A 70,620-nucleotide genomic window follows, 5' to 3' on the forward strand; every position below is an offset into this window, starting at 1 on the left:
AAATAAGAAGAACCACCCTTTTAAATTTCTTAACATGCCTTACTGCATCAGTTTTCTTTTTACAGGAGTGTAACATCCCAAATAAGATGTCTTATGATAAATATAAGGAAGAGTGGAAACATGGGCCATCCGTCTGGTCAGGGTCTAATGCCATAGGATCAGCAGGGGTCGCTATACTTTTTAAAGGGGATGTTTTTATTGATTTTATCCAGGAAATTTTACCAGGTCGCATTTTATTGGTTAAAGCTTTTATACATGGTAGAAGATGGCAGTTTTTAAATTTTTATGGGTCACCTGATAAAAATGAGAGAACTGAAATGTTAGAGCTTTTACCTTTATTTATTAATAATTCTGAACCTTTTATTTTGGCAGGCGATTTTAATTGTGTTTTAAAAGGTGAAAACCGGCGTTCCAGTTCTGTAAGTAGAAATTATGACAAAACCTCGGGAATACTAAGTAACATCATAAAAGACGCCAGATTAATTGATGTGTATAAAGAGTGTAATAGAGGTAGCCCGGAGGACGCCGGTTTCATCTGGAGCAATGCTATTTGTAGCTCCAGGATAGATTTTATCTTTGGTTCAGACAAAATAATACCTACGAAATGTGAAGTTTTAACCAATATTTTTTCAGATCACAAACTTTTATCTTTTAGTGTCAAAACAAATGAAAACAAGAAGTGTGGTAAGAAAACTTGGAAAATGAATGTGTCCCTTTTAAATGACCCACAGATTTTATCAGATTTTATTACATTTTATCAAAAATGTAGGAGGGATAAAAGCCCTAATCTTTCTATAAGTGCATGGTGGGAGAGGATGAAGGTAAAAATAAGAGATTTTTTTATCAAAAAAAGTATACATAAAGCCAAAGAAAGATATGAGGTGTATAAAATCCTAAATACCCGGTTACAGACGTTGATTAAATTTAAAGATAATGGTTTGGAGCTGGATAATGATATTTTAAAATTAAAAGAGGAAATAGCAAAATGGATAGAGCAAAAAGGTAAAGAAATTATTTTCCGTTCAAGAGTCAAAAATATAGAAGAAGATGAAAAATGCTCCCGTTATTTCTTCATGAAAAATAAAAAGGAAAAGGTAATATTTGATAATATTGATGGGGAAAAGAATATAACAACTATGTTGGGAAAAGTGGAGGAATATTTTACTAATCTTTTTAATGAGAAAACAGTTGATCAAAATTTACTGAATGATTCATTAGAAGAACTAAACTGTGTTTTAGATCCGACCTCCCAAGAGTTTTTATCCCAAGTTTTAACCCATCAAGAGATTTTAGAAACTATTAAGAGTTTTAAAAGCGGTAAAGTTCCTGGTCCTGATGGCATCCCCATAGAGTTTTATGTGAGTTTTTATGACATTTTAAAAGATGATTTGTTTTCTCTTTTTACTGAGGTTTTTAACAATAAGATTATACTTAATTCATGGAAGAAAGGAGAAGTCTCATTGTTATTCAAAAAAGGTGACAAATCAAAGCTGGAGAATTGGAGGCCCATTACCCTTCTAAACTGTGATTATAAAATAATGGCCAAAATCTGTGCAAATCGACTTAAAACGGTAATTAGCAAAATTGTGCATTCAAACCAAGTATGCGGAGTGCCAGGAAGGAGTATATGGGATAACCTGAATCTAGTAAAAGATTGTATGGAGGATGTCAAGAGCAGAAAAGGGAAAATGGCGATTTTATCAACTGATTTTGAAAAAGCATTTGATCGTGTCTCACATTTTTACCTTTTTAAAGTTTTAGAAAAGATGGGCATACCAGAAGGGTTTTTATTATCTCTTAAGGCGTTTTATACTGATTGCACAAGTAAGATTTTAGTAAATGGTTTTAAGTCACAGGATGTGTTTTTAAAATCAGGGGTGAAGCAGGGGTGCCCCTTGTCCCCACTACTTTTTATCTGTGCACTTGAACCCTTACTGTGTGTTATACGGCGAGATGAGAGGATCCGTGGTGTACCTCTACCTGGGGGCCAAGGAGTGGAGGCCAAGGTAGTAGGTTACATGGATGACGTGGCAATCCTCTGTCGTGACGCCCCTTCGCTGACAAGAGCTATTAACCGAATACAATCCTTTTGTTTGTCCTCGGGTTTTAAGATAAATTTTAATAAATGTAATATTTTAAATGTGGGGGGAATGCTTTTAACTGATGTTTCCATTGCCGTAACTGAGTCCCTTACTATTTTAGGTGTAACATTCAGTGAGCAAAATGATGGTGGTAGTAGTTGGGACTCAGTTGCTCAGAAAGTTAATATGAAAATATGCATGTGGAACATGAGAAAACTGACAATGGAGGGTAAAGTATTGATTTTAAAAATGGTGATTTTACCCCTTTTATTGTATCTCAGTCTTGTTTTCCCCCCACCTGTGAATGTTTTAAAGAACATTACTAAAAATTGTTTTACCTTTTTCTGGGGCTCTAAAATGGAGAAGCTGAAAAGAGAGATTGTCATAAAACAGAAGACAAATGGTGGTAAAGATTTTCCTGATTTTAATAGGTTTCTTTTAATCCATTTTTTCTGTTACTGTTTTAATGCCATTTTTAAAGATCACTATTGGTCCTATTTTATGCGTTTTAACACAGGTTTTTTTATGAGAAAGTTTGGATGGTTTGAAATTCTTTTATCTCTCCCCCATGCTTTTAACCTGCCAGCGCATTATGAGATTTTAAGGAAAATAGTGTCTGATTTTAGCCTAAGTAAGAAAAAAGTAGAGGAATTAACTAATAGTAAGAAACTAATAAAGGAACTACGTAATGATGAGGCAATATGCAGTATTAACAGATTTGATGATGATAAAAGTAAATATATTTGGAAATTAATTAGTGTCTTTTATCTTTTTAATGAACAGAGAGATCTGGCTTGGAGCTGTGCGCACCAGTGTCTTCCTTGCCGGGCATTCCAGTATAGAAGAGGATTTGTGAGGTCTGCCATCTGCCCAAGATCCGGATGCCAAGAAAAAGAGACTGTAAAGCATATATTATGGACTTGTTGGTTTGCAAAACGTTTCTGGAGAAGACTTTGCCCCCTGTTGGAAAAGATGGCAGGCCTCAAGGACTTGGACTATCATGCTATATTGTACGGACTTGTGGAATGCCCAACACCGGACCAAAAAATAATGGCTTGGAAGACACTGAACTGTGCCAAGTCAGCTCTCTGGAAAGCACGGAACATTGCTATTTTTAAACAAGATATTTTATCAGTGAATGATGTTTTAAAATTATGTATTAGCGAAATGTATATTTATTTTTTAATTGACAAGAAAAAGGACGTAACTGTGTCCAAAACATGGCTTGTCAGCCAATGGAATTCCTTCATTTAAATGTTTGTACATGTTTTACTGCTTTTACATATATGTTACTATAATTTCATTTGCTGTAAACCTTGTTAAATTTTAAATAAACTGGTTTTACCCCTATGAGGGGGTAGCCAAATTAAAAAAAAAAATCTGTTCTTATCAGTTTAATATCTGATACGTCCCCTATCTGGGGACCATATATTAAATGGATTTTTAGAACAGGGAGATGGAAAAAGAGCTTGCTCTGTCCACTCCACGCATTGACCTGGTATTGCAGTACCTCCAGGACCGGTGCACCCCTTCTTAACCCAGTTTCCAAAAGCAGAACTCAATTCACCTGATTCATATTAGCCCGATTTAATGAATTGGAAGAAAGCATACGTCTTCATATGCACCTCAATTTGGCCCATTCACTTTTCACACTTCCTCCTTTTGTTTTTTATCGTTCACACTTTTTACTTTCTTTATTCATCCAAATAGCAAACTCATCACCACTCAACCTGACCAACTCGGCTATGTCCCGTGCAGTATCTTGCTCTCCGTCTTATCTAGATCATTTGCAATTGAATGGAATAGATCCCTTTTGGACAAAGTGGATTCAGCTGATGCTGCTGCTGCAGTGACCACAGGTGTGAGAAGATCTAGAATTGGCATCTGGTGCGATCTCTCCGCTTCCACTCCAAAGAAAGTTACCTGTTTATTCCTATCATGCATTGGTTTTTGGTGTTTTCTTTGAGCAATGATGATGGCTTTAGTGGTCTGTTGGCTCCCCCTCCTGGAGGAAGAGTTTGCTTGCTCTTGGACATTCTAAAAGAGAGGTCATGATAGACATTTAGCTTCTGAGCACAATTGGGGACAGTCATGGGTGATGAATGATTTGCAACCTGCTGTGAAGCCTGATACCGCAATATAAGGAACGTCAAATACTAAGAAAGGGCGGCCTATGAAAGAATTACTACTTTCAATAAGTACACTTAAACGGCTAATTGGGAATAGAAAAACTGTAAAAAGCCCTCTGAGAAAGCCCCCCTCTAACCTTTGTTAGTAAGCTTTTCTGTAGTCTGCCTGTTGATGTATTTTCCGTTTGAACTGTGCACAACATGAAGAGACGGAACACTGGCGGCTTGTCACAATGCCCCCGCTGACATCACAATAGCGCTGCTGCCTAGAAAACAAGCTGTGCAGCAGAAGTTGTTCTTTGGGTGGGAGGGTGGGCTAGTGGAAGGAGGGGGCAAGCTCTTTTTTTCCCGGGTGGTAGGGGGATGACAGGAGAAGGGATGCGGGTGGTGAGAAGGGTACAGAGGGCAGGGTTTGGAGGCTGGGAAGGAAAGGGAAAAGATTAGGGTTTGGGGATGATGAAAGGGCTTTCTACGGGTAAGGATGGCAAAGGGTGGCAGTGACGGAAAGTCAGGCAACCTGTCCTGTCCGTCTTTTTGTATCGTGAATTGGAAAGACTGCAAGGGGGAGGGGAGTTGCTTGCGCCCTAAAGGAGGAGTGATTCAGATTCATTGCAGTGGGCGGCGGCTGCAAAACGCACCATTCTTCTTGTTTTTGCTCTGCAAAGCAGCCTTTTCAAGGGTTGGCTTGGGTGACAAAATGTCTTCTGTAGGCGTGGGTTTGTCTCCCTCTCGCTCTCTCTCCCTAAGATGTGTCCGGCATAGGCCAGGGTGCCACTCGAGGCCCAAACCAATTCTGGTTATCGCTTCTCAGCCTTTTCGCTAAGATCAAGTGTAGTTTGGGAGGGTACTACCTTGGTTGGTGCTGAAAAGTGCCAGGGTATTGCACAACTGCTGACCTTGAGGGAGTGTGCATCGTAGGATGTCATAGCCCTCTTGTGACGGACAGTTACCTGGGCAACGAGAGGCGGTCACTTTATTGTTTTCAAACTCATCCTTCAAAAAAAAATAAATCTGTTCTTATCAGTTTAATATCTGATACGTCCCCTATCTGGGGACCATATATTAAATGGATTTTTAGAACAGGGAGATGGAAAAAGAGCTTGCTCTGTCCACTCCACGCATTGACCTGGTATTGCAGTACCTCCAGGACCGGTGCACCCCTTCTTAACCCAGTTTCCAAAAGCAGAACTCAATTCACCTGATTCATATTAGCCCGATTTAATGAATTGGAAGAAAGCATACGTCTTCATATGCACCTCAATTTGGCCCATTCACTTTTCACACTTCCTCATTTTGTTTTTTATCGTTCACACTTTTTACTTTCTTTATTCATCCAAATAGCAAACTCATCACCACTCAACCTGACCAACTCTGCTATGTCCCGTGCAGTATCTTGTTCTCCGTCTTATCTAGATCATTTGCAATTGAATGGAATAGATCCCTTTTGGACAAAGTGGATTCAGCTGATGCTGCTGCTGCAGTGACCACAGGTGTGAGAAGATCTAGAATTGGCATCTGGTGCGATCTCTCCGCTTCCACTCCAAAGAAAGTTACCTGTTTATTCCTATCATGCATTGGTTTTTGGTGTTTTCTTTGAGCAATGATGATGGCTTTAGTGGTCTGTTGGCTCCCCCTCCTGGAGGAAGAGTTTGCTTGCTCTTGGACATTCTAAAAGAGAGGTCATGATAGACATTTAGCTTCTGAGCACAATTGGGGACAGTCATGGGTGATGAATGATTTGCAACCTGCTGCGAAGCCTGATACCGCAATATAAGGAACGTCAAATACTAAGAAAGGGCGGCCTATGAAAGAATTACTACTTTCAATAAGTACACTTAAACGGCTAATTGGGAATAGAAAAACTGTAAAAAGTCCTCTGAGAAAGCCCCCCTCTAACCTTTGTTAGTAAGCTTTTCTGTAGTCTGCCTGTTGATGTATTTTCCGTTTGAACTGTGCACAACATGAAGAGACGGAACACTGGCGGCTTGTCACAATGCCCCCGCTGACATCACAATAGCGCTGCTGCCTAGAAAACAAGCTGCGCAGCAGAAGTTGTTCTTTGGGTGGGAGGGTGGGCTAGTGGAAGGAGGGGGCAAGCTCTTTTTTTCCCGGGTGGTAGGGGGATGACAGGAGAAGGGATGCGGGTGGTGAGAAGGGTACAGAGGGCAGGGTTTGGAGGCTGGGAAGGAAAGGGAAAAGATTAGGGTTTGGGGATGATGAAAGGGCTTTCTACGGGTAAGGATGGCAAAGGGTGGCAGTGACGGAAAGTCAGGCAACCTGTCCTGTCCGTCTTTTTGTATCGTGAATTGGAAAGACTGCAAGGGGGAGGGGAGTTGCTTGCGCCCAAAAGGAGGAGTTATTCAGATTCATTGCAGTGGGCGGCGGCTGCAAAACGCACCATTCTTCTTGTTTTTGCTCTGCAAAGCAGCCTTTTCAAGGGTTGGCTTGGGTGACAAAATGTCTTCTGTAGGCGTGGGTTTGTCTCCCTCTCGCTCTCTCTCCCTAAGATGTGTCCGGCATAGGCCAGGGTGCCACTCGAGGCCCAAACCAATTCTGGTTATCGCTTCTCGGCCTTTTGGCTAAGATCAAGTATCTTGCCAGAAGGTTCCCAATTGCTACCCTTGGCCTTGTAGCTTAAATGGCTACATGCTGCTATTGGGGGTAGTGAGCAGGAAACGAGAAGGCGACGCCTTTTGGCTAGGATCGTGTGTCTTAGCGGGAGGTCCTCAATTGCTACCCTTGGCCTTGTAGCTTAAATGGCTACATGCTGCTATTGGGGGTAGTGAGCGAGGCTGTTAACCCTTGGTGATCCAGGAGGTGTTTTGAAGATGGGCGTCACCGTCCGTTTTGCTGGGACCGGGGATACCCGGGTCCGTTTTGGTTTCCGTATTGATGTCGCAGAGGAAAAGTTGCAGCATTTCCATCTGGAATACTTGGTGAACAAAGTTCTATATGACATCCTGGATGTGAAGAAGAATGAGATCGTTTGTCTTCAGGAGTTCAGACGAAGTGGACGGTATGTGCTTGTCCTTTCCCATATTGGGGCTTGCCAGAATCTTTATCGGTCCTTGTTAATGAATACTACTAACTCTTTGCTGAGTGGACTTGACTTTACCCTGCTTTATTCTAAGGGCGATGTTCCTTTAGTGGTGTTTATGCACAACCCTTTTGTTAATGTGGCAGAAATCACAGACTTCCTGATGAAGCATTGCAGCTATGTTCAGTACTCACACAAAATTACCAACAAGGAGGGACTCTGGACAGGCAAGCATAAATATTTTGTGCGTTTTGGGGTGGACCCTCAGGGCCCTGGGGGTTTCCGCCACCCTCCCTCTACTTTTCATATTGGGAAAGATTCTGGTTACCTGTTCTATCCAGATGCCCCTTATTTTTGCCGGAAATGTAATGTTTTTGGTCACACTCAGGATAAGTGTCCTTATGAAGCAACCTGTAGGAAATGTAACCAGGTGGGGCACATGGCTAGGGATTGCAGCAACCCCATTGTTTGCAATTCTTGTGGAGAAGTCGGGCATGCCTATCGGGACTGCAGGAACCGCACTAAGACCAGGCTATACGCTCAGGTGGTCGCAGCGGCCCCTGTAGCTCCTGTTAAGGCTGCACCAGCTGCTAGTCACCCTGTTGCAGTTTCTGCTAATGACCCTGTTCTTCTCCCTGTTACTACTGCTCAGGATTTGGATAAAGCTCCTGCAGTCTCTCCATGTCCACCTGATCAAGGAATGGAGGTCTCCGAGCTGGAAGCTGATCTCCCTTGTCACTCTGCTGCTGTGGCGAGGGGGAAATCGAGGAGGATTTGAGCAAGTCCCCTGCGCTGTCATGGGGTACAACAAAGTCTCTGGTGAGCAAAGATGTTAGTCCAGCTGGGCAGGGGGATTTTTCTGCTTCAGCTGCAGTCAGGTCATCGGAGGAGGGGGAGTTTATGGCTGCTAAGAAATTAAAGCTTGCAGACAAGGGGTGGAGCACTGTCAGTACTGCAAGTGCAAGCCCTTTGAGTGATCGGGTCTACCCTGACATTAGCTTTTCACCTGGAGTTGATGATTTTTTTGGGGAGGTTGCAGACACTCACTGCTTTGTGTCTCCCTGCCAGCCTCCAGAAGGAGAAGGTTGAGGCGAAGATGGCCAGCTTACGGTTACCTGGTTAAACTGGTAAGAACATGGCTCCCAAAACTACATGTAATGTCCTATCCTTGAATGTGAGACAAATTAAATCCAGAGGAAGAAGAGCTACTATCCTCAAATATGTTTCTAAAATAGGTGCAGATATCTTTTGTTTGCAGGAGTGCGGACTGTTTGATGCTCCTACGGATCAAGATTGGCCTCATGGACAACACATTTGGTCTGGTTCGTCTGTAAATAAAAATGATGGTGTGGGGATTCTGTTGGGTAACAAGGACTTTTCTTTTGATAGTTATACAGTAGTGGAGGTGGGGAGATGTATCATTGCAATTATTAACTATAGAGGGTGGCGGGTTAGGATTGTTAATGTATATTGTCCTACGAGAAAAGAAGATCGTTTAGCTCTGTTAGAGAAAGTTGGTTTATTTTTGCCAGGAAAAATGCCTACTATTTTTGTTGGGGATTTTAATTGTACGACGGAAGGTAATATGGATGTAACCGGGAAAAAGCTGTTACATATAATTTCTGATTTTTCTTTCTCAGATGCCGCTGTTGTAAAGCTGGGCAATCCACCACCACCTACGTACAAGGCGGACAGAGGAGGTATAGAATCACGGATTGACCGTATGTTTTTTTCTAAAAATATTGAGTGTGTAAGGTTTGAACAGTGTGCGGTTCCTTTTTCGGACCACGAATGTTTGAAGGGTGTGTTCAGAGGGGATGGTGGACTTGTAAAGAGGGGTGCTGTATGGAAGTTAAATGTGAGATTGCTAGAGGATGCCAAAGTGATGAAAGAGTTTAAAGAAGAGTACCGAAGATGGGGGTACTACAAAAACAGGTTTGCAAGTGTGTTAGAGTGGTGGGATTGGGTTAAAGGGGAGATTAAAACTTTTTTTTAGGAAATGGGGCTACAAAAAAGCTACCATGTATCGTAATAAATTTAAAGATGTGAATACTCGGATTGATTGGCTACAAAAGTGTAGTAGGTCTGGGATTGATGTAAGTGATTCGTTGGTGGAGGCAAAAAATGAGTTGAAATGTCTGATTGAGAAAAAGGGTAAGGAAATTATCTATAGGAGGAAAGTTGAACATTTGGATAAGAATGAGAAATGTACCAGATATTTCTTTAAAAAAATGAATGGGAAGAAAGTAGATATGGATGTGATTGTGGATGAGAATGATGTTCCTGTGACTGGTGAAAGTGTGATTGACGAGGTGAAAGCCTTTTACAGCAGACTGTATGGAGAGAAGTGGATTGATTCTGGTCTAATGACTGAAGTGTTGGCTAGCATGGAGTGTAGACAAGGCAAAGATGAGTGTGAGGATTTGTGTGATGAGGTTGTTCTGGATGAAGTGAGAAAGGTTGTGTTTAGTGCACAAAAGAATAAAACTCCTGGAAAGGATGGCTTGCCAATTGAACTATATGTGAAAGCATGGGAGTGTATGGGCACGGATCTGACGGAGATATGTAAGTATATGTGGGAAACTGGTATGCTGTGTGACTCTATGAAAGAAGGGGTAGTGGTACTTATCCATAAGAAGGGGGAAAAGAGTAACTTGGGGAATTGGAGGCCTATTACGCTTCTGAATTCTGATTATAAGGTTTTCAGTAAACTATTAGCTAATCGTATGCGTGAAGTGCTTGGGAAGGTTGTAAAGGATGATCAAGTGTGTGCTGTGCCTGGAAGGAGCATCAGTGATAACTTGTTGTTGTTGAGGGATGTTATTGGTGACTGTAAGATTAGAAAGCAGAAGTGCATGTTGTTGGCTCTTGATTTTGAGAAAGCGTTTGATAGGGTGTCGCATGTTTTTATGTTTGAGGTCTTGAATAGTATGGGTTTTCCTAAGAAGTTCTTGGATGGTGTGAGATGTCTGTATGGTGGTGTGACAAGTGAATTCTTAGTGAATGGATGTTTGAGTGGGAAAGTACAGATCAAGTCAGGTGTCCGTCAGGGGTGTCCAATGTCCCCTGTTTTATTTGTCAGTGTGATTGAGCCTTTGTTATGTATGATCAGGCGTGAGAAACTGATAAGAGGGATGTTAATACCTGGTAGTGGCGGTAAGAATGTGAAGGTGCTTGGCTATATGGATGATGTAGTGATAGTGAGTGAGAGTATTGCGTCTATGACTAGAGTAAAGCTGTTGTTGGATTTCTTCTGTGGCGCGTCTGCTTTTAAAGTCAACTGGAATAAATGTTGTTTTAAGTGTTTTGGTGATAGTAGTGTTAAGATGGACGGAGTGACAAGTGTGGATGGTCCAATCAAAGTGCTGGGTGTGTTGTTTAATGATGATCTGAGAGGTATGGAGAGTTGGGAAGAATGTGGATTGCGGATTGAGAGGAAACTGAATTTCTGGAGAATGCGTGATCTGACATTGAATGGTAAAGTTTTGATTATTAAGGCCGTGGTGCTGCCGATTCTCCTTTATATCTCTGGGGTCTTCCCATCCCCATATAAAAAGATAAAAAGAGTAGAGAAACTGATTTTTACCTTTTTTTGGGGGAGCAAAATGGAAAAATTAAAAAGAGAGCATTTATACAAGGCCTGTCATTATGGGGGTTTAAACTTTCCAAATATTGAAATCTTTCTTAGTCTTCATTATATTAAGACGGTAGTAATCCTAATGGGAAAGAACAATAAAGGGGCCTACATGGTGAGGTATATGGCGGGCTGGATGCTGTATGGCTTGTGTTGGGTAAAAAGGGATGCGCGTGTGCCTGTGTCGTTCAAGTGTCCAGTCTGGTACGACATAATTGAGAGGTTTATTAGAAAAAATGATTTGCTGGCTGTACCTATGAGTGAGTTCAGAGCAGCGAAGAGAGTGATGAAAAGGATGAGAGCGAATGAGGTAGAATGTAATATTAATGATTTGAGAGGGAATGATGTGTCAGATGCATGGAAGAAACTGAGTACACCGGGTATGTCTAATAAGCAGAGGGATGTTGTGTGGTTGGCATTGCATGATATATTACCTGTGAGAGATGTGCAGAAGAGAAGGGACCTGATTAGAACGGATGTGTGCCCACGGGAGGGATGTGGTGCCCGTGAGACCGTGAGACATGTCATGTGGGACTGTGATTACGCCTATAGTGTGTGGAAATGTGTAGGAGGCCTGTGTAAGGGGCTGGCTGGTGTGAACCATATTAATTGGAGGGTGGCTATGTTTGGCATTGGTGCGTGTGGGAGTGTTAAAGAGAGGATTTTGTGGCTTATCATGGCTTGTGTGATGGAAAGCTTATGGGATGTCAGAAATTTGGGACTTTTTAAAAGGAAGGTGGTTCCTATTAACGACTGTGTAAGATTAATTCTTTCCAGACTTTATGTTATTTACCAATGGGATAAGAGTAGAGGTGGTGGTGGATTGGACGCTGAAGGCATATGGAAGGTTTTAAAGTGGCATTATTTGGTGAAGTATCAATAAGAGGTAAATTCTCTGTTTTTCAGTATTTTCTGTTTTTTTGTGATACTTTCTTTGGATATGTACTGCAATACTTTTTGGAAAATTAAAAAAAGAATATAACCATTGTGATGAGTTTGGATAAACAGCAAAGTTGTAAACTTGATATTGTTGCTTTTAACTAACCTGAATGGTTTTAAAAAAAAAAAAATCTGTTCTTATCAGTTTAATATCTGATACGTCCCCTATCTGGGGACCATATATTAAATGGATTTTTAGAACAGGGAGATGGAAAAAGAGCTTGCTCTGTCCACTCCACGCATTGACCTGGTATTGCAGTACCTCCAGGACCGGTGCACCCCTTCTTAACCCAGTTTCCAAAAGCAGAACTCAATTCACCTGATTCATATTAGCCCGATTTAATGAATTGGAAGAAAGCATACGTCTTCATATGCACCTCAATTTGGCCCATTCACTTTTCACACTTCCTCCTTTTTGTTTTTTATCGTTCACACTTTTTACTTTCTTTATTCATCCAAATAGCAAACTCATCACCACTCAACCTGACCAACTCGGCTTTGTCCCGTGCTGCAGTATCTTGTTCTCCGTCTTATCTAGATCATTTGCAATTGAATGGAATAGATCCCTTTTGGACAAAGTGGATTCAGCTGATGCTGCTGCTGCAGTGACCACAGGTGTGAGAAGATCTAGAATTGGCATCTGGTGCGATCTCTCCGCTTCCACTCCAAAGAAAGTTACCTGTTTATTCCTATCATGCATTGGTTTTTGGTGTTTTCTTTGAGCAATGATGATGGCTTTAGTGGTCTGTTGGCTCCCCCTCCTGGAGGAAGAGTTTGCTTGCTCTTGGACATTCTAAAAGAGAGGTCATGATAGACATTTAGCTTCTGAGCACAATTGGGGACAGTCATGGGTGATGAATGATTTGCAACCTGCTGCGAAGCCTGATACCGCAATATAAGGAACGTCAAATACTAAGAAAGGGCGGCCTATGAAAGAATTACTACTTTCAATAAGTACACTTAAACGGCTAATTGGGAATAGAAAAACTGTAAAAAGCCCTCTGAGAAAGCCCCCCTCTAACCTTTGGTAGTAAGCTTTTCTGTAGTCTGCCTGTTGATGTATTTTCCGTTTGAACTGTGCACAACATGAAGAGACGGAACACTGGCGGCTTGTCACAATGCCCCCGCTGACATCACAATAGCGCTGCTGCCTAGAAAACAAGCTGCGCAGCAGAAGTTGTTCTTTGGGTGGGAGGGTGGGCTAGTGGAAGGAGGGGGCAAGCTCTTTTTTTCCCGGGTGGTAGGGGGATGACAGGAGAAGGGATGCGGGTGGTGAGAAGGGTACAGAGGGCAGGGTTTGGAGGCTGGGAAGGAAAGGGAAAAGATTAGGGTTTGGGGATGATGAAAGGGCTTTCTACGGGTAAGGATGGCAAAGGGTGGCAGTGACGGAAAGTCAGGCAACCTGTCCTGTCCGTCTTTTTGTATCGTGAATTGGAAAGACTGCAAGGGGGAGGGGAGTTGCTTGCGCCCTAAAGGAGGAGTTATTCAGATTCATTGCAGTGGGCGGCGGCTGCAAAACGCACCATTCTTCTTGTTTTTGCTCTGCAAAGCAGCCTTTTCAAGGGTTGGCTTGGGTGACAAAATGTCTTCTGTAGGCGTGGGTTTGTCTCCCTCTCGCTCTCTCTCCCTAAGATGTGTCCGGCATAGGCCAGGGTGCCACTCGAGGCCCAAACCAATTCTGGTTATCGCTTCTCGGCCTTTTGGCTAAGATCAAGTGTCTTACCAGAAGGTTCCCAATTGCTACCCTTGGCCTTGTAGCTTAAATGGCTACATGCTGCTATTGGGGGTAGTGAGCGGGAAACGAGAAGGCGACGCCTTTTGGCTAGGATCGTGTGTCTTAGCAGGAGGTCCTCAATTGCTACCCTTGGCCTTGTAGCTTAAATGGCTACATGCTGCTATTGGGGGTAGTGAGCGAGGCATTTAACCCTTGGTGATCCAGGAGGTGTTTTGAAGATGGGCGTCACTGTCCGTTTTGCTGGGACCGGGGATACCCCGGTCCGTTTTGGTTTCCGTATTGATGTCGCAGAGGAAAAGTTGCAGCATTTCCATCTGGAATACTTGGTGAACAAAGTTTTATATGACATCCTGGATGTGAAGAAGAATGAGATTGTTTGTCTTCAGGAGTTCAGACGCAGTGGACGGTATGTGCTTGTCCTTTCCCATATTGGCGCTTGCCAGAATCTTTATCGGTCCTTGTTAATGAATACTACTAACTCTTTGCTGAGTGGACTTGACTTTACCCTGCTTTATTCTAAGGGCGATGTTCCTTTAGTGGTGTTTATGCACAACCCTTTTGTTAATGTGGCAGAAATCACAGACTTCCTGGTGAAGCATTGCAGCTATGTTCAGTACTCACACAAAATTACCAACAAGGAGGGACTCTGGACAGGCAAGCATAAATATTTTGTGCGTTTTGGGGTGGACCCTCAGGGCCCTGGGGGTCTCCGCCACCCTCCCTCTACTTTTCATATTGGGAAAGACTCTGGTTACCTGTTCTATCCAGATGCCCCTTTTTTTTGCCGGAAATGTAATGTTTTTGGTCACACTCAGGATAAGTGTCCTTATGAAGCAACCTGTAGGAAATGTAACCAGGTGGGGCTTATGGCTAGGGATTGCAGCAACCCCATTGTTTGCAATGCTTGTGGAGAAGTCGGGCATGCCTATCGGGATTGCAGGAACCGCACTAAGACCAGGCTATACGCTCAGGTGGTCGCAGAGGTCCCTGTAGCTCCTGTTAAGGCTGCACCAGCTGCTAGTCACCCTGTTGCTGTTTCTGCTAATGACCCTGTTCTTCTCCCTGTTACTACTGCTCAGGATTTGGATAAAGCTCCTGCAGTCTCTCCATGTCCACCTGATCAAGGAATGGAGGTCTCCGAGCTGGAAGCTGATCTCCCTTGTCACTCTGCTGCCTGTGGCGAGGGGGAAATCGAGGAGGATTTGAGCAAGTCCCCTGCCCTGTCATGGGGTACAACAAAGTCTCTGGTGAGCAAAGATGTTGGTCCAGCTGGGCAGGGGGATTTTTCTGCTTCAGCTGCAGTCAGGTCATCGGAGGAGGGGGAGTTTATGGCTGCTAAGAAATTAAAGCTTGCAGACAAGGGGTGGAGCACTGTCAGTACTGCAAGTGCAAGCCCTTTGAGTGATCGGGTCTACCCTGACATTAGCTTTTCACCTGGAGTTGATGATTTTTTTGGGGAGGTTGCAGACACTCACTGCTTTGTGTCTCCCTGCCAGCCTCCAGAAGGAGAAGGTTGAGGCGAAGATGGCCAGCTTACGGTTACCTGGTTAAACTGGTAAGAACATGGCTCCCAAAACTACATGTAATGTCCTATCCTTGAATGTGAGACAAATTAAATCCAGAGGAAGAAGAGCTACTATCCTCAAATATGTTTCTAAAATAGGTGCAGATATCTTTTGTTTGCAGGAGTGCGGACTGTTTGATGCTCCTACGGATCAAGATTGGCCTCATGGACAACACATTTGGTCTGGTTCGTCTGTAAATAAAAATGATGGTGTGGGGATTCTGTTGGGTAACAAGGACTTTTCTTTTGATAGTTATACAGTAGTGGAGGTGGGGAGATGTATCATTGCAATTATTAACTATAGAGGGTGGCGGGTTAGGATTGTTAATGTATATTGTCCTACGAGAAAAGAAGATCGTTTAGCTCTGTTAGAGAAAGTTGGTTTATTTTTGCCAGGAAAAATGCCTACTATTTTTGTTGGGGATTTTAATTGTATGACGGAAGGTAATATGGATGTAACCGGGAAAAAGCTGTTACATATAATTTCTGATTTTTCTTTCTCAGATGCCGCTGTTGTAAAGCTGGGCAATCCACCACCACCTACGTACAAGGCGGACAGAGGAGGTATAGAATCACGGATTGACCGTATGTTTTTTTCTAAAAATATTGAGTGTGTAAGGTTTGAACAGTGTGCGGTTCCTTTTTCGGACCACGAATGTTTGAAGGGTGTGTTCAGAGGGGATGGTGGACCTGTAAAGAGGGGTGCTGTATGGAAGTTAAATGTGAGATTGCTAGAGGATGCAAAAGTGATGAAAGAGTTTAAAGAAGAGTACCGAAGATGGGGGTACTACAAAAACAGGTTTGCAAGTGTGTTAGAGTGGTGGGATTGGGTTAAAGGGGAGATTAAAACTTTTTTCAGGAAATGGGGCTACAAAAAAGCTACCATGTATCGTAATAAATTTAAAGATGTGAATACTCGGATTGATTGGTTACAAAAGTGTAGTAGGTCTGGGATTGATGTAAGTGATTCGTTGGTGGAGGCAAAAAATGAGTTGAAATGTCTGATTGAGAAAAAGGGTAAGGAAATTATCTATAGGACGAAAGTTGAACATTTGGATAAGAATGAGAAATGTACCAGATATTTCTTTAAAAAAATGAATGGGAAGAAAGTAGATATGGATGTGATTGTGGATGAGCATGATGTTCCTGTGACTGGTGAAAGTGTGATTGACGAGGTGCAAGCCTTTTACAGCAGACTGTATGGAGAGAAGTGGATTGATTCTGGTCTAATGACTGAAGTGTTGGCTAGCATGGAGTGTAGACTAGGCAAGGATGAGTGTGAGGATTTGTGTGATGAGGTGGTTCTGGATGAAGTGAGAAAGGTTGTGTTTAGTGCACAAAAGAATAAAACTCCTGGAAAGGATGGCTTGCCAATTGAACTATATGTGAAAGCATGGGAGTGTATGGGCACGGATCTGACGGAGATATGTAAGTATATGTGGGAAACTGGTATGCTGTGTGACTCTATGAAAGAAGGGGTAGTGGTACTTATCCATAAGAAGGGGGAAAAGAGTAAATTGGGGAATTGGAGGCCTATTACGCTTCTGAATTCTGATTATAAGGTTTTCAGTAAACTATTAGCTAATCGTATGCGTGAAGTGCTTGGGAAGGTTGTAAAGGATGATCAAGTGTGTGCTGTGCCTGGAAGGAGCATCAGTGATAACTTGTTGTTGTTGAGGGATGTTATTGGTGACTGTACGATTAGAAAGCAGAAGTGCATGTTGTTGGCTCTTGATTTTGAGAAAGCGTTTGATAGGGTGTCGCATGTTTTTATGTTTGAGGTCTTGAATAGTATGGGTTTTCCTAAGAAGTTCTTGGATGGTGTGAGATGTCTGTATGGTGGTGTGACAAGTGAATTCTTAGTGAATGGATGTTTGAGTGGGAAAGTACAGATCAAGTCAGGTGTCCGTCAGGGGTGTCCAATGTCCCCTGTTTTATTTGTCAGTGTGATTGAGCCTTTGTTATGTATGATCAGGCGCGAGAAACTGATAAGAGGGATGTTAATACCTGGTAGTGGCGGTAAGAATGTGAAGGTGCTTGGCTATATGGATGATGTAGTGATAGTGAGTGAGAGTATTGCGTCTATGACTAGAGTAAAGCTGTTGTTGGATTTCTTCTGTGGCGCGTCTGCTTTTAAAGTCAACTGGAATAAATGTTGTTTTAAGTGTTTTGGTGATAGTAGTGTTAAGATGGACGGAGTGACAAGTGTGGATGGTCCAATCAAAGTGCTGGGTGTGTTGTTTAATGATGATCTGAGAGGTACGGAGAGTTGGGAAGAATGTGGATTGCGGATTGAGAGGAAACTGAATTTCTGGAGAATGCGTGATCTGACATTGAATGGTAAAGTTTTGATTATTAAGGCCGTGGTGCTGCCGATTCTCCTTTATATCTCTGGGGTCTTCCCATCCCCATATAAAAAGATAAAGAGAGTAGAGAAACTGATTTTTACCTTTTTTTGGGGGAGCAAAATGGAAGAATTAAAAAGAGAGCATTTATACAAGGCCTGTCATTATGGGGGTTTAAACTTTCCAAATATTGAAATCTTTCTTAGTCTTCATTATATTAAGACGGTAGTAATCCTAATGGGAAAGAACAATAAAGGGGCCTACATGGTGAGGTATATGGCGGGCTGGATGCTGTATGGCTTGTGTTGGGTAAAAAGGGATGCGCGTGTGCCTGTGTCGTTCAAGTGTCCAGTCTGGTACGACATAATTGAGAGGTTTATTAGAAACAATGATTTGCTGGCTGTACCTATGAGTGAGTTCAGAGCAGCGAAGAGAGTGATGAAAAGGATGAGAGCGAATGAGGTAGAATGTAATATTAATGATTTGAGAGGGAATGATGTGTCAGATGCATGGAAGAAACTGAGTACACCGGGTATGTCTAATAAGCAGAGGGATGTTGTGTGGTTGGCATTGCATGATATATTACCTGTGAGAGATGTGCAGAAGAGAAGGGACCTGATTAGAACGGATGTGTGCCCACGGGAGGGATGTGGTGCCCGTGAGACCGTGAGACATGTCATGTGGGACTGTGATTACGCCTATAGTGTGTGGAAATGTGTAGGAGGCCTGTGTAAGGGGCTGGCTGGTCTGAACCATATTAATTGGAGGGTGGCTATGTTTGGCATTGGTGCATGTGGGAGTGTTAAAGAGAGGATTTTGTGGCTTATCATGGCTTGTGTGATGGAAAGCTTATGGGATGTCAGAAATTTGGGACTTTTTAAAAGGAAGGTGGTTCCTATTAACGACTGTGTAAGATTAATTCTTTCCAGACTTTATGTCATTTACCAATGGGATAAGAGTAGAGGTGGTGGTGGATTGGACGCTGAAGGCATATGGAAGGTTTTAAAGTGGCATTATTTGGTGAAGTATCAATAAGAGGTAAATTCTCTGTTTTTCAGTATTTTCAGTTTTTTTTTTTTTTGTGATACTTTCCTTGGATATGTACTGCAATACTTTTTAGAAAATTAAAAAAAAAAAAAAAAGAATATAACCATTGTGATGAGTTTGGATAAACAGCAAAGTTGTAAACTTGATATTGTTGTTTTTAACTAACCTGAATGGTTTTAAAAAAAAAAAAAAAATCTGTTCTTATCAGTTTAATATCTGATACGTCCCCTATCTGGGGACCATATATTAAATGGATTTTTAGCACAGGGAGATGGAAAAAGAGCTTGCTCTGTCCACTCCACGCATTGACCTGGTATTGCAGTACCTCCAGGACCGGTGCACCCCTTCTTAACCCAGTTTCCAAAAGCAGAACTCAATTCACCTGATTCATATTAGCCCGATTTAATGAATTGGAAGAAAGCATACGTCTTCATATGCACCTCAATTTGGCCCATTCACTTTTCACACTTCCTCCTTTTGTTTTTTATCGTTCACACTTTTTACTTTCTTTATTCATCCAAATAGCAAACTCATCACCACTCAACCTGACCAACTCGGCTATGTCCCGTGCAGTATCTTGTTCTCCGTCTTATCTAGATCATTTGCAATTGAATGGAATAGATCCCTTTTGGACAAAGTGGATTCAGCTGATGCTGCTGCTGCAGTGACCACAGGTGTGAGAAGATCTAGAATTGGCATCTGGTGCGATCTCTCCGCTTCCACTCCAAAGAAAGTTACCTGTTTATTCCTATCATGCATTGGTTTTTGGTGTTTTCTTTGAGCAATGATGATGGCTTTAGTGGTCTGTTGGCTCCCCCTCCTGGAGGAAGAGTTTGCTTGCTCTTGGACATTCTAAAAGAGAGGTCATGATAGACATTTAGCTTCTGAGCACAATTGGGGACAGTCATGGGTGATGAATGATTTGCAACCTGCTGCGAAGCCTGATACCGCAATATAAGGAACGTCAAATACTAAGAAAGGGCGGCCTATGAAAGAATTACTACTTTCAATAAGTACACTTAAACGGCTAATTGGGAATAGAAAAACTGTAAAAAGCCCTCTGAGAAAGCCCCCCTCTAACCTTTGTTAGTAAGCTTTTCTGTAGTCTGCCTGTTGATGTATTTTCCGTTTGAACTGTGCACAACATGAAGAGACGGAACACTGGCGGCTTGTCACAATGCCCCCGCTGACATCACAATAGCGCTGCTGCCTAGAAAACAAGCTGCGCAGCAGAAGTTGTTCTTTGGGTGGGAGGGTGGGCTAGTGGAAGGAGGGGGCAAGCTCTTTTTTTCCCGGGTGGTAGGGGGATGACAGGAGAAGGGATGCGGGTGGTGAGAAGGGTACAGAGGGCAGGGTTTGGAGGCTGGGAAGGAAAGGGAAAAGATTAGGGTTTGGGGATGATGAAAGGGCTTTCTACGGGTAAGGATGGCAAAGGGTGGCAGTGACGGAAAGTCAGGCAACCTGTCCTGTCCGTCTTTTTGTATCGTGAATTGGAAAGACTGCAAGGGGGAGGGGAGTTGCTTGCGACCTAAAGGAGGAGTTATTCAGATTCATTGCAGTGGGCGGCGGCTGCAAAACGCACCATTCTTCTTGTTTTTGCTCTGCAAAGCAGCCTTTTCAAGGGTTGGCTTGGGTGACAAAATGTCTTCTGTAGGCGTGGGTTTGTCTCCCTCTCGCTCTCTCTCCCTAAGATGTGTCCGGCATAGGCCAGGGTGCCACTCGAGGCCCAAACCAATTCTGGTTATCGCTTCTCTGCCTTTTGGCTAAGATCAAGTGTAGTATCTGTTCTTATCAGAACAACTGAGCTAGCTACGCTTGACGGGAGGCGATCAGGAAGACGAGCTCTGAAGCCCAGCCGATACCGGAAGAAGGAGGTCGGACGGAAGAAGAAGCTCGGCAGAAAGAAGCAAGAAGTCGAAGGCTCGGAGAAGATTCTGGGAGACTAGAGGAACTTCGAGGAAGAATTCAGCAGGAGAAGACACCCGGAGAAGAATCAAAGATCCAGCTCCGGGAATTCAAGCAGGAACCAGCCATGGCAAGCAAGGAAGGGAAGGCTGCCAAGAAGACCCAGGACCCAGGGACCTCCAGGAAGGCTCATCCAGAGGCTTCTCCGGCCCAAGGGGCCCCTACCTCCAACGCCAGTAAGCCGGAGGGTGCCCGGACGCTGCCTAAACAGGCTCCAACCCTGGAGCCTTGGATGCGGCAGACGGTAGCCCTGAAGCTGAAGGCGGTGGATGGTAGGGTGCCGGACATGTCCAGCGACGTGTTCTGCACGAAGATGATTCTGGACCAGGGCTTCTCCAGGGCGGAAACCCTGAGTGTCCAGGCCTTCTTGTCGGGCATTTTCCTGGTAACCTTCGCCACGGTGAATGCCTGCAGGAGATACTGGGAGGCGATGAACGCAGCGATACCGGACTCTCCTTTTCACTCTTTTATAGGATCCTGTCCTTTACAGAGAGGTGAGAAGAGGATCACGGTCTCCATGCGGAACCCGCACACCCCAGGAAGAGACATATCCACGTTCCTGGGACGCTTCTGCACAGTGGTGAGGGAACCATCCCACATCCTTAACGGCAGCGGATTCTGGACGGGTAAGTGGTCAGTAACCGTTCGACTCCACAGGGAACTAGCATCCGAGGACGGCCTTCAGCACCTGCCCCCGACATTCTCTCTGGGAAACTCCTTTGGTCTAATCTACTACCCGGACATGCCACACAACTGCAGGAAATGTGGTGGGAAAGGGCATTCGATGAAGACCTGCCAGGAGGACGCCTGCAGGGTTTGCCGGGTGACGGGACACAGCTCCAAGGATTGTCCGAAGAAGATGACCTGCAACTTATGTGGACTGGCGGCCCACCTTTACAAGGACTGCCCACAACGAGAGAAATCCTGGGCAAGGGTGGCTGCGGCGACCCAGGCTCGGGTAGTCGCAGCCTCGTCGACTAAGGCAGCTACGACCAAAGCCACAGAGGCCAAGGCCAAGGCGGCCAAGATCCCGGTGACCGCGGCTCCAGCCAAAGCCCCAGCGGCCACGGAATCCAGGAAGAAGAAGGGTAAGAAAACTGCTGCCCCCTCCCTGGTCCCCCCCCCTGTCACCCCTGTCCAAACCCCTTTTCCCCCGGCCAACCCCACTGAGGATTCCACCACCTCCACCTCTTTTCCCTACTCCTCAGTCGGTGCCCTTACCCCCCCTCCAAAGCCCACTCTCCCTCCCCAGACCATGAGAGCAGAGGGCCTCAGCACTCCTGCACCTTTCACCGAGAAGGATTTTCCAGCTCTTGTCTCCTCAGGTACAAGCCAAAGGAAGAGGCAGTTGGAAGATAGTCCTGTCGCAGAACATTGCAAGTTGTTCATTGTGGATCCCAATCCAACCCAGGAAGAGGAGGACGACCTCCTCCCGGAACCAGATGTGTTGGAGCAGATGGTGGAGTCCCTGGTGTCCGAAGAAGAAATGGAGGAGTCGGAAGCCACTGAGGCAACATCTCTACTCGATCGGCTAGAAGAAGAAGGTCTGCTGGTGATACCATCACCGACAGACACCAAAGAAGAAGAACCGCCCGACCGGAGTGGTAACTAAGGCACATCGCCTGCACTAACTTTCTCTTCCCTCCAATGACTGCTAACATTGACATCTTTTCCATTAATGTTAGGAGCATCAGAGACAAGTTCAGACGTCAGACGATTTTTGCTTTCCTTAACACTCAGTCTAGTAATGTATTTTTCCTGCAGGAATGCTCCCTTCCCTCCTCTAGGTCCTTCAACCATCTGGCCAGGGAATGGACCCATGGACCGTCCTACTGGTCCGGCGGGGGCGACTGTAGGTCCGCAGGGGTCGCCGTGCTAATCAGGGGAAGCGCCTTCACGTTGGACTCAGTTCAGGAACTCGTCTGCGGCAGGTTACTGCTCGTGGACGGTACCTGGGCTGGAGAACCTGTCAGGTTCATCAATGTGTACGCTTCTCCTGTGAAGAACGATCGACTGGAGCTCCTCCAAGCCCTGCGCCCTCAGCTCGCCACCACCAGGATGGTAGTGATGGCCGGGGACTTCAACTGCCCGATTGAGGCGGATGGACGCAGTTCTGGAACGGCTGCCAAGTTAGACGTCACATCCAAACTGCTCATTGAGATGGTGACCGAAGCCTCTCTCGTGGACGTTGTGGGCTCCATCGGACACGGATCCGTGAACTATTCATGGTGCCGACCTGATGGTTCGCTGCGTTCCAGGATTGACTTTGTGTTTACCTCTCGGACGGTTGGGCGGAGTGGGCACTCGATGGTCCCCTGCTTCTTCTCTGACCACAGAGCCATTCACTTTCAAGGTGCGCTGGGCCACGGCTTTCCTGTTGGCCCTGGCTCCTGGAAGCTGAACTGCTCTCTGCTGGAAAAGGGGGAAGTTCTGGAGGAGCTTAGAGCGGCTTACTCCACGTGGCGGGCCTACAAGGCAGGCTTCCAGTCTGTTTCTGACTGGTGGGAATACGTTAAACTCGAGTTCCGTTTCTTCTTTCAGGCAAAGAGTCAACAACAGGCGTGTGTGAAGAAGAGGGACTTCAGGAGACTCCAGCGTGAGCTGCGTTCCCTGCATGACCTTCTTCGATGTGGCTGGGACGTGAGAGAGGAGCTGGAGGAGACTAAGAAGAGCCTGAAAAGGCACTTTGAGGAGGAGTCCAAGCGAATTGTCTTCCGTTCCAAAGTGGAGAACCTGGAGAAGGGTGAGAAATGTAACTCGTTCTTTTTCAGGAAGCTCCACACCGGTCATACACCCCTGAATGAACTACGAGATGAGAGTGGAAACATGCGACGCGGGAAAGAGGACGTGATGAAAGTCGTCAGCGACTTCTACAGCGAACTCTACGCCCGCAAGACTACCGACCCCGAGGCCGCCGATAAGTTCCTGTCAGGTATCACTAACCATCTTGACCCTGCAGATGCGGCGGCCATGGACGTCTCTCTGACGGTGGACGAGCTGCTCTCGGCCGCCAGATCCTTTAGGTCCGGCAGGACTCCGGGCAGTGATGGCCTCCCAGCAGAGCTCTATGTAGCACTGGGGGACCTCATCTGTCCGGACTTGTTAGATCTGTATGAGGAGATGGTGGTGGAGGGCAGAATGCCTCCGTCCCTGAGGGAAGGAATAGTCACGATCCTGTACAAACGCAAAGGAGAGAGGTGCGACCTGAAGAATTGGCGTCCCATCACCCTTCTGAACGTCGACTACAAGATCCTGCCCAAGACGATGGCAACGAGACTGAAGACGGTTATTGGACGGATCATCCACCCAGATCAGACCTGCGGCATCCCCGGACGTCGCATCGCAGACAGCCTGGCTCTCATGCGGGACACGGTCGAGTACATCAAGGCCCGCCAGGTGCACGCATCCCTGATCTCGTTGGATCAGGAAAAGGCCTTCGACCGTGTTTCCCATGAGTTCCTGGGCAAAGCTCTGCACAGGTTAGGTTTGGGTAACATGTTTTGTTTGTATGTCCAACTAATGTATTTTGATATTCACAGCTCGGTGTTGGTAAACGGCTGGAAGACTGACCCCTTCCCGGTCCTCTCAGGGGTCAGACAAGGCTGTCCTCTGTCACCTCTTCTTTTTGTTTGTGTTATAGAACTCTTTGCAGAGGCTATCCGGCGGAATGGAGAGATCAGAGGGATCACCGCACCAGGACCAGAACGCTTCGAGGTCAAGTGCTCGCTCTACATGGACGACGTGACCGTCTTCTGCGCGGACCGGCGCTCAGTTGACACCCTCGTCCAGACCTGTGAGACCTTCGGACGGGCTTCAGGAGCCAAAGTCAACTGCGGGAAGTCGGAAGCCATGCTCTTCGGGGACTGGCAGCCGGCCTCTTCCGCCCCCTTCCCTTTCAGCATCCAGCCGGATTTCATCAAGGTTCTTGGAGTCTGGTTCGGGAAGGAAGGAGCAGCCCTCAAGTCCTGGGAGGAACGCTTGACCAAGATCACCCAACGGATCGGTCTGTGGAGCCTCAGACGCCTCACCTGTGAGGGCAAAGCACTGGTCCTGCGTAACGAGGTACTGCCCGTGCTGCAGTACACGGCCCAGGCCTGGCCCCCCCTTGCCACCGTGTGCAGGGCCATTACCAGGACGGTGTTTCGTTTTGTCTGGGGATCCAAGATGGACAGAGTAAAGAGGACCATCATGTACAAGGATCCTCGCCAGGGTGGGAAGGGCGTACCAGATATCCCCACCCTCCTGCGATCCTCCTTCGTATGTGACTGCGTTCGCCGATCTCTGCGAGTCAAGAGAGGTTCTGCGGGTAGGTCCATGTCTCGCTTCTTCCTGCTCCCCCTTTGGAGAAGGTTCGGCTGGGACAAGTGGGACAGCTCCTTCCCCTACAACTGGACGACGCCATGGTTCTACGGAGACGTTGTTCGGTTTGTGAGGGAACACCAACTGGAGGGACTCAAGCCTGATTTGTGGAAGCCAAAGACTATCCACAAACTCATCACAGCCAAGGACGAAATGGAGAACATTCCAGGACTTCATCACGACACACTGGAGACTGTTTGGACCAACGTGTCATCGGCTGGATTGACCAACGGGCACAAGGACTTGTCATGGATGGCGATACAGGGCGGACTGCCCGTCCGGTCATTCATGCACGCCCGGAACCTGTGCAAAACCCGGTACTGCCCAAGGTGCCCCTTCGTGGAGGAAACATCGCTGCACACCTTTTGGGACTGCCGTTTTGCACAGCACCTGTTGGTTGCCCTGGAGGATGACCTGAGGAACTCCGTCCCCAGAGGGAGCCTATCGTACCATTCCGTACTTTATGGACTCTTCCCTGGGACTCACACTGTTGGAGCCATCCAGGAGGCTTGGCGCCTTATTAACTGCTTTAAGGACGCTATTTGGGTCGCCAGGAACCGGCTCATCTTGAAGAGGGAGAGGATGTCTATCCAGGACTGCCGCAGGCTGATCCACAGCCTGCTCAGAGACTATTCCATCATGGACAGTCCGGACGACAGCGCCGAGGAGGAGGTTTAAACCTCTTTCACGCCCCCTCCCTCCTTTTCCCGTTTATGTGCGTCCTTCAATAAAGCTTCGGGCCTGTGATTTCCCCACCCTATCCCCTTTTTCCCTACCCCCATCCCCAAATCGCCGGTTCGTCGTTATTTATTGTCTAACTTTTTCTTTCAGCTTAAGTGCTACGGATAGCATAGGAGCGTGATGTATAGTTTAGTGCGTCGTACTCTATTGCTATGTAAGAATGATTGTATATTTCTGTGTGTCCGGGGCTGCGGCACTGTACACAGTTTGTTACTTTTTTTTGAGAAGTGCATGATAATAAAGATGCTGTTAAATCAAAAAAATCTGTTCTTATCAGTTTAATATCTGATACGTCCCCTATCTGGGGACCATATATTAAATGGATTTTTAGAACAGGGAGATGGAAAAAGAGCTTGCTCTGTCCACTCCACGCATTGACCTGGTATTGCAGTACCTCCAGGAACGGTGCACCCCTTCTTAACCCAGTTTCCAAAAGCAGAACTCAATTCACCTGATTCATATTAGCCCGATTTCATGAATTGGAAGAAAGCATACAACTTCATATGCACCTCAATTTGGCCCATTCACTTTTCACACTTCCTCCTTTTGTTTTTTATCGTTCACACTTTTTACTTTCTTTATTCATCCAAATAGCAAACTCATCACCACTCAACCTGACCAACTCGACTATGTCCCGTGCTGCAGTATCTTGTTCTCCGTCTTATCTAGATCATTTGCAATTGAATGGAATAGATCCCTTTTGGACAAAGTGGATTCAGCTGATGCTGCTGCTGCAGTGACTACAGGTGTGAGAAGATCTAGAATTGGCATCTGATGCTATCTCTCTGCTTCCACTCCAAATAAAGTTACCTGTTTATTCCTATCATGCATTGGTTTTTGGTGTTTTCTTTGATCAATGATGATGGCTTTAGTGGTCTGTTGGCTCCCCCTCCTGGAGGAAGAGTTTGCTTGCTCTTGGACAGTCTAAAAGAGAGGTCATGATAGACATTTAGCTTCTGAGCCCAATTGGGGACAGTCATGGGTGATGAATGTTTAGCAACCTGCTGCGAAGCCTGATACCGCAATATAAGGAACGTCAAATACTAAGAATGGGCGGCCTATGAAAGAATTACTACTTTCATTAAGTATACTTAAACGGCTAATTGGGAATAGACAAACTGTAAAAAGCCCTCTGAGAGAGCCCCCCTCTAACCTTTGTTAGTAAGCTTTTCTGCAGTCTGCCTGTTGATGTATTTTCCGTTTGAACTGTGCACAACATGAAGAGACGGAACACTGGTGGCTTGTAACAATGCCCCCGCTGACATCACAATAGCGCTGCTGCCTAGAAAACCAGCTGCGCAGCAGAACTTATTCTTTGGGTGGGAGGGTGGGCTAGTGGAAGGAGGGGGAAAGCCGTTTTTTTCCCGGGTGGTAGGGGGATGACAGGAGAAGGGATGCGGGTGGTGAGAAGGGCACAGAGGGCAGGGTTTGGGGGCTGGGAAGGAAAGGGAAAAGATTAGGGTTTGGGGATGATGAAAGGGCTTTCTACGGGTAAGGATGGCAAAGGGTGGCAGTGACGGAAAGTCAGGCAACCTGTCCTGTCCGTCTTTTTGTATCATGAATTGGAAAGACTGCAAGGGGGAGGGGAGTTGCTTGCGCCCTAAAGGAGGAGTTATTCAGATTCATTGCAGTGGGGGGGCGGCGGCTGCAAAACGCACCATTCTTCTTGTTTTTGCTCTGCAAAGCAGCCTTTTCAAGGGTTGGCTTGGGTGACAAAATGTCTTCTGTAGGCGTGGGTTTGTCTCCCTCTCACTCTCTCTCCCTAAGATGTGTCCGGCATAGGCCAGGGTGCCACTCGAGGCCCAAACCAATTCTGGTTATCGCTTCTCGGCCTTTTGGCTAAGATCAGGTGCAGAGCTTCACTGTTTTGTGCCTGGTTTTGGCTGGAAGGTGCTCGGGGTACCCGGCTCTTTGGCCTGGAGGGATCGTTTCACCTCACGGTGGGACTTCACCCCCCTGCTGCTATTAGGGAGCCGGATTAGTCCCTGAGCAACGAGGAGTGATCCCCGGTGAAAGGCCGAACCCGTCTTGGACGGTAAGTCTTTATACCCGAGTGCTATGCCTTGCACTTATGTGAGCTTCACTGGCTCCGGCCAGCTGAAGAATTCCTTTAAAATTGTGGTCCCTGCGACCAATGTGGGTTTTGACAACCCTGGGGCCTTCTTCACACAGATCCTACAGGGTCTGTTGGGTGTGACAAGGAGTGAAGTGTACTGCCTGCAGGAGAGGGGGCAGAACACATACATCCTGACGTTGGATTCCCGAGCGGCTTGTCGGTCATTCCATGACCTTGTCAGAATCCACAGCAACCATCCGCTGCTGGATGACATGGTCTGTACATGTTTGTACGGTGGTGATGAGGTGACCCTGGTGGTGTACATGCACAGTCCGTTTGTCCCTGAGGATGACATCATGTTATTCTTGAGGCGATACTGTGTATCGGTACGATCCACAGGGAAAGTTATGGGCAAGAGTGGTCTCTGGTGCGGAAAGAGACGCTTTATGGTCCGTTTCAACCCTGATCCGGATGGGGTGGAGGGTTTCATGCACCCTCCATCCTTGGAGGTGATTGGAAAAGAGCACGGTTACCTGTTCTTCAACGGACAGGTTAACCGATGTAGGAACTGTGGCGACACAGGACATATGCAGAGGGAGTGTGGCAAAGAAAAGATGGTTCGGTGCCACAATTGTGGCAATTGGGGACACACGTCCAGAGACTGTAAAAAAGAGAAGACCTGCAGTGGCTGTGGTGGAAGTACCCATCTTTTCAGCAACTGTCCGATGCGACCAAAACCAGAGAGAGGCTCCCGTATGACTGCGGCTAGTTCCGCAGGAGTGCCTATTGCTGCCGGTACGGCCAAATCGGGGGCTTCTGTTCGCTCCTACTCGGACGTAACTGCGGGTCGGAAACAGTCTCTTCCATCTGTTGCACTCCCTGTAAACCTGTTGCGTGACCCTGCGATTGTCTATGCGGCCGACTGTGAACCCACTTCTGCAGAAGCCCAGGTTTTGACTGGTGAGGAGTCGGGTGAACCTCAGCATAGGACTGAGGAAGGGCCCAAGGGCCAGAGAAAAAAGAACAAACAAAAATCTGGAGCACTTGACCCAGCTGATGGGGGCAATGCTCGCAGTGTGGCGGAGGTTTCTTTTCCAGTTGTTCCAGAGACCCCGATGTCTTCCTTGGAGCCGAGGGACCGATTGGATGACCAGCCAGATGACTTCCTTGGTGCCCGTCCTGATGACTGCCTCTCGGAGGGTCCTGAGGCCTCCCGTGATGACCATCCTGGGGATGTACATGATGACAACCATGATGCCACGCGTTCTGATGACCATCCTGATGAGGATTGCACTGCCGTTCTTTCTAGTCAAGTGGTGGCATCCCCTGATGACCTGGTTGGCCAAGTTGGAGTTCTACCCCCGGAGGTACGGGAGGAGGAGTCCCAGATGGATGTCAGTGCCTGCAAGAAACGAGGTCGGGAAAGTGACTCAGAGGATCGCTTATCGAAGCTCTATTTTTGTGAGGTATTATCTCCACCCAGTGACCCTGAGGGTGATGTGTTGTATGAAGCGTCCGATAGTGACACTAGTAGCTTGGACACTGTTTCTTCTGCTACATCGGCTGCCCGTCTCATTGAGATTGAGATGGAAAGTGAGGAGTTAAAAAAGAAACATTAATATGGCGGACATTCGTATTGCTTCTTTAAATGTGAGAAGCCTGAAGAGCCCAGTGAGGAGAGCGGCTCTTTTTGCTTGGCTACTGACATTAAGCTTTGACGTTTTCTTTCTACAAGAATGTGGAATTGAGCATGAACTCTCTTACCCCGAGCTGAAAAAGGACTGGTCTGCCGGACCCTCTGTGTGGTCGGGGTCTTGTGACAATAAGTCAGCTGGGGTGGGAATCCTGTTCAAGGGACATAATGTGGATATACTGTCAATAACTGAAATTGTTCCAGGTCGTGCTCTTTTAACGCACACAGTTTTTAATGGTTTTAAATGTGATTTTATGAATATTTATGCTTCCCCTGAAAAAAATGACCGTTCCTCCCTTTTCAGCAATCTTCCCCTATTTTTGACAGGTTCTTCCGCTATGGTCTTAGGGGGAGATTTTAACTGTGTTATGATGGGGGAGGGGAGGAGTGGGGGAGGTATTTCTTGCAATATTGACAAAACTTCTAGTCAAATTCAACACATTTTAACTGATTTTAAACTGTTTGATGCTTGGAGGAGGAGCCACCCGACTGACCCTGGTTTCACGTGGAGTGGGGGGGTGGTATCCTCTCGTATAGATTTTATTTTCCCTTCCACAGGAGTTTTTAAGTTGAAAGCAGCCGGCCTGATGGACAACATATTTTCTGACCACAAGCTCTTACACACTACCCTGATGTACCCAGGTGAGGAAAGAACTGGGAAAAGTGTTTGGAGATTAAATGTAACGCTTTTGCAGGATGAAAAAATTAGGGCTGATTTTATTGATAAGTATAAAACTTGGAGGAAGTGCAAACACCCTGACCAAACCATGCTGGGGTGGTGGGAGTGTGTTAAAATCAGAGTAAAGGATTTCTTTATAAAAATGGGGAAAAAGAAAGCCCAGGAAAAAAGGAAATGTTTTAAGGATTTTAATATTCGTCTGCAAACTCTCCATAGGTTAAAAGGATGGGGTGTACCTGAGGTTGAGAACGATATAGCCAAACTTAAGATGGAGATTCAGAAATACCTTGAACAGAAAGGAAAGGAGATTATTTTTAGTGCCCGGGTAAAACATTTGGAGGAGGGGGAGACTTGTTCAAGGTATTTTTTTAAAAAAGTGGGGGAGCGTAAACACATAATTGAGGAATTAGAGGGCCAATCCTCCACAAGTGCTATTTTAAATGAGGCTTTTAACTTTTATTCTGATCTTTTTAACCTTAAAAATATTGATGATTTTACTCTTGCTGATAATCTTAATTTTTTATCCCAGGTTTTAAGTAAAAATGACCAGGTTTTTTTATGTGCTGAAATTAACCAGGAGGAGATCGAGGAGGCCCTGAAGGGCTTTCAGAAAGGTAAAGCCCCGGGGTCGGACGGTCTCCCCATTGAGTTTTATTTAACTTTCTGGGATTTTATCAAAGCCGATATTTTACAAGTTTTTAGTGAAGTTTTTAAGGTTAATTTATTGCCTCATTCTTGGAGACATAGCATTATCACTTTAATTTATAAAAAGGGTGATAAAACTAAACTGGAGAACTGGAGACCAATATCCCTGTTGAATACCGATTATAAAATCATAGCCAGGGTGATTGCCATACGGATGAAAACAGTCATTAAAAGTATAGTTCACCCAAATCAGGTATGCGGCATCCCAGGGAGGTCCATATGGGAACATCTAAACTTAATACGGGATATCATATGGTACCAGAAGGAACGCAAACAGCCGCTGGCAATCTTATCTTTAGATTTCCAAAAGGCTTTTGACAGGGTCTCGCATTTTTATCTTTTTAAAGTAATGGAGAGAATGGGCTTCCCCATGGTTTTTATAGAAAAAATAGGACTTTTATACAAAGAATCTTTTTCCCAGGTTTTAATTAATGGTTTTTTTACACAGGAAGTGGATTTGCTGTCTGGGGTGAAACAGGGGTGCCCCATGTCCCCCCTTCTTTTTATATGCGCCATTGAGCCCCTCTTGTGTCGGTTACGGGATGATAATGTTATTAGAGGGGTCCCCATCCCAGGGGGGGGAGGACAGCAGGTCAAGGCCCTAGCTTATATGGACGATGTTTCATTGTATTGTACGAACACGGCTGCTGTTAACAGAGCAATCCTGGACACCGAAATTTTTAGCTTAGGCTCTGGTTTTAAACTCAATGTGAGTAAATGTGATTGCATGACGGTGGGACAATGGGAGCCAGACCCCCCCAAAATCCCAGTACAAACAGAAGGCATTAAAATATTGGGGGTTCTATTTAATGCAGAAAATGACGGTCAAAAAAACTGGGACTCAGTACTGGGTAAAATAGACCAGAAAATTTCTTTGTGGCAACTAAGGAAACTGTCAATGGAGGGGAAGATCCTGGTAATTAAAATGGTTTTGCTTCCAATTATTTTATATGCTGCCATGGTTTTCCCTCCAAATTCCCTGTATATGAAAAGACTGCAAAAGCCCCTATTTTACTTTTTATGGGGGTCAAAAATGGAGAAGCTGAGGAGGGTGGTGGTCTGTAAAAGTAAAAAAAATGGTGGTAAGGGCCTCCCAGACCTACGACTGTTTATTTTTATTAAGTTTTTTGTATTCTGTTACAAATGGATTAGGATGGAAGGGGCTTTCTCATGTTTTCTCCATTATTGCACAGGGTTCCTCTTTAGGAAGTTGCAGATTGAAATGCAATCTAACTGTCCTTTTCTGTTGTCTCCCCCGAAACATTATGAAGTTTTAACTAAAGTAATTGATGACTATGATTTAACTAATGTTGACCCGCAGGTCCTCTCAGACCAAAAAAAGCTCACGTTTGTCTGCAAGGGACAGGAGGTAATGGAAGATGTGGCTAATTTCTCTGTCTCCAGGTGCCAGTTAGTTTGGAATAATGTAGCATGTCCTGCCCTGGGGAACACACAAAAGGACCTCGCTTGGCAGATAGTCCATCAGTGTCTGCCCACCAGGGCCTTTCAACATCATAGAGGATTGGTGGAGAGCGCCCGGTGCCCCAGGGACAGGTTTGCACAGGAGGAGACCGTATTTCACCTGTTTTGGTACTGTCCCTTTGCACAAGGCCTATGGCAAACAGTGGGCACTCTGTTGAAATGGGTGTGTGGTCTGAGAGTTTTGAACTGTGATGTAATTTTATACGGTTTTCTTGAATGTCCCAACATGTCACAAGCAAGAGTAGCATGGCTCATAATAAACAGTTTCAAAGAGGCATTATGGAAAACACGTAATATTTTATTGTTTAAACATGACTGTATTCCTATTAAAGATTGTATTGGCCTGGCGCTATGTGAAATGTACACCTATTACCTGAGAGATTGTAAAGCGCTAGGCACACAAGAAGCAAAAAAGGCGTGGTGTCTCCAAATCTGGAACACTTATATGTATTTATAACTATTTTTTAATGGTTTTATTTGCCTTTTAATATATGCTTTTATGTCATGTTTTATATGACACCTTGTTTTGTCGGTTTTATGCATTGCTTTTAATTGATTTTATGCCATATTTTACTGCTATTTGAAAGAGTTGAATATTAATTGTCATTTTACTGTGTTTTTATCATTCTGTGAAAATAGATGGTTTTTGTTCTCTCTTTGTTATGTGCTATGAATCAATAAAGCTTGTTTGAAACGTGATCTGTTCTTATCAGTTTAATATCTGATACGTCCCCTATCTGGGGACCATATATTAAATGGATTTTTAGAACAGGGAGATGGAAAAAGAGCTTGCTCTGTCCACTCCACGCATTGACCTGGTATTGCAGTACCTCCAGGACCGGTGCACCCCTTCTTAACCCAGTTTCCAAAAGCAGAACTCAATTCACCTGATTCATATTAGCCCGATTTCATGAATTGGAAGAAAGCATACGTCTTCATATGCACCTCAATTTGGCCCATTCACTTTTCACACTTCCTCCTTTTGTTTTTTATCTTTCACACTTTTTACTTGCTTTATTCATCCAAATAGCAAACTCATCACCACTCAACCTGACCAACTCGGCTATGTCCCGTGCAGTATCTTGTTCTCCGTCTTATCTAGGTCATTTGCAATTGAATGGAATAGATCCCTTTTGGACAAAGTGGATTCAGCTGCTGATGCTGCTGCTGCAGTGACCACAGGTGTGAGAAGATCTAGAATTGGCATCTGGTGCGATCTCTCCGCTTCCACTCCAAAGAAAGTTACCTGTTTATTCCTATCATGCATTGGTTTTTGGTGTTTTCTTTGAGCAATGATGATGGCTTTAGTGGTCTGTTGGCTCCCCCTCCTGGAGGAAGAGTTTGCTTGCTCTTGGACATTCTAAAAGAGAGGTCATGATAGACATATTTAGCTTCTGAGCACAATTGGGGACAGTCATGGGTGATGAATGATTTGCAACCTGCTGCGAAGCCTGATACCGCAATATAAGGAACGTCAAATACTAAGAAAGGGCGGCCTATGAAAGAATTACTACTTTCATTAAGTACACTTAAACGGCTAATTGGGAATAGAAAAACTGTAAAAAGCCCTCTGAGAAAGCCCCCCTCTAACCTTTGATAGTAAGCTTTTCTGTAGTCTGCCTGTTGATGTATTTTCCGTTTGAACTGTGCACAACATGAAGAGACGGAACACTGGCGGCTTGTCACAATGCCCCCGCTGACATCACAATAGCGCTGCTGCCTAGAAAACAAGCTGCGCAGCAGAAGTTGTTCTTTGGGTGGGAGGGTGGGCTAGTGGAAGGAGGGGGCAAGCTCTTTTTTTCCCGGGTGGTAGGGGGATGACAGGAGAAGGGATGCGGGTGGTGAGAAGGGTACAGAGGGCAGGGTTTGGGGGCTGGGAAGGAAAGGGAAAAGATTAGGGTTTGGGGATGATGAAAGGGCTTTCTACGGGTAAGGATGGCAAAGGGTGGCAGTGACGGAAAGTCAGGCAACCTGTCCTGTCCGTCTTTTTGTATCATGAATTGAAAAGACTGCAAGGGGGAGGGGAGTTGCTTGCGCCCAAAAGGAGGAGTTATTCAGATTCATTGCAGTGGGCGGCGGCTGCAAAACGCACCATTCTTCTTGTTTTTGCTCTGCAAAGCAGCCTTTTCAAGGGTTGGCTTGGGTGACAAAATGTCTTGTGTAGGCGTGGGTTTGTCTCCCTCTCGCTCTCTCTCCCTAAGATGTGTCCGGCATAGGCCAGGGTGCCACTCGAGGCCCAAACCAATTCTGGTTATCGCTTCTCGGCCTTTTGGCTGAGATCAGGTGCAGAGCTTCACTGTTTTGTGCTTCGTTTTGGCTGGAAGGTGCTCGAGGTACCCGGCTCCTTGGCCTGGGGGGATCGTCTCACCTCACGGTGGGACTTCACCCCCCTGCTGCTATTAGGGAGCCGGATTAGTCCTCGGGCAACGAACGGTGATCCCCCGGCGAAAGGCCGAGCCCGTGAGAAACGGTAGGCTTTTTATCAAGTTATTGCTGGTACAATGCCGTGCATTCAGCAATTTACTTCTGGCTCCGGCCAGCTTCAAAACTCGGTGAAAATCGAGGTTCCGAAAGACCACTTTGGTTGTGGAAATGGAGAGGCGTTCTACAACCGTCTGTTGCGAGACCTCTTGGGCGTAAGGAAAGAGGATGTGTACTGTCTGCAGGAGAGGGGGCAGTGCACGTACATCCTGACGTTGAGGACCAAGACTGCCTGTAGCACTTTCCAATGGCGAGTGAAGGGTGCGATCCATAACCAGCTATTGGAGGGGGTGGTTTTCACTTACCTGTATAGTGAAGGCGAGACCCCTGTGGTGGTGTACATGTACAACCCGTATGTCAGTGAGCACGACATTGAGTTGTACCTTAGGCGTTTCTGCACCTCTGTTCGTTTTGTGGGGAATGTGCACACCATTAATGAGATTTGGAATGGCAAACGCCGGTTTTTGGTGCGATTTAACCCAGACCCAGAGAGTTCAGAGGGCCATGTACACCCCCCCTCCACGGTAGTGCTGGGAAAAAACATTGGATACCTATTCTACAATGGGCAACCTCGCAGATGTCGGAAGTGTGGCGGTCTTGGTCACTTGCAGCATGAGTGCAAGAACGGAAAAGTCAGTGAGTGCCATAACTGTGGTCAATGGGGTCATACCTCTAAAGATTGCACAAGTGATAAGATCTGCAGCGGATGCGGTCTGTGTACCTATCTATTTAACAGCTGTCCGTTACGGCCTAGGCGGTCCGGGGGTCCCCAGAAACCTGCGTCAAGTTCCGCAGGAGTGCCTTCCCATGCGGGTATGGCCAAGACGGGGTCCCTAGTCGCCAGCTTTGCAGATGTGCTTATTGGACGAAGGAGACCCGACCCGGTTGTGGTAAGCGCTACTGACTCAGCTCCCCCCTGTAATGCTGAGTCATCACCCACTCCTGCAGGTTGCCAGGTTACACCTGGCGGGGAGTTGGGATCCCCCCGGAGCGGTTCTGGGGGAAGGCCGAGTCAGCCAGGCTGCTCGGTAGTTCCTGAATCCACGATGGAGACCCAGTCCGGGACCGTGTCGGAGAGGGATGACAGCGTTATTGCAGACCAACCAGGTTCCCAGACGGATGTCCCCCCTGATGACCACTCTGTTGACCACCATGAGGACAAGCCAGATGCTCCCTGTGATGTTATCCAAGATGTCCAGCCAGATGTCCACCCTGATGTGCAGGGACCACCTCCGGATGACCAGGACACTTTGGACATAGTACCCCTTGGGCAGGGGGACCAGATGGACCTGAGCACCTGCGCAAAAAGAGGCCGAAATGAGAGGGACCAGGAAATGAAAAAGAGGCGGATGGGTCCTCATGTGTCCATTCCAGACAACAGCCCGATAGGGTCAAATGTGGACCCAGAATGTGTGGACTCTGACTCCGATGATACCGGTAGTATGAACACTGTTCCATCTATATTTGATTGTTCCCATCTCTCGGACTCTGAAAGTTCTGGTCTTAACATAAACATTTAATGGCGGACATCAAAATAGCCTCACTGAATGTGAGAAGCTTAAAAAGCCCGATCAGAAGAGTGGCCCTGTTTGCATGGCTAATGACCTTGAACTTTGACATTTTTTTCTTACAGGAATGCGCCATTGGCCATGACCTTACATACTCTGACATTAAAAAAGACTGGACCTTAGGGCCCTCTGTCTGGTCAGGGTCTAACATGAATAAGGCTGCTGGAGTGGGGATTTTATTTAAAAACAAAGATGTTAAGATTTTATCTGTCACAGAAATTTCTCCAGGCCGTGCTTTGTTAACACATGCAGTTTTTAATGGTTTTACTTGTCGTTTTATTAATATTTATGCTCCCCCTGAAAAAAATGAACGCTCCTCCCTTTTTAATGACATGCAGTTGTTTTTAACATGTCCATCCCCTGTGGTGGTGGGAGGGGATTTTAACTGTGTGATGTTGGGAGAGGGGAGAGGAGGTGGTGACAATACCAGAAAACCAGACAAAACCTCATGTCAAGTCAAGCATATTTTATCTGATTTTAAATTGCAGGATGCCTGGAAAAAAATTCACCCGTCTGACCCAGGGTACACATGGAGTAATGGTACTGTATCTTCCCGCATTGATTTTATTCTTCCCTCCTCAGATTCTTTTACCCCTAAATTAGCCAGACTCATGACAAATATTTTTTCAGACCACGCCCTCATATATGCAGATTTAGAATATGCAGATGAGGAGAAAGTGGGCAAACGCTCCTGGAAACTAAATACATTGTTATTACAGGATGAGGAAACCCGGGCTGCATTTATTGCTAAATATAAAATATGGAGGAGTAAGAAATGTCCAGAGCAATCCATGTCTAATTGGTGGGATGGAGTTAAGTATCGCATACGGAATTTCTTTGTCACTGTGGGTAGGAGGCGGGCCCGGGAAAAGAGAAGGTGTTTCAGGGATCTCAATGTTAGATTAGAGACTCTCCATAAGTTAAAAGGGTGGGGAGTCCCTGGGGCGGAGGAGGACATTACCGAGTTAAAAATTGAGATCCAGAACTTTCTTGACCAAAAAGGAAAAGAGATAATATTTAATTCTCGGGTAAAACATTGGGAAGAAGATGAGACATGCTCTAGATATTTTTTTAAAAAAGTGGGGGAGAGGAAGAATTTTATACAGGAGTTGGGAGGTCAGACATCATCAAAGGGAATGCTAGAGGAGGCTTTTAACTTTTTTAGCAACCTTTTTAACCTCAAACACATTGATCAGTCTTGTTTTAATGATAATTTGAATTTTTTATCCCTCTTTTTATCCACGGAGGACCAGGACCTCCTGTCTGAGGAAATAAACTTGGCGGAGGTGGAGGGAGCCCTAAAAGATTTTCAAAAAGGTAAAGCTCCAGGGTCAGACGGTCTCCCCATAGAGTTTTATCATGTTTTCTGGGATGTTATTAAAGATGATCTTATAGGAGTTTTTAATGAGGTTTTTAAAGACAATTTTATACCCTATTCTTGGAAGAAATGTGTGATTACCCTGATCTTTAAAAAAGGTGATAAGGTAAACTTAGAAAACTGGAGGCCTATCTCTCTTTTAAATACTGATTATAAGATATTGGCTAAAATTTTAAGCAGCCGTATTAAAAGTGTTATTACAAGTGTGATTCATCCAGATCAGGTCTGCGGTATCCCCGGACGGTCCATCTGGGAGCATCTTAACCTTATACGGGACCTGATCTGGTACCAGAAGGATCGCAAGCAGCCTATAGCCATTTTATCCCTTGATTTTAAGAAAGCTTTTGACAGGGTATCACACTTTTATCTTTTTAGTGTTTTAAAAAAGATGGGGTTTCCTGTTGGTTTTATTGATAAAATTAAGCTTTTATACAATGACACGTATGCGCAGATTTTAATAAATGGTTTTTTAACAAAAGAGGTTGCCCTCCGATCCGGAGTAAAACAGGGTTGCCCCATGTCCCCCTTACTGTTTGTTTGTGCTATTGAACCACTCTTGTGCCGTTTACGTGAGGACAAGGTGGTTAGGGGGATCCCTGTTCCTGGAGGTGGGGGAGCCCAGGTAAAAGCGTTAGCATACATGGATGATGTGTCTGTATATTGTACCAGCTCCGCTGCCATAAACAGAGCAGTGCTGGATACGGAGATTTTTAGTGCTGGATCCGGTTTTAAATTAAATAAAGAAAAATGCGATTGTTTTATTGTAGGTCAATGGGAGCCCGAGCCACCAAAGATACCGGTCCAAAATGATGGGATAAAAATTTTGGGGATCCACTTTGATGAGCAAAATGATGGGTGTAAGAACTGGGACCTGGTTCTCACAAGATTGAGTCAAAAAATATCATTATGGCAGCTAAGAAAACTTACTATGGAGGGGAAGATTCTAATCATAAAAATGATCCTGCTCCCCATCATTTTGTACGCAGCAATGGTGTTTCCTCCCAATGCCCTATACTTTAAAAGACTAATGAAACCCATCTTTTATTTTCTGTGGAACTCCAAAATGGAAAAATTAAAGAGAATAACTGTATGTAAGAGTAAAAGGAATGGTGGCAAGGGACTCCCTGACCTAAAGTTGTTTTTATTAATAAAGTTTTTTGTGTTTTGTTACAAAAGTTTGAATAATGCTGGGGCTTTTACTTGTTTTTTAAGGTACAGCACGGGGTATGTTTTTAAAAAACTGCATGTTGATATTTTACCTAATCGTCCTGTCCTTTTATCCCCTCCGAAACAATATCAGATCTTAGAGACTATTATATCTGAATATGATTTGATAAATGTGGACAAGGGAGTCTTGTCCAATCAGCGTAAGTTGACAGCCGCCTGTAAGGGTCATGAGATTATGGAGGATGTGGCTACTTTTTCCCCGTCTAGGTGCCAATTAATTTGGAACAACGTCTCATGCCCTGCTCTTAGTAATATGCAAAAGGATCTGGCCTGGCAAATAGTCCACCAATGTCTCCCCACCAGGGCCTTCCAACATCGTAGGGGACTTGTGGCCAGTGCCAGATGTCCAAGAGACAGGTGTGCCCAGGAGGAGACGGTGTTCCACCTGTTCTGGTATTGTGCTTACGCACAAGAGGTATGGCAGGCAGTGGGCACGCTCCTGAAATGGGTGTGTGGGTTGCGCACCCTAAATTGTGATGTGGTGTTATACGGTATAATTGATTGTCCTACCATGTACCAGGCAAAAATCGCATGGCTCATAATTAACAGTTTTAAAGAGGCCCTATGGAAAACCAGAAATATTTTACTATTCAAGCATGATTGCATCCCTGTGAAAGACTGTATAGGTCTTGCATTATGTACCATGTACACGTATTATTTGAGAGACTGCAAAAAACAGGGAACATTGGAAGCAAAAAAGGCATGGTGTCTCCAGATATGGAACACTTTTATGTATTTATAATCATATTTTATTTGTGATTGTATGTCTTTTACTGTATAGCTTTTAATGTATTTTATCTCATGTTTTAAGTAAAATGCTGGTTTTATGTATGTTTATGTGATTTTATGTGATATTTTACTGTACCTGTAAATACCTGATTCGGGTTTTATGATGCGTTTCATGTGCACAAGTCACCGGGTTTTGTATCTAAAGTGTGACTTTTTGTTTGTAATGACTGAGTTTAATAAAGCTTGTTTGAAACGTGATCTGTTCTTATCAGTTTAATATCTGATACGTCCCCTATCTGGGGACCATATATTAAATGGATTTTTAGAACAGGGAGATGGAAAAAGAGCTTGCTCTGTCCACTCCACGCATTGACCTGGTATTGCAGTACCTCCAGGACCGGTGCACCCCTTCTTAACCCAGTTTCCAAAAGCAGAACTCAATTCACCTGATTCATATTAGCCCGATTTCATGAATTGGAAGAAAGCATACGTCTTCATATGCACCTCAATTTGGCCCATTCACTTTTCACACTTCCTCCTTTTGTTTTTTATCTTTCACACTTTTTACTTGCTTTATTCATCCAAATAGCAAACTCATCACCACTAAACCTGACCAACTCGGCTATGTCCCGTGCAGTATCTTGTTCTCCGTCTTATCTAGGTCATTTGCAATTGAATGGAATAGATCCCTTTTGGACAAAGTGGATTCAGCTGCTGATGCTGCTGCTGCAGTGACCACAGGTGTGAGAAGATCTAGAATTGGCATCTGGTGCGATCTCTCCGCTTCCACTCCAAAGAAAGTTACCTGTTTATTCCTATCATGCATTGGTTTTTGGTGTTTTCTTTGAGCAATGATGATGTCTTTAGTGGTCTGTTGGCTCCCCCTCCTGGAGGAAGAGTTTGCTTGCTCTTGGCCATTCTAAAAGAGAGGTCATGATAGACATATTTAGCTTCTGAGCACAATTGGGGACAGTCATGGGTGATGAATGATTTGCAACCTGCTGCGAAGCCTGATACCGCAATATAAGGAACGTCAAATATTAAGAAAGGGCGGCCTATGAAAGAATTACTACTTTCATTAAGTATACTTAAACGGCTAATTGGGAATAGAAAAACTGTAAACAGCCCCCCTCTAACATTTGTTAGTAAGCTTTTCTGTAGTCTGCCTGTTGATGTATTTTCCGTTTGAACTGTGCACAACATGAAGAGACGGAACACTGGCGGCTTGTCACAATGCCCCCGCTGACATCACAATAGCGCTGCTGCCTAGAAAACAAGCTGCGCAGCAGAAGTTGTTCTTTGGGTGGGAGGGTGGGCTAGTGGAAGGAGGGGGCAAGCTCTTTTTTTCCCGGGTGGTAGGGGGATGACAGGAGAAGGGATGCGGGTGGTGAGAAGGGTACAGAGGGCAGGATTTGGGGGCTGGGAAGGAAAGGGAAAAGATTAGGGTTTGGGGATGATGAAAGGGCTTTCTACGGGTAAGGATGGCAAAGGGTGGCAGTGACGGAAAGTCAGGCAACCTGTCCTGTCCGTCTTTTTGTATCATGAATTGAAAAGACTGCAAGGGGGAGGGGAGTTGCTTGCGCCCAAAAGGAGGAGTTATTCAGATTCATTGCAGTGGGCGGCGGCTGCAAAACGCACCATTCTTCTTGTTTTTGCTCTGCAAAGCAGCCTTTTCAAGGGTTGGCTTGGGTGACAAAATGTCTTGTGTAGGCGTGGGTTTGTCTCCCTCTCGCTCTCTCTCCCTAAGATGTGTCCGGCATAGGCCAGGGTGCCACTCGAGGCCCAAACCAATTCTGGTTATCGCTTCTCGGCCTTTTGGCTAAGATCAAGTGTCTTACCAGAAGGTTCCCAATTGCTACCCTTGGCCTTGTAGCTTAAATGGCTACATGCTGCTATTTGGGGTAGTGAGCGGGAAACGAGAAGGCGACGCCTTTTGGCTAGGATCGTGTGTCTTAGCAGGAGGTCCTCAATTGCTACCCTTGGCCTTGTAGCTTAAATGGCTACATGCTGCTATTGGGGGTAGTGAGCGAGGCATTTAACCCTTGGTGATCCAGGAGGTGTTTTGAAGATGGGCGTCACTGTCCGTTTTGCTGGGACCGGGGATACCCGGGTCCATTTTGGTTTCCGTATTGATGTCGCAGAGGAAAAGTTGCAGCATTTCCATCTGGAATACTTGGTGAACAAAGTTCTATATGACATCCTGGATGTGAAGAAGAATGAGATCGTTTGTCTTCAGGAGTTCAGACGCAGTGGACGGTATGTGCTTGTCCTTTCCCATATTGGCGCTTGCCAGAATCTTTATCGGTCCTTGTTAATGAATACTACTAACTCTTTGCTGAGTGGACTTGACTTTACCCTGCTTTATTCTAAGGGCGATGTTCCTTTAGTGGTGTTTATGCACAACCCTTTTGTTAATGTGGCAGAAATCACAGACTTCCTGGTGAAGCATTGCAGCTATGTTCAGTACTCACACAAAATTACCAACAAGGAGGGACTCTGGACAGGCAAGCATAAATATTTTGTGCGTTTTGGGGTGGACCCTCAGGGCCCTGGGGGTCTCCGCCACCCTCCCTCTACTTTTCATATTGGGAAAGACTCTGGTTACCTGTTCTATCCAGATGCCCCTTTTTTTTGCCGGAAATGTAATGTTTTTGGTCACACTCAGGATAAGTGTCCTTATGAAGCAACCTGTAGGAAATGTAACCAGGTGGGGCACATGGCTAGGGATTGCAGCAACCCCATTGTTTGCAATGCTTGTGGAGAAGTCGGGCATGCCTATCGGGATTGCAGGAACCGCACTAAGACCAGGCTTTACGCTCAGGTGGTCGCAGAGGTCCCTGTAGCTCCTGTTAAGGCTGCAACAGCTGCTAGTCACCCTGTTGCTGTTTCTGTTAATGACCCTGTTCTTCTCCCTGTTACTACTGCTCAGGATTTGGATAAAGCTCCTGCAGTCTCTCCATGTCCACCTGATCAAGGAATGGAGGTCTCCGAGCTGGAAGCTGATCTCCCTTGTCACTCTGCTGCCTGTGGCGAGGGGGAAATCGAGGAGGATTTGAGCAAGTCCCCTGCCCTGTCATGGGGTACAACAAAGTCTCTGGTGAGCAAAGATGTTGGTCCAGCTGGGCAGGGGGATTTTTCTGCTTCAGCTGCAGTCAGGTCATCGGAGGAGGGGGCGTTTATGGCTGCTAAGAAATTAAAGCTTGCAGACAAGGGGTGGAGCACTGTCAGTACTGCAAGTGCAAGCCCTTTGAGTGATCGGGTCTACCCTGACATTAGCTTTTCACCTGGAGTTGATGATTTTTTTGGGGAGGTTGCAGACACTCACTGCTTTGTGTCTCCCTGCCAGCCTCCAGAAGGAGAAGGTTGAGGCGAAGATTATTATTATTATTATTATTTATTATTATAGCGCCATTTATTCCATGGCGCTTTACAAGTGAAAGAGGGTATACGTACAACAATCATTAACAGTACAAGACAGACTGGTATAGGAGGAGAGAGGACCCTGCCCGCGAGGGCTCACAGTCTACAGGGAATGGGTGATGGTACAATAGGTGAGGACAGAGCTGGTTGCGCAGTGGTCTACTGGGCTGAGGGCTATTGTAGGTTGTAGGCTTGTTGGAAGAGGTGGGTCTTGAGGTTCCTCTTGAAGCTTTCCACGGTAGTGGAGAGTCTGATGTGCTGAGGTAGAGCGTTCCAGAGTATGGGGGATGCACGGGAGAAATCTTGTACACGATTGTGGGAAGAGGAAATAAGAGAGGAGCAGAGAAGGAGATCTTGTGAGGATCTAAGGTTGCGTGCAGGTAGGTACTGGGAGACTAGGTCACAGATGTAGGGAGGAGACAGGTTGTGCATGGCTTTGTATGTCATGGTTAATGTTTTGAACTGGAGTCGTTGGGCGATGGGAAGCCAGTGAAGGGATTGGCAGAGTGGCGAGGCTGGGGAGTAGCGAGGGGAGAGGTGGATTAAGCGGGCTGCAGAGTTTAGGATAGATTGGAGGGGTGCAAGAGTGTTGGAAGGGAGGCCAGAGAGCAGGAGGTTGCAGTAGTCGAGGCGGGAGATGATGAGGGCATGCACTAATGTTTTTGAAGATTCTTGGTTAAGAAAAGCACGGATCCGGGAGATATTTTTGAGTTGTAATCGGCATGAGTTGAAGAGGGCTTGGATGTGTGGCTTGAAGGATAGAGCAGAGTCGAGGGTTACTCCAAGGCAACGAGCTTGTGAGACTGGGGTGAGTGAGCAACCATCAAGTTTGATGGAAAGGCTTGTTGGAGGAGGTGAGTGAGGAGGAGGAAAGACAATAAACTCTGTTTTGTCCATGTTAAGTTTTAGGAATCGTGCAGAGAAGAAGGATGAAATAGCAGACAAACATTGTGGTATTTTGGTTAGTAGAGAGGTAATGTCAGGTCCAGAGAGGTAGATCTGTGTGTCATCGGCATAGAGATGATACTGGAAGCCGTGGGACTCTATGAGCTGTCCCAAGCCGAAGGTATAGATGGAGAACAGCAGGGGTCCAAGAACTGAGCCTTGAGGGACACCGACAGATAGGGGGCGAGCTGAGGAAGTGGTGTGAGAATGGGAGACGCTGAAAGTTCGGTCGGTTAGGTATGAGGAGATCCAAGATAGGGCCAAGTCTGTGATGCCCAGAGATGAGAGAATCTGTAGTAGGAGGGAATGGTCTACTGTGTCGAAGGCAGAGGACAGGTCCAGGAGGAGGAGGATAGAGTAGTGTCGCTTGGCTTTGGCGGTTAGTAGATCATTGGTGACTTTGGTTAGGGCAGTTTCGGTAGAATGATGTGGTCGGAAGCCAGATTGAAGCCGGTCAAAGAGGGAGCAGGAGGAGAGGTATGAGGACAATTCAAGATGGACATGCTGTTCCAGTAGTTTTGAGGCATAGGGGAGAAGGGATATGGGGCGATAGTTTGACACAGAGGATGGGTCAAGGGAGGGCTTTTTGAGGATGGGTGTAATAGAGGCATGTTTAAAGCATGAAGGGAATACACCACTTGCTAGTGATAGGTTGAAGAGATGGGTTAGGGCTGGGATGAGGACTGCGGTGATGTTGGGGATGAGGTGCGATGGGAGCGGGTCCAGTGCACAGGTGGTTAGATGTGATCTTGAGAGTAGAGTGGAGAGATTGTTTTCTGTCATGGTGGAGAAGCTGGATTTGGAGGAAGAGGGATGAGTAGCTATGATGAGGGGCTGTGGTGATTGTGGGCCAAAGCTTGCTCTGATGTTGTCAATCTTCCGCTTGAAGAAAGAGGCAAAGTCTTCAGCTGAGATGAGAGGAGAGGGAGGTGGTGCCGGAGGACGGAGGAGAGAATTGAAAGTGTTGAATAGCTGTTTAGGGTTGTGAGAGAAAGAAGATATGAGGGATGAGAAGTAGGTTTGTTTTGCAGCAGTGAGTGTGGACTTGAAGGTGGTGAGGGACTCTTTATATGCAATGAAGTGCTCAGTGGAATGAGACCTCTTCCATCTGCGCTCAGCAATTCTGGAAGCCCGTCTAAGTTCTTTAGTCTGCCTTGTGTGCCAGGGTTGCCTGTTGATTGTGCGGGTTTTGGTGTGTGTGAGGGGGGCGGCTGATTCGAGAGCTGCAGAGATTGTAGTGTTGTATAAAGTTGCAGCAGCATCTGCATCATGTAGAAATGCAATGTCTGTGAGGGGGAGAAGGGACTGAGAAAGGGCGTGTAAATCAATGTTTTTGATATTTCTGCGAGGGTATGAAAATTTGTGGAGGGGGGGTTGCATACTTGGAGAAGAGAGGGAAGAGAATGTGAGTAGGTTGTGGTCAGACAGGGGGAGAGGTGAGTTAGAGAGGTTAGATAGGGAACAGAGGCGAGTGAAGATGAGGTCCAGTGTGTGGCCATCTTTGTGAGTAGCTGCAGAAGACCATTGGGTGAGGCTGAAGGAGGAAGCGAGTGTTAGAAGTTTGGAGACAGATGAGTGGGAAGTGTCAATGGGGATATTGAAATCACCCATAATGATGGTGGGGATGTCGGTGGAAAGGAAGTGTAGTAGCCAGGTGGTGAAATGGTCAAAAAAGGCAGTGGCTGGCCCTGGAGGGCGGTAAATGACAGCCAGTTGAAGGTTGGAGGGGGCGTAGATGCGTACGGAGTGCACCTCAAAAGAGGGGAGCGTGACAGAGGGTGGTAGAGGAATTGGTGTAAAGGAGCATTGGTCGGACAGGAGCAAACCAACTCCTCCACCATGCTTGTTACTAGGGCGGGGGGTGTGAGAGAGTTGGAGACCACCATAAGAAAGTGCAGCAGGAGAGGCAGTGTCAGAGGGGGTGAGCCAGGTTTCTGTGATGGCGAGGAAGGAGAGTTTATTAGTGATGAACAGATCATGAATGTAGGATAGTTTGTTGCAGACAGAGCGAGCGTTCCATAGAGCTCCTGTTAGTGGGACTGGGGGAGCGGGGGCTGGGTGAATGGGTATGAGGTTTGCGAGGTTGCGGAAATTTGTGTTAGGTTGTTGAAGAGGGTTTGAAGTGACAATAGGGATGTGGTGAGGAGGACCAGGATTTGGAGCAATATCCCCAGCATTTAGAAAAAAACATACGGTCAGTATGTTTTTTTCTAAAAATATTGAGTGTGTAAGGTTTGAACAGTGTGCGGTTCCTTTTTCGGACCACGAATGTTTGAAGGGTGTGTTCAGAGGGGATGGTGGACTTGTAAAGAGGGGTGCTGTATGGAAGTTAAATGTGAGATTGCTAGAGGATGCAAAAGTGATGAAAGAGTTTAAAGAAGAGTACCGAAGATGGGGGTACTACAAAAACAGGTTTGCAAGTGTGTTAGAGTGGTGGGATTGGGTTAAAGGGGAGATTAAAACTTTTTTCAGGAAATGGGGCTACAAAAAAGCTACCATGTATCGTAATAAATTTAAAGATGTGAATACTCGGATTGATTGGTTACAAAAGTGTAGTAGGTCTGGGATTGATGTAAGTGATTCGTTGGTGGAGGCAAAAAATGAGTTGAAATGTCTGATTGAGAAAAAGGGTAAGGAAATTATCTATAGGACGAAAGTTGAACATTTGGATAAGAATGAGAAATGTACCAGATATTTCTTTAAAAAAATGAATGGGAAGAAAGTAGATATGGATGTGATTGTGGATGAGAATGATGTTCCTGTGACTGGTGAAAGTGTGATTGACGAGGTGAAAGCCTTTTACAGCAGACTGTATGGAGAGAAGTGGATTGATTCTGGTCTAATGACTGAAGTGTTGGCTAGCATGGAGTGTAGACTAGGCAAAGATGAGTGTGAGGATTTGTGTGATGAGGTGGTTCTGGATGAAGTGAGAAAGGTTGTGTTTAGTGCACAAAAGAATAAAACTCCTGGAAAGGATGGCTTGCCAATTGAACTATATGTGAAAGCATGGGAGTGTATGGGCACGGATCTGACGGAGATATGTAAGTATATGTGGGAAACTGGTATGCTGTGTGACTCTATGAAAGAAGGGGTAGTGGTACTTATCCATAAGAAGGGGGAAAAGAGTAAATTGGGGAATTGGAGGCCTATTACGCTTCTGAATTCTGATTATAAGGTTTTCAGTAAACTATTAGCTAATCGTATGCGTGAAGTGCTTGGGAAGGTTGTAAAGGATGATCAAGTGTGTGCTGTGCCTGGAAGGAGCATCAGAGATAACTTGTTGTTGAGGGATGTTATTGGTGACTGTACGATTAGAAAGCAGAAGTGCATGTTGTTGGCTCTTGATTTTGAGAAAGCGTTTGATAGGGTGTCGCATGTTTTTATGTTTGAGGTCTTGAATAGTATGGGTTTTCCTAAGAAGTTCTTGGATGGTGTGAGATGTCTGTATGGTGGTGTGACAAGTGAATTCTTAGTGAATGGATGTTTGAGTGGGAAAGTACAGATCAAGTCAGGTGTCCGTCAGGGGTGTCCAATGTCCCCTGTTTTATTTGTCAGTGTGATTGAGCTTTTGTTATGTATGATCAGGCGTGAGAAACTGATAAGAGGGATGTTAATACCTGGTAGTGGCGGTAAGAATGTCAAGGTGCTTGGCTATATGGATGATGTAGTGATAGTGAGTGAGAGTATTGCGTCTATGACTAGAGTAAAGCTGTTGTTGGATTTCTTCTGTGGCGCGTCTGCTTTTAAAGTCAACTGGAATAAATGTTGTTTTAAGTGTTTTGGTGATAGTAGTGTTAAGATGGACGGAGTGACAAGTGTGGATGGTCCAATCAAAGTGCTGGGTGTGTTGTTTAATGATGATCTGAGAGGTACGGAGAGTTGGGAAGAATGTGGATTGCGGATTGAGAGGAAACTGAATTTCTGGAGAATGCGTGATCTGACATTGAATGGTAAAGTTTTGATTATTAAGGCCGTGGTGCTGCCGATTCTCCTTTATATCTCTGGGGTCTTCCCATCCCCATATAAAAAGATAAAGAGAGTAGAGAAACTGATTTTTACCTTTTTTTGGGGGAGCAAAATGGAAAAATTAAAAAGAGAGCATTTATACAAGGCCTGTCATTATGGGGGTTTAAACTTTCCAAATATTGAAATCTTTCTTAGTCTTCATTATATTAAGACGGTAGTAATCCTAATGGGAAAGAACAATAAAGGGGCCTACATGGTGAGGTATATGGCGGGCTGGATGCTGTATGGCTTGTGTTGGGTAAAAAGGGATGCGCGTGTGCCTGTGTCGTTCAAGTGTCCAGTCTGGTACGACATAATTGAGAGGTTTATTAGAAAAAATGATTTGCTGGCTGTACCTATGAGTGAGTTCAGAGCAGCGAAGAGAGTGATGAAAAGGATGAGAGCGAATGAGGTAGAATGTAATATTAATGATTTGAGAGGGAATGATGTGTCAGATGCATGGAAGAAACTGAGTACACCGGGTATGTCTAATAAGCAGAGGGATGTTGTGTGGTTGGCATTGCATGATATATTACCTGTGAGAGAAGTGCAGAAGAGAAGGGACCTGATTAGAACGGATGTGTGTCCACGGGAGGGATGTGGTGCACGTGAGACCGTGAGACATGTCATGTGGGACTGTGATTACGCCTATAGTGTGTGGAAATGTGTAGGAGGCCTGTGTAAGGGGCTGGCTGGTGTGAACCATATTAATTGGAGGGTGGCTATGTTTGGCATTGGTGCATGTGGGAGTGTTAAAGAGAGGATTTTGTGGCTTATCATGGCTTGTGTGATGGAAAGCTTATGGGATGTCAGAAATTTGGGACTTTTTAAAAGGAAGGTGGTTCCTATTAACGACTGTGTAAGATTAATTCTTTCCAGACTTTATGTCATTTACCAATGGGATAAGAGTAGAGGTGGTGGTGGATTGGACGCTGAAGGCATATGGAAGGTTTTAAAGTGGCATTATTTGGTGAAGTATCAATAAGAGGTAAATTCTCTGTTTTTCAGTATTTTCAGTTTTTTTTTTGTGATACTTTCCTTGGATATGTACTGCAATACTTTTTAGAAAATTAAAAAAAAAAAAAAAAGAATATAACCATTGTGATGAGTTTGGATAAACAGCAAAGTTGTAAACTTGATATTGTTGTTTTTAACTAACCTGAATGGTTTTAAAAAAAAAAAAAAAATCTGTTCTTATCAGTTTAATATCTGATACGTCCCCTATCTGGGGACCATATATTAAATGGATTTTTAGCACAGGGAGATGGAAAAAGAGCTTGCTCTGTCCACTCCACGCATTGACCTGGTATTGCAGTACCTCCAGGACCGGTGCACCGCTTCTTAACCCAGTTTCCAAAAGCAGAACTCAATTCACCTGATTCATATTAGCCCGATTTCATGAATTGGAAGAAAGCATACAACTTCATATGCACCTCAATTTGGCCCATTCACTTTTCACACTTCCTCCTTTTGTTTTTTATCTTTAACACTTTTTACTTGCTTTATTCATCCAAATAGCAAACTCATCACCACTCAACCTGACCAACTCGGCTATGTCCCGTGCAGTATCTTGTTCTCCGTCTTATCTAGGTCATTTGCAATTGAATGGAATAGATCCCTTTTGGACAAAGTGGATTCAGCTGCTGATGCTGCTGCTGCAGTGACCACAGGTGTGAGAAGATCTAGAATTGGCATCTGGTGCGATCTCTCCGCTTCCACTCCAAAGAAAGTTACCTGTTTATTAGTGATGAGCGAGTATGCTTGTAACTACTCGGTACTCGCACGAGTATCGCTGTACTCGGGCTGCTCGGCGGGGACCGAGTAATCTCGCGATACTCGTGCTGTACTCGTGGTCTTCATTTCTGCATGTTGGCGCTCTTTTGAGAGCCAGCCCTCATGCAGGGATTGGCTGGCAGACCACTGCAATGCCACAGCCCTGTTAGTTGTGGAATTGCAGTGATTGGCCGGCCTGCACAGCGTGACCGAGCCTTTATATCGGCCGGCGCGCTGTGCTCTGCTCACAGCTATCCAGACAGTGAGTGCAGGGAGAGTGTCGCTGATTCAGGGAAAGCTTTGCGGCCCTTTATAGCTTTTTCAGTTGCAGGGCTGCAAACAGTGTGACCAAAAGTCCTTCTCAGGACTATTCTAGTTGTATACAGGCAGGCAGGGTATAGCCAGGTCGGAGTACAGTAGCAGAGTCCTTCTCAGGACTATTGTTGCTATATACAGGCAGGGTATAGCCAGGTCTGAATACAGGCTAGTGACCAAAAGAGTCCTTGTCAGGACTATTGTACCAGTATACAGGCAGGCAGGCAGGGTAGTGGTGACCGTATACCAGCCTTCATCATATCTGGGGCTGGTGTACACAGTGTAAAACAGTCCAGATAGTGTCTGACTTGTCTGTAATTGTCGCTCCCCAAAAAAACCTGTTAGGTTCTTATTGCGTCCGTGCTTGGTTTTTAAAACCGCACGTGTGTGCCTGTTGGTGGCAGCGTACAGGTGCACTTGTGTGCAATTTCCAGAAACTTTGATATAACGCACAAGTAGTGAATATACACGTCAGCAGTGCACAGCATTGCAAAATGCGCAAGGGCATTGGCAAGGAACAAGGAAGTGGACGTGATGGTGGTGCAGGCAGAGGCCGAGGTCGTGGGCAAGCTCTAATTTCGCCACAACAAAGGGCCACATCTAGTCGCTCGCACGTCCTGTCCCAAATTCTTGGGGACCGCAGCAGTACACCGCTCTTGAACCAAGACCAGTGTCAACAGGTTGTTAGTTGGATAGCAGATAATGCTTCCAGTCAGATTGGCACCACCACAAACACTCTGTCTTCCACACGGTCAAGTGTCAGTAGCCGTGATACTGCACCGCACATTTCTGAACCTGATCCTCCTTCCTACCACCAGGCTGAGTACACGTCCTCCTCGGACATTAATGATCCCACACTTGGACACTCGGAAGAGCTGTTCACGTTTCCATTCACACATTCTGGCCTCTCGCCAGCTCATATTGAAGTGGGTCATGAGGAGATCGTCTGTACAGATGGCCAAATATTTGAGCAGCCACGTTCTCACGAAGTTGGCAACGTGTCTCAACAAGTGGTGGACGATGATGAGACACAATTGTCAGGAAGTCAGGAGGAGGAGCAGGGTGCGGAAGAGGAAGACGACGTGGTGGATGATCCAGTAACTGACCCAACCTGGCAGGAGGATATGCAGAGCGAGGACAGCAGTGCACAGGGGGAGGGAGGCGTAGCATCACAACAGGCAGTAAGAAGCAGGGTGGTGGCCCCAGGCAGAAGTCAGGCAACCGTTCCCCGGAACAACACGACGACACAAGGTGCCTGTACAAATGTTAGGTCTTCCCGAGTCTGGCAGTTTTTTAAGTTGGATCCAGATGATTCAAAAAAGGCCATTTGCAACACCTGCCGTGCCAGCATCAGCAGGGGTACCAAAACTAGCAGCCTGACCACCAGCAGCATGATCAGGCACATGTCAGCCAAGCACCCGACTTTGTGGGAAGTACAACAGAGTCGAGGAGCAGTGCTTGCTGATGTCACTGCTACGTCTTCGCTGGTTGTGCATGCGAGCCAATCCCCTGTCCATGCTGCCTGCGAACAAGCCTCCTCCACTCCTGCACCTGCAGTTGCCTACGCAGAAAGAACACCATCATCAAGCACGTCCTTGTCCCAGCGCAGCGTTCAGTTATCCATTCAGCAAACCTTTGAACGCAGGCGCAAATACACTGCCAACACCCCACATGCCACAGTTCTAAATGCTAACATTTCGCGACTGCTTGCGCTGGAAATGTTGCCTTTTAGGCTGGTGGAGACAGAAGCATTCCGTGACCTGATGGCGGCAGCTGTCCCACGTTACTCGGTCCCCAGCCGCCACTATTTCTCCCGGTGTGCCGTCCCCGCGTTGCATAACCACGTGTCACAAAACATCACACGTGCCCTGAACAACGCTGTTTCACCCAAGGTCCACCTAACCACAGACACGTGGACAAGTGCTTGTGGGCAAGGCCGCTACATCTCGTTGACGGCACACTGGGTTAATATTGTGGAAGCTGGGACCCAGTCTGAGCGAGGGACGGAACACGTCCTTCCCACACCAAGGTTTGCAGGCCCTACCTCAGTCAGTGTTTCACCCACAATCTACAGCTCCGGAATGTCATGCTCTTCAGCCTCCTCCTCCTCCTGCGCATCCTCATCCACTGTACCCTCCACACCAGTCACAAGCTGGAAGCACTGCAGCACTGCCTCGGCGAAGCGGCAACAGGCTGTGCTGAAGCTAATCTGCATAGGTGATAAACCCCACAATGCAGAAGAGCTGTGGACAGCTCTGAAACAGCAGGCAGATCACTGGCTCACACCTCTGAACCTAAAGCCAGGAAAGGTCGTGTGTGACAATGGCCGGAACCTGGTGGCGGCTTTGAGGCGAGGCCAGCTGACACATGTTCCATGCGTGGCCCATGTGCTCAACCTCGTGGTTCAGCGGTTTCTAAAGTCATACCCAGAGCTGTCTGATCTGCTGGTAAAAGTTCGCCGCCTGTCTGCACATTTTCAAAAGTCACCTACTGCTTCAGCCGGCCTTGCCGGCTTTCAGCGCCGTTTGCATCTTCCGGCTCACAGACTGGTGTGTGATGTCCCCACGCGTTGGAATTCAACTCTGCACATGTTGGTCAGGATATGTGAGCAGAAGAGGGCAGTTGTTGAGTACCTGCATCACCTAAGCCGTCGGGAAATGGGTCAAACTCCACACATAACACCTGAGGAGTGGAGATGGATGTCAGACCTATGTACCATCCTCCAAAACTTTGAGGACTCCACCAAGATGGTGAGTGGTGATGACGCCATTATTAGCGTCACCATACCGCTACTCTGCCTTCTAAAACGGTCTCTGCTGAAAAACAAACATGATGCATTGCAGGCGGAGCGCGATGAGTTGCAGCAAGAAACAGTAGTGGGTGTGGGTGATAACACACAGCCCAGCCTCGTCTCATCACAACGTGCAGTGGAGGACTATGACGAGGAGGAGGATGAAGACATGGAGCAACTCTCCGGCCAAATTGAGTATATGACATGCACACCAGTCATATCCTCGGTTCAGCGTGGCTGGCCAGAGGACAGGGTAGATGAGGAGGAGGAGGAGGAGGAGGAGGAGGACAGCATGTTCAGTCATCTTGTTGGTCAGGCTACTGAAGTCCTGGCTGTTAAGAGTCTGGCGCACATGGCTGACTTTATGGTAAGCTGCCTGTCTCGTGACCCTCGCGTTAAGAACATCTTGGCCGACAATCATTACTGGTTGGTAACACTGTTAGACCCACGCTACAAGGAGAACTTTTTGTCTCTTATTCCCGTGGAGGAGAGGTCAACCAAAATGCAGCAGTTCCGGAAGGCCATAGTCACGGAAGTAGGCAAAGCATTCCCCTCACAAAACGCTAGCGGCATAGGTCAGGAATCAGTGGACAACCGAGGCGTACAGCCGAGAGAGGCACAAGTCCAATCCGCCAGAGGTAGGGGAACAGTCTTTAAGATGTGGGACAGTTTTCTCAGCCCCTCACGTACCACAGCCCCTGAGGTGCGGGGTAGTGCCACAAGAAATCCTAAGTTTGCCCAGATGCTGAAGGAGTACCTTGCAGATCGAACAACTGTACTCCGACATTCCTCTGTGCCTTACAATTATTGGGTATCCAAGCTGGACACGTGGCATGAATTGGCTCTCTACGCCTTGGAAGTCCTGGCCTGCCCTGCTGCTAGCGTTTTGTCAGAGCGTGTTTTTAGTGCCGCAGGTGGAATCATTACAGATAAACGCACCCGCCTGTCAACTGAAAATGCTGACAGGCTGACTCTGATCAAGATGAACAAGGGTTGGATTGGGCCAGACTTCACCACACCACCAGCAAATGAGAGCGGAATTTAAAGTTTGCCATGTACCTCCACTCACCCATGGGTACACACTTCTGGACTTTGGATAATCGCTGGACTGCTCCTCCTTCTCCTCATGCGCCACCATGATGATGACCGTTACAAATTGCAATACTTAGGCCTTTGTTTCAGGTATACCCCCAGTGGTAAATTTTTTCGCCCATTCTTTGCAGAATGGACATTACAACGACAGGAGACCCGCTCCTTTGCAATGGGAACAATGTTTTGAGGCCCTCATGCACGTCTCTACCCAGGGACAACGTGGAGCCTCCCAATTTTTGGCTGCCCTGCCTAAGGACTATACTATAATACACCCACTTCCTGACAATGGGCACTTCAGGTTTACAGGCCCTCATGCACGTCTCTATCCAGGGACAATGTGGAGCCTCCCAATTTTTGGCTGCCCTGCCTAAGGGCTATACTATAATACACCCACTTCCTGACAATGGACACTTAATGTTTTGAGGCCCTCATGCACGTCTCTATCCAGGGACAATGTGGAGCCTCCCAATTTTTGGCTGCCCTGCCTAAGGGCTATACTATAATACACCCACTTCCTGACAATGGGCACTTCAGGTTTACAGGCCCTCATGCACGTCTCTATCCAGGGACAATGTGGAGCCTCCCAATTTTTGGCTGCCCTGCCTAAGGGCTATACTATAATACACCCACTTCCTGACAATGGACACTTAATGTTTTGAGGCCCTCATGCACGTCTCTACCCAGGGACAACGTGGAGCCTCCCAATTTTTGGCTGCCCTGCCTAAGGGCTATACTATAATACACCCACTTCCTGACAATGGACACTTAATGTTTTGAGGCCCTCATGCAAGTCTCTACCCAGGGACAATGTGGAGCCTCCCAATTTTTGGCTGCCCTGCCTAAGGGCTATACTATAATACACCCACTTCCTGACAATGGACACTTAATGTTTTGAGGCCCTCATGCACGTCTCTACCCAGGGACAACGTGGAGCCTCCCAATTTTTGGCTGCCCTGCCTAAGGGCTATACTATAATACACCCACTTCCTGACAATGGGCACTTCAGGTTTACAGGCCCTCATGCACGTCTCTATCCAGGGACAATGTGGAGCCTCCCAATTTTTGGCTGCCCTGCCTAAGGGCTATACTACAATAGACCCACTTCCTTCCAATGGGCACTTCAGGTTTACAGGCCCTCATGCACGTCTCTATCCAGGGACAATGTGGAGCCTCCCAATTTTTGGCTGCCCTGCCTAAGGGCTATACTACAATAGACCCACTTCCTTCCAATGGGCACTTCAGGTTTACAGGCCCTCATGCACGTCTCTATCCAGGGACAACGTGGAGCCTCCCAATTTTTGGCTGCCCTGCCTAAGGGCTATACTATAATAGACCCACTTCCTTCCAATGGGCACTTCAGGTTTACAGGCCATCATGCACGTCTCTATCCAGGGACAACGTGGAGCCTCCCAATTTTTGGCTGCCCTGCCTAAGGGCTATACTATAATACACCCACTTCCTGACAATGGGCACTTCAGGTTTACAGGCCATCATGCACGTCTCTATCCAGGGACAATGTGGAGCCTCCCAATTTTTGGCTGCCCTGCCTAAGGGCTATACTACAATAGACCCACTTCCTTACAATGGGCACTTCAGGTTTACAGGCCCTCATGCACGTCTGTATGCAGGGGCATTGGTGAACCTCACAATTTTGGACTGCCCTGGCAAAGGAAAATACTACAAAGACTCACTTCCTCAAAATGGGCACATTAGACTCAAGAGGCCTTCATGTACGTCTCTTCTCAGGGACATCGGAGTGCCACACAATGTTTTCACGTAAAATCTTTCATGTATTAATCTCAAAAAGTAACATACACCAGCTCTATCTCACTATTGGGTATGTGCCCTTAACATTTCTGCCATGAAAAATCATTTTGGGGTCATTTTGGAAGGTTTTCTGGTGAGTCCGTAAAAATGGCGTGAAACGCGGACAAAATTGTTCACAGCTGTGACTTTTGAGTGATAAATGCTTCAAGGGGTCTTCCCCATGCTGTTGCCATGTCATTTGAGCACTCTTCTGAGACTTTTGTGACATTTTTAGGGTTTCTACATGCTGCCGGGGGGTCATTTCACAAAAATACTCGGGTCTCCCATAGGATAACATTGGGCTCGTTGCTCGGCCCGAGTACACGAGTATCTTGGGAGGCTCGGCCCGAGCTTCGAGCACCCGAGCTTTTTAGTACTCGCTCATCACTACTGTTTATTCCTATCATGCATTGGTTTTTGGTGTTTTCTTTGAGCAATGATGATGGCTTTAGTGGTCTGTTGGCTCCCCCTCCTGGAGGAAGAGTTTGCTTGCTCTTGGACATTCTAAAAGAGAGGTCATGATAGACATATTTAGCTTCTGAGCACAATTGGGGACAGTCATGGGTGATGAATGATTTGCAACCTGCTGCGAAGCCTGATACCGCAATATAAGGAACGTCAAATACTAAGAAAGGGCGGCCTATGAAAGAATTACTACTTTCATTAAGTACACTTAAACGGCTAATTGGGAATAGAAAAACTGTAAAAAGCCCTCTGAGAAAGCCCCCCTCTAACCTTTGTTAGTAAGCTTTTCTGTAGTCTGCCTGTTGATGTATTTTCCGTTTGAACTGTGCACAACATGAAGAGACGGAACACTGGCGGCTTGTCACAATGCCCCCGCTGACATCACAATAGCGCTGCTGCCTAGAAAACAAGCTGCGCAGCAGAAGTTGTTCTTTGGGTGGGAGGGTGGGCTAGTGGAAGGAGGGGGCAAGCTCTTTTTTTCCCGGGTGGTAGGGGGATGACAGGAGAAGGGATGCGGGTGGTGAGAAGGGTACAGAGGGCAGGGTTTGGGGGCTGGGAAGGAAAGGGAAAAGATTAGGGTTTGGGGATGATGAAAGGGCTTTCTACGGGTAAGGATGGCAAAGGGTGGCAGTGACGGAAAGTCAGGCAACCTGTCCTGTCCGTCTTTTTGTATCATGAATTGAAAAGACTGCAAGGGGGAGGGGAGTTGCTTGCGCCCAAAAGGAGGAGTTATTCAGATTCATTGCAGTGGGCGGCGGCTGCAAAACGCACCATTCTTCTTGTTTTTGCTCTGCAAAGCAGCCTTTTCAAGGGTTGGCTTGGGTGACAAAATGTCTTGTGTAGGCGTGGGTTTGTCTCCCTCTCGCTCTCTCTCCCTAAGATGTGTCCGGCATAGGCCAGGGTGCCACTCGAGGCCCAAACCAATTCTGGTTATCGCTTCTCGGCCTTTTGGCTAAGATCAAGTGTAGTATCGTTCGAAAAGGTGGTTTAAGGCTCCGGCCACCTTAGTACAATGATGCAATGCACACTGGAAGGTTGCGCTTGTTAGTACTTTGGGAGGATAGTATATCCATCTAGAGTAAACCATGGCCCTACCAGGATCGAGGCTATTAGACTGAGTAAGTGTGGGGGTTATGGTGCAATGTGCCCCAGGAATGGACACCCTGGAGGGAGTCTGAACTTGCTAGGTTGGGACCCTGGTAAGCCTCAGACTCTGTCGCACGCCGCGCCTTGCCTATTCATACTTTCCAAGCATATTGCCCTATCCCGGCCTTCTGGCTAAGAAGGGAAATTTTTATAATCCCGGTCGGAGGTCCGGTCAGCTTTGGGCTGAGAAACCAACACCTGGTTGGAGGTCCGGGTCAGCTTTGGCTGAGAAACCAACACCCGGTTGGAGGTCCGGTTAGCCTTAGGCTGAGAAACCAACACCCGCTTGGAGGTCCGGTCAGCCTTGGGCTGAGAAACCAACACCCGGTTGGAGGTCCGGTCAGCCTTGGGCTGAGAAACCAACACCGGTTGACGGTCCGGGCAGTCTCGGCTGCGAAACCAACGACTAGTAGCTCCCTACTCCACTTGGGTAAGATGCCTCGGTGGACGCTGGGAGCAACAACAAGGCTCAACCAGGCTTCGGCTTGGGGAAGCACCGAAGATCCCTGACCCTCGCTGTGGCCTTCTGGCTCGGAGGGACGGGGTTGATTTTTGGAGATCCTCTTCTCACGGAGGGGTCCACACGAATCCTAGCCTTTGCACTGTTTTTGGTGTGACTTCGGTCATGCATTTTTGCGGTGCTTTGGAAAGCTTCATTAAATCAAAAATCTGTTCTTATCAGTTTAATATCTGATACGTCCCCTATCTGGGGACCATATATTAAATGGATTTTTAGAACAGGGAGATGGAAAAAGAGCTTGCTCTGTCCACTCCACGCATTGACCTGGTATTGCAGTACCTCCAGGACTGGTGCACCCCTTCTTAACCCAGTTTCCAAAAGCAGAACTCGATTCACCTGATTCATATTAGCCCGATTAATGAATTGGAAGAAAGCATACAACTTCATATGCACCTCAATTTGGCCCATTCACTTTTCACACTTCATCCTTTTGTTTTTTATCTTTCACACTTTTTACTTGCTTTATTCATCCAAATAGCAAACTAATCACCACTCAACCTGACCAACTCGGCTATGTCCCGTGCTGCAGTATCTTGTTCTCCGTCGTATCTAGATCATTTGCAATTGAATGGAATAGATCCCTTTTGGACAAAGTGGATTCAGCTGCTGATGCTGCTGCAATGACCACAGGAGTGAGAAGATCTAGAATTGGCATCTGGTGCGATCTCTCCGCTTCCACTCCAAATAAAGTTACCTGTTTATTCCTATCATGCATTGGTTTTTGGTGTTTTCTTTGAGCAATGATGATGTCTTAAGTGGTCTGTTGGCTCCCCCTCCTGGAGGAAGAGTTTGCTTACTCTTGGACATTCTAAAAGAGAGGTCATGATAGACATTTAGCTTCTGAGCCCAATTGGGGACAGTCATGGGTGATGAATGATTTGCAACCTGCTGCGAAGCCTGATACCGCAATATAAGGAACGTCAAATACTAAGTATGGGCGGCCTAGGAAAGAATTACTACTTTCATTAAGTATACTTAAACGGCTAATTGGGAATAGAAAAACTGTAAAAAGCCCTCTGAGAAAGCCCCTCTCTAACCTTTGTTAGTAAGCTTTTCTGTAGTCTGCCTGTTGATGTATTTTCCGTTTGAACTGTGCACAACATGAAGAGACGGAACACTGGTGGCTTGTCACAATGCCCCCGCTGACATCACAATAGCGCTGCTGCCTAGAAAACAAGCTGCGCAGCAGAACTTACTCTTTGGGTGGGATGGTGGGCTAGTGGAAGGAGGGGGCAAGCTCTTTTTTTCCCGGGTGGTAGGGGGATGACAGGAGAAGGGATGCGGGGGGTGAGAAGGGTACAGAGGGCAGGGTTTGGGGGCTGGGAAGGAAAGGGAAAAGATTAGGGTTTGGGGATGATGAAAGGGCTTTCTACGGGTAAGGATGGCAAAGGGTGGCAGTGACGGAAAGTCAGGCAACCTGTCCTGTCCATCTTTTTGTATCATGAATTGAAAAGACTGCAAGGGGGAGGGGAGTTGCTTGCGCCCAAAAGGAGGAGTTATTCAGATTCATTGCAGTGGGCGGCGGCTGCAAAACGCACCATTCTTCTTGTTTTTGCTCTGCAAAGCAGCCTTTTCAAGGGTTGGCTTGGGTGACAAAATGTCTTCTGTAGGCGTGGGTTTGTCTCCCTCTCGCTCTCTCTCCCTAAGATGTGTCCGGCATAGGCCAGGGTGCCACTCGAGGCCCAAACCAATTCTGGTTATCGCTTCTCGGCCTTTTGGCTGCGATCTGGTGTTGGTAATTCTGCTAGCATCTGGTTGTAGCACATTAGGTGTCTGGGGTACCCCGCCTTTTGGCCTTAGGTGCGGGTCCCACTCTTGTAGTGGGATCCAATCCTCTGCTGCTTTTGGGAGGTGGGCTTAGTCCCCAGACAACGAGTTGCGATCGCTCATCTGGATTATCTTTGGATTTTCCAGTGAGTATTTTGTTGCGGAAAATCCCCCGTTGCCATGGATGCGGATCCTGGCGACATTCCCACCTATGCTCGCCTAAAGCATACGGTACGGGTATACTTCGATAAAGGAGGGAGTGATGGTCGTGGCCTAAGATATGTCGCGGGAGAGGTGCTTGAACGCACCTTCTCAGTGCGTAAACAGGAAATCTTGGCCATCCAGGACTACCCTCGACGAGGTGTGTTCGATATTACCTTTACAGGAGAGGGTATCCACCGAGATTTCTGTACTAAAACTAAGGATCCGGATGTGATTTTCCAAAAGAAACCATCCCTTAAAGGTATAACTATTGTAGAACACAAAATTGACGATGTAAAGACTCTTATTGTTAAAATTTACTCCCCTTATGTGACTGAGACTGAAATTACTTCATTCCTTAATAACTTTTTTTCTAAGGTGGTATGTCAAGGGAAGGTAATGAATGAATGTGGCATATGGAGTAGTAAATGGAGGTATGTTGTCACTTGTATTAAGGACCCTACGGTAGCAGGAGGTATACGTTTACCGCCAGCCCGTTTTAAAATAGGTAATACGAATGGCGACCTTTTTTTTAATGGTATGCCTCCCTTTTGTCGCAAATGTAAAAAATATGGACATTCTGATTGTGATGTGACTTGTGTTTCTTGTGGAGGTAAAGATCAAAAGACTGATAAATGTCCAAAAGGAAGCATATGTACTAATTGTATGTCAAACACTCACTCTTTTTTTAAATGTCCCTACAGGAATGTCTGGGGAAAATCACGAGTGGAGAAGCCCTCGGCCCCTGACCAACCCTCGGCTGGTTCGGACAGGCCTGTGGGAAAGGAGGATGGAGAGAGAGCCGGAGATGAGCCAAGCAAACAAACTCAGGCTGCAGAAGGCGTCCCCGTGTCGGATGAAATGGCGAAGGAAAGGAGGGAACGGCAGGGCAGAAGGCCGGAGGCGGCCTCCGTAGAGAGGCCAGAAGTATCTGCCAAAGGCCAATCCTCGTCTTCGTGTACTCCCGGGATGACTCCCAGATGCCAGACTTCTGGGCCGAAGAGACGTAAGTTGCAGGGGTCTCAGACGGAACCTGAGGTAGTACCCCCTCCGGACCCTCCGGATGATGGTGGGAACCCAATGGCGTGTCAGCAGGAGGGAGTTACCCTACCCTCTTCAGAAATGGAGATGGGGACTGGGGTGGCTGCCTTTGTGATCCCGGAGACCCCGGTCAATGTGCTGATTACACCCGAGGCGCGTGTGCTCGATGAGACTCTCCCTGACCATTCCCTTAAAGGAGATGGGATGGAGTGTCTGGAGCAGGGAGACGGGTCAGCTGACCAGATGCAAATTACTAGAATGAGAACTCAGTTTGTCCCGGGAGGTGTGCAGCCTGAGACGTTAACCAATGGGGAGTCCTCAGATACGGACTCCTTGCAAACGGTCATCTCCGACGATCTATCCTACTCTGAAGGAGAAGTCTGAACCAGCTGAGGTAAGAGTTTAGAAATATTTAATTTCCTTCTTCTTTTCTCTTATGGCAGGGGTCAAGGGTGTGTCTCTAAATGTGAGAGGGCTTAAAACACAGGCAAAAAGAGTGGCGTTGTTTGATTTTCTTACTACTCTGACTGCAACTGTATTCTTTTTACAAGAGTGTTCTATATCACACAGTTTAAATTACCATGAGTATCAGAAAGATTGGACGTATGGACCCTCAGTGTGGTCGGGGTCAAATGGGTCCAAGTCAGCAGGGGTCGCCATTCTTTTTAGGGGGAATGCTTTTATTGATTCTGTTCAAGAGATTTTACCTGGCAGAATTTTATTAGTTCAAGCTGTTATTGATGGTTACAAATGGCAATTTTTAAATTTTTATGGATCCGCAGACAAGCAAGAAAGAGCTGAAATGCTAGATATGTTACCCTTATTTCTTAATGACTCTACCCCGATGGTCTTAGCAGGTGATTTTAATTGCATTCTCGGTGGTGAGAAAAGATTTTCCAGCGCAACAAGCAGAAATTATGATAAAACTTCTTTTATGCTTAGAAACATTGTGCTGGATTTTAGATTAAACGATGTTTTTAAGGAATGTAATAGAGATTTACCATTGCAGGACTGGGTGACATGGAGTAATGTTAACTGTAGCTCCAGGATTGATTTTATTTTCTGCTCAAAGTCCGTGCTGCCTTTTAAATGTGAGCTTCTAACTAATGCATTTTCTGACCATAAATTATTATCCTTTCATGTAAAACATGATGATCTTTTTAAAAAAGGGAAAGGTTCTTGGAAGTTAAATATCTCCCTTTTAGAAGACCCTCAAATTTTAACTGATTTTACTAATTTCTATTTATATTTTAAGAGAATAAGAGACCCTCGTATTCCCATCAGCAGGTGGTGGGAAAAAAATGAAAAAAAATATAAAAGATTTTTTTATTAAGGCAGGAGCACAGAAGGTTAAGGAAAAGAGAGAATTTTATACCCAACTTACTACCAGGTTACAAACCTTATATAAATTAAGAAATAATGATATGGATGTGGAGAAAGATATTAGTGACCTAAAAAATGAAATCCACCACACACTAGAACAAAAAGGGAAAGAGCTTATTTTTCATGCTAAGGTTAAACATATTGAAAATAATGAAACTTGTTCGAGGTATTTTTTTAAATGTATGGTGGAAAAGCGGCTTTTTATCAACTCTATGGAAGGTGAACAAAATATAGAGGGGATTTTAGCCAAAGTGTATGAGTATTATTCTGAGCTTTTTAACACAAAAAATATTGATAATTGTTTTACAGAAAGTATTTTAGATGACATCTCCATCAGTCTTGATCCTGTTTCACAAGATTTTTTAATACAGGACCTGAGTGAGGAAGAGGTATCAGACGCTGTGGGGAGTTTTAAGGCTGGTAAAGTACCGGGACCCGATGGTATACCTATAGAGTTTTATTCCACCTTTTATGACATTTTACAAGAGGATTTGTTTTCTGTTTTTAGTGAGGTTTTTAGAACAAAAATTCTCCCCACCTCATGGAGGAGGGGTGAGGTTTCCCTCATACATAAAATAGGAGACAAATCTAGTCTAAAAAATTGGAGACCTATCACTCTTTTAAATTGTGATTACAAAATACTGGCAAAAATATGTGCAACTAGATTGAAAAAAGTGATAGAGAATATAATCCATATAAATCAAGTGTGCGGTATACCGGGAAGGAGTGTGTGGGAAAACTTAAATTTAATCAAAGATGTGATTGATGACACAAAGTCAAGGGGGAGTCAGTTGGCGGTCCTGTCCTTAGACTTCGAGAAAGCCTTTGGCAGAGTGTCACATCAGTTCCTATTTAAGGTTTTATCACGCATGGGAATACCTGTAGGATTTGTATTGTCTCTTAAAGCATTTTATCACAATTGTACTAGTAAAATTTTAGTTAATGGTTTTAAAATGAAGGAGGTGGTTTTAAACTCTGGGGTTAAACAAGGTTGCCCATTGTCCCCTTTATTATTTGTGTGTACACTTGAACCTTTACTTTGTGCTTTAAGGAGAGATAAGCAGATCCGTGGAATCCCGTTGCCGGGGGGAGGTGGTTTGGAAGCTAAGGTAACGGGCTACATGGATGATGTGGTGGTAATTTGTAAAGATGCTCTGTCTATTAGGAATAGAAGGAAAAGCCGGATGCACAGCTGAATTCAGTAAAAAGCTGGGTGCTGCAGCCTGCATGAAACAAGGATTGGGAGAACAAGGAAAAGCTCATGCAAAACCGGCGCACAACCCAATCATATAAATTAGTCAGTGACTGGTTCATATAATTATAAACGCGTATCGCTGCGGACAGCTTCATCAGGGGAGGGTGTGAGTTGGACCATGTGGAGGGATATATATAGGAACCTTAATCATCTAATTAAAAACAAGTGGTAAAGAGTGAACACATCATTCGTAGTTGCTAAGGATGCTACACATAAACATACCATTGGTGGTTGCTCTGGAGATTAAACATGCACAGCATAGATATACCATCGGTGGTTACCATGAACGCTGTATGTGCACGGAGCTGGGCGCTGCCATAACCGGATATGATGTCATATCCGGAATCCCAGTATCCGGAGATTACACCCGTGCAGCCGCTTAGAAAGAGAGAATAATAGCCCGATGGGCACAATGGGGGTCACAGGGATCCAGTGCGTCCTGAATCCATGTGGCAAAGACATTTTCAAACAGCATGCAGAGACATCGTAATAACCGCGACCGAAAATGATGTCATATGCAAACGGAGTGGTCTCCCTATCCAAAACGTCCCCCAATGCACTTATTGAGTAGACTCAATTGATGCCAGATGGATAAGTAATTCCACCTAGTACTGTGGGACTTTCACTGGCATGGGACACATAGAAGCGGAGATTTCTCAGCCCGGCTTCTTAGAGATGGGGTTTACATACTGTGGTATTGGTACCTATCTATTTGATGTTATATATACATAGAACAATAACTATTTATAAATAATGGCAGTATGTAATACTACTATGTGTGTGTTTGTCCATATGGATCATGATTCAGTGACATCTTTGATGGATTTTCCCTCTTTTGTGATTGGGGAACCACATTTAAAAAAGAAAAAAAGGGGGTCACCCCGTTTTTGAATGCGCTGTCACATGGAGACACCATGTATCTACAATAGGCCCATATCATGTGTTCTTATTCTTTTGTGGTCCCACAGTACTAGGTGGAATTACTTATCCATCTGGCATCAATTGAGTCTACTCAATAAGTGCATTGGGGGACGTTTTGGATAGGGATTATATGTAAATCCGCAATTGCGGTACTAAAGGGAAGGATGTGTAAAAGTAAAGAGGGGAGAAATCCCGCTCTGAATGATATATCACATGGGGATTCATGCACATATGATAAATCCACATTTTTGTGGTATGAACTTGTGGTTACATCAGGCAGGTGATACCAGGCATCTAATGGATAATGTGAATTAGTACATAGGGGCGGGATTCAGCCCCGAATGACTAATCATATGGGAATTCAAATACAGATAATAAACCCACGTTTTGTGGTGGTTACTGATGATTACATTAAGCAGGTGATACCACACATTATTGGAGAATGTGTATTGATACTATGGATATGGGTAGGATTTATTGCCAATCGTGATGCACTTGGATGGGCTCTATTGCCCTTGAGCATGCGCACCCATATAGTGGACTAACTGTTGTCCGATTGGAGCCCACATGATAGATGCACGGTCTACGCTGTGCTGTGGACATCTCCTATGGGCCTCTAGTGAGCATGCGCAGGACTCTGAGACCACTCCGTTTGCATATGACATCATTTCCGGTCGCGGTTATTACGATGTCTCTGCATACTGTTTGAAAATGTCTTTGCCACAAGGATTCAGGATGCACTGGATCCCTGTGACCCCCATTGTGCCCATCGGGCTATTATTCTCTCTTTCTAAGCGGCTGCACGGGTGTAATCTCCGGATACTGGGATTCCGGATATGACATCATATCCGGTTATGGCAGCGCCCAGCTCGTGCACATACAGCGTTCATGGTAACCACCGATGGTATATCTACGCTGTGCATGTTTAATCTCCAGAGCAACCACCAATGGTATGTTTATGTGTAGCGTCCTTAGCAACTACGAATGATGTGTTCACTCTTTACCACTTGTTTTTAATTAGATGATTAAGGTTCCTATATATATCCCTCCACATGGTCCAACTCACACCCTCCCCTGATGAAGCTGTCCGCAGCGATACGCGTGGGGCCGGCCACGCTCCCCCTGGTGTTGCCATGACTTCATGTTTATGCTCTATACATGGGTAGTGTATTTTGATGAATAACTAGGTGATGATTATTCATTGTATAACCTTGCTGTGTTACCATCAGGTCTCATTGTCTGACTCTGATGAGGTATATCTAACAGGATACTTGGGATATCATTGCCACCCCTTTTAGGGCCTATTATCCACAGCCCTGTTCCTATGATCACTCAGATCCCACTACTATGAGGTGTACTGTGTATACATGATGAATTCTTGATATGTATATACTGAAATATTGGGGTTCATGTATTGTCATCATTTACCTGTTCACACATTGAATTCATGCGCTGTGTAATCATTATTGATAGATATACATGAGTCAGTTATATATTTTTCATTCTTTATCACATGCTGACCTTTTCATGTATTCATGTTGGCAATTTTCCATTTGATTCCAGAGGGAACGTGTCCTTACCTGTGCTATTCTGCACAATTTTAATTGATTTTATCATGTTTTTTGTAGTGTGTGTTTTTTGGACTTAATAAATTTATAATTATATGAACCAGTCACTGACTAATTTATATGATTGGGTTGTGCGCCGGTTTTGCATGAGCTTTTCCTTGTTCTCCCAATCCTTGTTTCATGCAGGCTGCAGCACCCAGCTTTTTACTGAATTCAGCTGTGCATCCGGCTTTTCCTTCTATAGCATTGCTTTCCCTTTCCAGGGTTCTTCCGGATAGCACGCTGTTCCACATTGTTGGTTATATTGATTGTTATAATATAGTGATATAAACATTGGTGGTTGTAATATGGACTGGGAGGCGCGAGAGGCAGGCTGGCGTACCCAGCACAATGATAATCCTTTGCTTTGCTGGAACATGATAGAGAATTGTTTTCTAATGTAAAAAAGGAGATTAGGGAGATGGAAACGTGTCTGGGTAAATTTGATTTGACACAAGTGCAATCTTTTCAGACAACTATGAAGGATAGTTTGGATAAATATGAGCAAGAGCTAATATCACGTAAACGCAGCAAGCTCACTAGGGACCGTACAGATTTTGAAACAAAAACGGCATATAAGTGGAAACATGGTGGCAATTTCAGATGGGGAAATTCCACGCGTGGCACACGGAATAGAATGAGACATGGGAACACCACTGGGGAGACTAACACAAGCGAAGATTTTTTATCTACCGCAAGCAGCGAATTGGATACAGGACCAGACGAGGCAAGAGGGGTGGAAGATCCTCTAAAACGTGTGACGAGACCCAAGACTCGAGTCAATTATCAAAACAGGCGGTACAGACGGATGTAGGAGAGACCTTCGGGTCGTCTCCTGGCAGGGAGTTGAGAATTGATGGGGAGATACATCCAGTTGAACCCAGGGGACAAGGTATGAGTGATAACCTTCAGATCATAAATTTGTCCTGGGGAGATCTCGGTCCTCCAGAAGGGACTGACGTTTGTCCCTACTCATGGTTTGGACAAATTTACGTTAATTAAAGATCTTTATTTATTCTGTAGGAATGTAGTACTCAGAGCCATTGTTACGGTTGCTGCGAGCACTGGAGACTATGTCCAGATTTCTTGCTACTGCACATGTGCGAGCGCTGGAGACTAAGTCCAGATTTCTTGCTACTGCACATGTGCGAGCGCTGGAGACTAAGTCCAGATTTCTTGCTACTGCACATGTGCGAGCGCCGGAGACGAAGTCCTATCTTGGAGCCATTGCACATGTGCGGGTGACATCATCGCTGACACGAGGTCACATGTCTCTGACACCTTCTATGCCGATTGGTCGCTGGTCATGTGCTTGTGATGCCTTGCTCAGTGATAGGCCAGCATGATGTCACTCCTGTCGTTCTGGCAGCGGATTGGCTCTGGTGTCCTCCATCTTGGATGAGGAACAGAGTCTATATAAGACCCTGACACACGCCGCATGGCGCTCAGTCCTCTTGGTTCATGCATAAGAGTAGACGCTCTGTGCGCGTTCCTCTAGGCATTTCTCTGTCTATGCTAGGTGAGCGCTACCGGCAGGGTAGCATTCTTATACCTTACAGCTTCGGCTGCTGTCCGTATCCTTACCTCTTAGGGGAGCGGACATAGGCAGGTGCCTGAGGCACATGGTCTGGCTGGGCCTTGTGGTTCGACTCGTAGGTGGACGTTGCCGCTAGGGTAACGTTCCTTATACTGCGACTAGCAGTTGTTCGTATCCTCGCACACTAGGGGAGCGAACAGAGGTAGGAGCTTTGTGCGGCTTACACTGCTGTTCGTCTCTTTTGCACCACTAGAAGAGCGGACCTAGGCAGGTGCCATATCTAGTGGTTCGTGTACTCGCACACTAGTGGAGCGAACGCAGGTAGGAGCTTTGTGCGGCTTACGCTGCTGTTCGTCTCTTTTGCACCACTAGAAGAGCGGACCTAGGTAGGTGCCATTTCGCACAAATTGCCTTTGTCTCTGTGATTATTAACAGAGATCATTCCACACACCCTCCAAGTAAGGGAGGAATTGCTTTACTTACTTATTATATCCTTCTGTGAGTTAACAGAGGTATTGCACTCTGCCATAGTCTGCAGCAGAGTCTTTGCATGGTGGACCCTGACTGTCTGATACTCCTTTAGGTTATTATAAGACAGCCCCCCGCAACAGCCATCCACAGGAAACCTGATGTGCTTAATGGCCTACCTGACACGGAGAGACAAACGTTCCAGGATCTCCTAGACCTCCTACAGGAGAATGAGAACCCAACAGGTAGGCGAGTCTTTCCATATAAAAATAAATCTATGGTCACACCACCCCTCTCCTTGGTTCCTGCTGTGAAAGTCTTTTTTGAAATGGTGAAAGCTGATGTCATGAAGTTGCCCTCTAAGATCATCTTCGACCATAATTTAAGCCCTATGGGGAAGGCGGCCCTTGTCCAGCTTAAAAGCAATAGCCTCTTCATCATCAAAGAGGCAGACAAGGGCGGCAACGTGGTCCTATGGCCCACTACCATGTATATCGAAGAGGCTAACAGGCAACTAACCAACCCCAGGTGTTATGTCAAGATTCCATCTGACCCAACTAGTACATTCCTTAAAAAGTTAAAATCTTTACTTGATCGGGCCTGTGGTTTGGGCATCATTAGTAGCAAAGAAAGGAAGTATATGTGGGTTGAGCAACCAACGATACCCACATTTTACATGCTACCAAAAATACACAAGGATGCCTCTAAGCCACCGGGTCGCCCAATCGTTTCCAGCATTGGGAGCTTGTGTGAGAAGGTGTGTACATACTTGGATTTTTTTCTTCAGCCCATCGTCACTCAACTCCCTTCTTATCTGAGAGACTCGTCCGATTTCATCCGTTTTTGTCTTGATATTCAGATTCCTCACCAAACCTTGATTGTGACCTGTGATGTAGAATCTTTGTATTCTAACATCAAGCATGATGATGGCATCAGGGCTCTTGGTTATTTTCTTGACAAACAGTCCAATTCGGACAGAATGCATGACTCTCTCTTGATTGATTTATGCCAATTTGTGCTTGAGCACAATTACTTTTAGTTTGATAACACATTTTTCAGGCAAACGTCAGGAGTTGCGATGGGCGCACGATGTGCGCCGGCCTATGCAAACTTGTTCCTTGGATGGTGGGAGGAGACCATCGTCTACCCCTCCCACCTCTACAAGGAGCATGTTTTGCATTGGCGCAGGTATATAGATGACCTGTTTTTCTTATGGAATGGCACGGAGGAAACTTGCCAGGAATTCCTGAGTTTTCTTAACACCAACTCTTACAAAATCTTTCTAACCTCAAACTTGTCATTTTCAACAGCAACTTTCCTGGATTTGAACGTCACCATGGAAGAGGGTCGGTTGTCCACCAGCCTCTTCCGCAAACGCACGGCTACCAATAGCCTCCTTCGATTTGACAGTTTCCATCCATTTCATACAAGAAGAGGAGTTCCGGTGGGCCAATTCCTAAGAGTACATCATAATTGTACATCTGACAAAGAGTTCCATCATCAAGCTCATGACTTGACTAAGCGTCTCAAGAATAGAGGATATCCGAGAGGAGTCATCTCCACGGCCTTTCAACGAGCCAAACAGGACACTCAACGTGATCTATTAACTCATAGGAAGCCACAGGGGGATCAACCACTCCGACTGATTACAGATTTCAATAGTCACTGGAATCAGGTAAGACATATCTTGCGGGACCATTGGAGGGTCCTTACAACTGATACCCAGGTGGCACCCCTTGTGAGTGATGTACCTCTGCTTACTGCTAGAAGGGCCCCTCGGTTGAGAGACATGCTAACCAGAAGCCATTTCAGGAGACCCACAATAAGACTGAATAGAGGACAGGATTTAAAAGGATCCTACCCGTGCGGTGAGTGCAATATATGTCAATTTATGCACCCAACTCGAAATGTGTTCATCAATCCTATTGACTCTACCCCACACTCACTGTCGACATATATCAACTGTAAGACTACTAATGTTGTGTATGCCATTATATGCCCATGCCAGAAAATCTACGTGGGACAGACATCTCAGGAATTACGAAAAAGAATACAAAAGCATACCTCTACGATTAATTTGGCGAAGTCAGATGAGAAGAAAGGGAAGACCTTGACATCTGTGGCTGCACATTTCCTCAGACAACACGGAGGTTCGTGTCACAATCTACGGTTGGTGGGGCTTCAGAAAGTTATGAGCAGTGGTAGGGGTGGGTCCCTGTGGAAACCCCTATTGAGGGCCGAGGCAAGGTGGATTTTCACGCTTAAGTCCCTCACTCCTTCAGGGCTTAATGAAGAATTGCTGTATACTGGCTTTCTAGGTGAATAATAACATTTTCTCTATGGAGATGCAGTATTCTCATGGTTTTGTCTCTCCCCTTACTGTAGTATTTAACCAACATGGATTCAACACTGGGAGTTCATGGTCGATCGGAATGAGTATAGAGTACCTACCGAGATGGTCATCATGATCGCCATCATTACAACTATCTATCTCCTCAATTACCATCACCATAACTACCCAGCTTACCTAATGAAGTAAGGACAACGGATGGACTTTTTCTGCCAACATCTTGTACAGAACAATAGAG

The 70,620-nt window shown here is 45.8% G+C and overlaps 1 protein-coding gene, 6 non-coding genes and 5 pseudogenes across 7 annotated transcripts; all 12 read left to right on the plus strand.

Moving 5' to 3' along the window:
* Window positions 1–3,424: 3,424 nt before the first annotated feature.
* On the plus strand, window positions 3,425–3,613 carry LOC142313411 (U2 spliceosomal RNA). Its single transcript, XR_012754451.1, has one exon. It is a non-coding gene; the product is annotated as a U2 spliceosomal RNA (small nuclear RNA).
* Window positions 3,614–5,185: 1,572 nt separating this feature from the next.
* Window positions 5,186–5,373, plus strand: LOC142313409 (U2 spliceosomal RNA). The gene has a single exon (XR_012754449.1). It is a non-coding gene; the product is annotated as a U2 spliceosomal RNA (small nuclear RNA).
* A 6,537-nt stretch (window positions 5,374–11,910) lies between these two features.
* Window positions 11,911–12,104, plus strand: LOC142313394 (U2 spliceosomal RNA). Its single transcript, XR_012754438.1, has one exon. It is a non-coding gene; the product is annotated as a U2 spliceosomal RNA (small nuclear RNA).
* A 6,554-nt stretch (window positions 12,105–18,658) lies between these two features.
* On the plus strand, window positions 18,659–18,858 carry LOC142313400 (U2 spliceosomal RNA). The gene has a single exon (XR_012754443.1). It is a non-coding gene; the product is annotated as a U2 spliceosomal RNA (small nuclear RNA).
* A 1,396-nt stretch (window positions 18,859–20,254) lies between these two features.
* LOC142313455 (U2 spliceosomal RNA) lies at window positions 20,255–20,358 on the plus strand (annotated as a pseudogene).
* A 185-nt stretch (window positions 20,359–20,543) lies between these two features.
* LOC142312811 (uncharacterized) lies at window positions 20,544–22,209 on the plus strand. The gene is made up of 3 exons (XM_075351795.1): window positions 20,544–21,564; window positions 21,802–21,935; window positions 22,162–22,209. The coding sequence occupies exons 1-3, from the start codon at window positions 20,544–20,546 to the stop codon at window positions 22,207–22,209; spliced, it is 1,203 nt and encodes a 400-aa protein (XP_075207910.1).
* A 3,577-nt stretch (window positions 22,210–25,786) lies between these two features.
* Window positions 25,787–25,992, plus strand: LOC142313378 (U2 spliceosomal RNA; annotated as a pseudogene).
* A 6,878-nt stretch (window positions 25,993–32,870) lies between these two features.
* LOC142313413 (U2 spliceosomal RNA) lies at window positions 32,871–33,043 on the plus strand (annotated as a pseudogene).
* A 6,769-nt stretch (window positions 33,044–39,812) lies between these two features.
* On the plus strand, window positions 39,813–39,985 carry LOC142313414 (U2 spliceosomal RNA; annotated as a pseudogene).
* Window positions 39,986–49,084: 9,099 nt separating this feature from the next.
* On the plus strand, window positions 49,085–49,284 carry LOC142313410 (U2 spliceosomal RNA). The gene has a single exon (XR_012754450.1). It is a non-coding gene; the product is annotated as a U2 spliceosomal RNA (small nuclear RNA).
* A 7,834-nt stretch (window positions 49,285–57,118) lies between these two features.
* Window positions 57,119–57,275, plus strand: LOC142313471 (U2 spliceosomal RNA; annotated as a pseudogene).
* A 682-nt stretch (window positions 57,276–57,957) lies between these two features.
* On the plus strand, window positions 57,958–58,153 carry LOC142313391 (U2 spliceosomal RNA). Its single transcript, XR_012754436.1, has one exon. It is a non-coding gene; the product is annotated as a U2 spliceosomal RNA (small nuclear RNA).
* The last annotated feature ends 12,467 nt before the right edge of the window (window positions 58,154–70,620 follow it).

Source organism: Anomaloglossus baeobatrachus, chromosome 5, assembly GCF_048569485.1.
Source record: "Anomaloglossus baeobatrachus isolate aAnoBae1 chromosome 5, aAnoBae1.hap1, whole genome shotgun sequence".
NCBI lineage: Eukaryota > Metazoa > Chordata > Amphibia > Anura > Aromobatidae > Anomaloglossus > Anomaloglossus baeobatrachus.

Bases quoted from the DNA above. Each gene is read 5' to 3' on its own strand.
- LOC142312811 (XM_075351795.1), top strand. From the start codon at position 20,544: ATGGCAAGCAAGGAAGGGAAGGCTGCCAAGAAGACCCAGGACCCAGGG. The intron at 21,565-21,801 runs GTAAGAAAACTG...TTGTCTCCTCAG, and splicing joins GGAATCCAGGAAGAAGAAGG to GTACAAGCCAAAGGAAGAGG. The intron at 21,936-22,161 runs GTGGAGTCCCTG...CATTAATGTTAG, and splicing joins CAGATGTGTTGGAGCAGATG to GAGCATCAGAGACAAGTTCA.